Raw genomic sequence first — 69942 nt, 5'->3', positions numbered from 1 at the left:
CGGCTGCGTGCCCCCGGTCCCCGCTGCGGCCTGGCTCTGACATTCCAGCTTGGAGAAACCTCTTGTGTGCGTGAGCTTCCTGCCGAGGCTTCACAGCACCTGGTGGAACCTGGTAATCCATGCCGGGTCCTGGGGCTTCTGCATCTTGGCCGTGTTTTCCACACAGCAGCTAATTCAAGCCAAGGCCTAACAAGATAAGGAGTCATGTATGGGCTGAGCCGGAGAAAGGAGCCGAGCTCACGCAGAGCGAGAGAGGGGCAGGGGAGGGAGGGGGCGGACATGGAGCCTGACCCAAGCCAGCTTCATTAGCGCTAGGGGAGTCTCTGACCCCCGCTTACCGGCCCAGGGCAGCCCCTGTCAGGCCACACCTTCTCCTCTGTGACGTCATTTGGCCCGTGTTTGTCTTCCTGTGGATAAATGCGGCACCCAGATATTTGGCTTTTCAAGAGAGGCATCACTGCCCAACGAAGTGAGTTCTAGGGCCTGACGCATCCGTCTGTCTTTCTTCTTTCAAACAAGCAAGGGAGGGAGAGGGAAGACACTGACCAGCGGCTGCATTCTGCTTGGTGACACCTGTCGGGCAGCAGCTCATCTCTCTGTGCTGAGGGCTGACAGGCAGGGGAAGGGCCGGTCATTCCTCCACCTAGTTTGGGCGGTGTGCGCTGTCCAAGGTGCTGAATCCGCTGTGGCCTCAAGGTTCATCTCGCACCGGGGTTCTCTCCCGTGACCTGCCCGCTCAACCTGCTCATAAAAGGTGTTGGTGGGAAGCACTGAAGGGAGAGATGGAGATGAACAGAGGCCTTGGCCTGCTATTTTTTTGGGCATCTCCCACTTTCCTCCCAGTCCTGGGGGCGTGGGGGGGGGGGCGCAGGAAGAAGTGGAGGCAGTCTCCAGCCAGGGCTCCTTTGCTCCGGAACTCCAGGCCCGTGGCTTTGTCTCCAGGTAAGTATACATCTATTCCAGTGGAAGCAGAGACGGGAGGGCCTGTAAGACCAACAGCGCCTCCGGGGTCCCTGTCCACACTAGAGCCTGGAATCTGTGTCGTGTGCAAAAAGACCAGACTCTGTGCTCAGACAAGCTAAAGGCAGCCTGCTGGGGCCTGCTGGGGCCTTTCCATTTACACACGTGACCCTCCTCCACCACACCCTCCACGCCCTCCTGCAGGTCCTGAGCGGTCCACCAGGCCTCTGCCTTCCAACCCCCAGGAAAATACAGCAGATTCTACTGTGGCCTTTTTCATCCTGGCCCTGCTTTGCTGCCTGTATTGTTGTCCTGTTTTGTTCTGGTTGTGCATGTGTATAGACATTAATCTTCTTCCCTCGGTCCTTCCCGTTCCCACACTGACCCTGCCCTGCTGCTCCGGTGTCTGCTGTGCCACCCATCTTCACCACCTTCCTTTCCTCTACAGGAAGTGGCCATCAGCTGCTGGGTACAGTTCAGCGACGCATCCGTCACCCCCTTGGACATCTATGATGTGAGGGACTTCTCCCTGCTGGCCACATCGCTGGATGAGAAGGTGGTCTCCATCCACCAGGACCCCGAGCACAAGTGGCCGGTCATCACCGCGGAGGCCGAAGGCCAGGGCGCTCTGGTCAAGGTGGAAATGGTGATCAGCGAATCGTGCCAGAAGTCCAAGCGCAAGAGCGTGCTGGCCGTGGGGACGGCCAGCCTCAGAGTCCGACTCAGCCGGAACGATGCCAGCCCCAACGCCAGCGACGGCGGGCAGCCCGGGGCGGGGGTCCGCCTGGAGCACAGCGTCAGCGACCGGAGGCCCCGAAGGCCCCTGCAGGACTGGGACCAGGAAGGGCCGCAGCACGGCAGCCCCTCCTTGGGGCTCCTGGAGGGGCCCGCGCGGGGCGGCACCACCGAGCGGCCGGCCTTCCAGAGCAGGGATGGCCAGGCCAGCCTGCTGGAGGACGACAGCCACTGGCAGATGGCCACCACGGACCTGGCCAGCTTCCCCAGTCAGGCCGACCTCCCCAGGAGCCCCTCAGAGATGGAGGAGGGAGACCCAGCCCCGGGCCGCGGCCTGGGCGACCTGGAGGTGGGCATGTACGCGCTGCTGGGCGTCTTCTGCCTGGCCATCCTGGTGTTCCTCATCAACTGCACCACCTTCGCGCTCAAGTACAGGCACAAGCAGGTGCCCTTCGAGGGGCCGGAGGGGCTGAGCCATGCCCACGACTGGGTGGGGCTGAGCAATCGGACAGAGCTCCTGGAGCACCCCGTGGACTTGGCCTCCGCCCCAAGGGAGCAGACCACCGCTGTGGATGGAGGCCTGGATGTGGAGGAAAGCAAATACTTGCTGAGCTCTGGCTCCCCGAGCAGCAGCGGCAAGGAGCAGCTGCTGAGGCCGGCGGGAGCCGAGCCCTCCCGCCGGGAGGAGCCGCCCAGCGAGCCGCCTGCCTCCCCTACCTCCAAAAGGAAAAGAGTGACTTTCACCACCTTCTCAGCCATCTCCTCGGACGCCGGGGGCCCCGCGGGAAGCACGGGGCTGATGAGCAGCGCGGGGCTGATGAGCAGCGCGGGTGATGTCCAGTGGGTCTGCCCCGACCTAGGGCGCGGGGAGCACACACCGCCACACGGCTCCCGGGAAAGGCTCCGGGAGCACGTGTGAGCCGGGCCACGCACACACCTCCTCTCACCATTCGGCCTTCAATCCGGCACGGGTGGCCGCCGAGCACCCCGGGCGTGAGGGGTCACAGGACAGGACGGTGACCCCGGCAGTACGGCCCCCTCCGCAGCCAGGGGCCCCAGGCCCGCATTGCCCAGAGCTCAGAGGTGTATTGTGCATGACAGGGTTCCTCATCTTGGTACACAGATGGCTTCCAAATCACTGAGCGGTGAGAGTCTTCTCTTGAATCACAGCAACTCAGGTTTGCTATTCGCCACGTGACTTCCGTCCTGGATTTAGCAGACCAAGGAGAAGCAGCGGAGCTGGAGGCCGAGAGGTGCTGGGTTCAGAGCAGCGTCTCCCGTGAGCAGAGCCCGCCGCAGCCGGCCCTTGCAGGGGGGTCCCGGGCTGCCGTCCTGGGCACCGGTCCCACTGTCGGCCCCACAAGGGTCAGCAGGGTGCAAAGTCAAAGTGACCGGGGTCAGTCACCACCCCTCAGAAACGAAGCCTGTGAAGACCCGTAGAGCAGCCGCCAGAGGCCTCCCCTCCTCTTGGACTCACTCCATCGCAAAGAAGGCTGGGCTGGCTATTTGCCCACCGGGCGGGACCCTCAGTTGAGGAGAGGGCCCGCCAGAAGCCTTGCGCTCATCTTTCCCTCTGTATTGTTTAGCTTCACATCGTTTTCTTTCTCTCTGCTCTGCTGCTCTCTTTCCCACCCTCTCTCTCCTCTTTGTGTCTCTTTCTTTAGTTCTCTGAACCTACCTGCTTCTCCTCTGTCACGGTCTGCTTCCTTCTCCTGGTCTTCTCCTTCCTCTCCTCTTCCCTTTGCTCACCTTCCTCCTCCTCTTCTCTTCCACGTCACTGCGCTTCCTTGAGAGGCAGCAGCCTCCCCTTTCACCCCGGGTTCTTCCCGCCTGACCCTCTCTGGCTGTGTTGCTGCCTGTGTGCTCTGAGCCCCAGCCGCCCACGGCCAGCGGGTCGCCTGTTCCTCCTCTCCGCAAGATGATTTATCTTTGAGTTGGGTGACCAAGCTGTCACCCCTTTGCCATGATGATCCTTCGCCCCCAGTTGCCTCTGAACACATCTCCTCCCATTCTTACCCTGTGCTGTGCAGCCGCGCTGGCCCCGGCCCATCTCTGTGCGGAATGTATTGTAGATTGTATGAATGTAATATATATTTATAAACTTCCAGGCTGTAAATACAAACCATGCACTCTGAGGCTTCACGGCTGCGCTTTGTCTTTCCACACGCTGACCCCTCCCAGGGCCTGGCATCAATTGCAAATGGCGCTCCCCACTCTGGGCCTTTTGGTAAATGAAAATGCAGATTTGAGGATCCAGCACAATCCAATTACACCCTGACATCATGTAATGCCACTCTCTGCACCGAGGAGATGCTGACACCGGATGACAAAATGCATTGTGGGTTAAGTATCCCTCCTTCAGGACCTGAAAGGATTTGCAAATAAATCACACGTGTAATTCTCTCCTAAAAGCCTGCTGACAGATGGCAAATGAGAGTCACAAGAGCCGCCGTGGCAGACAAGTGTCTACTCGGGCTCCCTTCCAGCTGGAGGGAGGAAACGCGGGTCCTCCCCCGAGTGACGGGGCGGGCCCAGAGACGGACCTTTAGGCCTTTGTCTCCGCTGCAGCCCCCGATGGCGGGGGTGCGTGAGCAGAGGAGCTGGGGTGCGTGCGCAGACGGGCGGGGGAGGGGGGCAGCGGCCTGGCAGCCTCGGCTCGGGGACCCCCGCCCCAGCGCGTGGGCACAGAACGCCAGTTCCATCGGTTTCCATCTCGGGGAAGGAGGAAGCACTTCCTGCTCCTCCAGAGGGGAAAACAGGACGAGTTTCCCAGCCAGTCCACGGGACGCGCACACTCCAGAGAGAGAGGCGCTTCCCGGGCATCTTCCAGAAAACAGGAATGAAGCTCACCACGTCACGTGGGACACATGGACACCATGGAGGGACGCACCGACGCCGTGGAGGGACGCACCGACGCCGTGGGGGGACGCACGGACGCCGTGGAACGCACGGACGCCGTGGGGGGACGCACGGACGCCGCGGGGGGACGCACGGACGCCGCGGGGGGACGCACGGACGCCGCGGGGGGACGCACGGACGCCGCGGGGGGACGCACGGACGCCGCGGGGGGACGCACGGACGCCGCGGAGGGACGCACGGACGTCGTGGGGGGACACACGGACCAGGCCATGGTGACCGCAGCCGCCGTGCGGTGTCCCGTGGCTGGGACTGGCATGCGGCACATGGCCAGTCTGGGCTGTGGATTACGGCCGCCGCCCTGGCTAATTCAACAGCTGGGGCCAGGAGCCGCCCAGTCAGTGCAGCGGCTGCTCCCTCGGTGCAGCTCCCGTGTTGGCCTGGGAGCCGCTGCGGGCTGGCGGCAGGCCACCCCGGGTACCGCTCCCTCTGAGGGGCTGCGTGACCCGGCTGCCAACGTCTGGCCTGCGGGGCAGAGCGGACACATCATCTCCAGAGCAGAGAGGCCTCCAGAGGCCTCATTGTGATTCTCATTACCAGCCGTGATGGGACTGGCAGGAGGGAGCAAGCTCGTTATCTGGCTGGGAATCCAGCTGAGAACAGACTGCCTCAGCTGTCTGCACAGCTCTACGGGAGCAAGTGCCGCCGCTGTACGTTCCAGGGCCTCCCAGCCCCCTTGGGCATGCCAAGACACTTAAGGTCAGGAAACAGCAAGACCGAGCTCTGTGCCAAACCCCACTCCTGAGAGTTGGCAGATGTGGGCCGGGCTCCAGCCCCAGCCTCAGCCCTCCAGCCCCAGCCTCGGCCCTCCAGCCCCAGCCCCAGTCCTCCAGCCCCAGCCTTGGCCCTCCAGCCCCAGCCTCGGCTCTCCAGCCCCAGCCTCGGCCCTCCAGCCCCAGCCCCAGTCCTCCAGCTCCAGCCTCCACCCTCCAGCCCCAGCCTCTGCCCTCCAGCCCAGCCCCAATCCTCCAGCCCCAGCCTCCACCCTCCAGCCCCAGCCTCCACCCTCCAGCCCCAGCCTCTGCCCTCCAGCCCCAGCCCCAATCCTCCAGCCCCAGTCCTAGTCCTCCAGTCCCAGCCTCCACCCTCCAGCCCCAGCCCCAATCCTCCAGCCCCAGCCTCCATCTTCCAGCCCCAGCCTCCACCCTCCAGCCCAGCCTCCATCCTCAGCCCCAGCCTCCACCCTCCAGCCCCAGCCTCCACCCTCCAGCCCAGCCTCCATCCTCTAGCCATGGCTGGGGGAGCAGTGCTATTTCCCCGAAGAAGGAGGATGGCCAGGAAAAGTTGTGCCCCTCCCACGGGTACATGGAGGCTCCAGGGTGGCTGGCCACCTTCCTCATGGCCGTCACTTTAGGACAGTGGAACCAAGAGGCTCCAGTCAGACCAGGCAAGATGCTCCCCAGATGACATCCTCCTCCCCTCCCCCGCCCAAGAAGAGCCAGGGCGCCTGGGGCTGCCCTCCGCCCCAGAGCTGAGCCCTGCCTGGCGGAGCTCCTGCGTTCCCACCGGCCCTCGTCCCTCCCACTGCCACCTGTGCGGCGCGGAACCTGGCCACAGCTCAGACTCCAGGAGCGACGACTTCCCAGATTTTCTCCATGGCACAATGGGCAAAATCTAAATCCCTCTTGGTGTGCGAAGCCCCCAGGAAGATGGGAACTCACTGCTGTTCCCCCAGGAACTGGAAAATGAAGGTGGTTAACAAAACAGCAAAGGGAAAATCTTTGGAGTCCATTAGCCCAGAAAAACATCCCCTCCAATAGGGTTTGAGTGCGTGGAAGGCTGTCTGTCCTCCACAGCAGAGATGGAGACCCCCAGCCAGAAAGGCGCGGGCGAGCACGTGGGATCCCAGAGGATGTTCGTGCAGACAGCCGTGTGCATGGTGAACAATGCATGCAGGTGGTGCACGCACATGTACAGGCCAGCACCCACATGTCCACCGTCTGAGGCCCGTGTGTGTGTGTGTGTCACCAACAGATTTCAGACGTTAGAATCCAAGAAGCCATCTCCCGGAACTTCAAGGGAAATCTGGGCCTGCAAAGGTTCTTTCTTTGTCCACTCTCTTCATTCCTTCCTTCCCAGGCCCTGCACTCAAAGAACGTTTGAAACTAAATAAAGCGGTTAGGGCCCGTTGTTCCTGGAACAAAACGCGTCCGGGTGGCCCTTGAATCGCGGCCACCCGCCCAGCGCATCTCTGGTGTGTGGTTCGCACAATGGTTGCTGTGAAAGGAGACACAGGAAGGCGCGCTTGCCGTACTCGCTTCACTCACTTGAAACAGGACTTGGAGCCTCTTCTTTAAAGGTCCTTAGAATGGCCTGCCGTTCCCCTCCACCGTGTCTGGCGCTCACAGATAATACCACACACAGGGTAGCAAAAGAAGTTTCCTGTGGCAGGAAATAGAACTTATTTAACTTGGTTCACAGATTGAGACTAGCACTTTTTTATTTCTCTTGAATCCAAACGGCCTGCAGCATTTCATTAGTGAACACATCAGCGCGTGTGGTTGGTAAATGGTGGAGGCAATTAAGCTATTGTTCTGAAAGATGAAAAGTCGCTGTTGGTCTTTGGAAGGGGTTTCATACCAGTCAGCTCACTCTGACAGCAGAAATGCTAAGTGGGAAGCACCAGGTGTGTGTGTGTGTGTGTCTGCATGCATGTGCGCACATGCACACGGGCACACGTGCATGCTTTTAACTTTGACCAGTGTGAGAGGTGAAATCTTCATGTCCCCGGCACTCTGGCTTCTCAGTCAAAGGCAAGTGACTATCTTACTTCTAGAAGTAAGTGAAGGATGAGTCCCTCCTGCCGTTGCTGACATTCTAGGGACTGATGAAAACAACTGTGGTTGAATGGATTGATGGCGGAGGTTCAACACCCAAATCTGACGGTAAGAAAGCCAGGGCCATGATTCAACCCGGGGCCCTGGTCTGAGCAGTCAAATTGGACTCCCACCCCAGTGCTCTGCCCAGTAGACGCTGCATCCCGAGTTACAGAAGATACAGGAGAATGGCGGGGGGAGCTAATTTCTCCAGCTTCAGGAAAACAGAAGAATACAATTGGTCAGAGTGAAGCTCTGGTGCCTGGGCGGCCCCCGCGAAGGGCACCCGGCAGGCCTGGCAGCTCCTAGCCAGCTGCCTTCTGACGGATCGGTTGGCACTAGTGACTAAGGAATGTTGAATATATCTGCGTCCATCAAGACAGAGTGTCAGAAAGTAATCACCGCTGCCTTGCTGTTTTCCACAGGAAGGTCACCTTATTTACGGATTTATTACATACACTTTTGACCAAGTGCGGGAAGATGACTCCAAGTCTGTATCACCCAGCCCGGCTGACGGCCTCACTTCAGCTGCCACATGTGGTTGGGTGGGGGTGCTTCCTCTGGGGACCGGGGTGGGTGGGGTGCTGCCAATCAACCCGCCCGAACATCTTCTGCCCCCAGGCCGCAGCCATCAGTCCTTGTTACCTTTCCTCGCCCCGGGCCTATGGCATTTCTGTCCATCGTTAGCCTGATTCTTTAGCTGCTTTGCGGTTTCTGAGATCCCAGCTGCCCTGTAATGACGTCTGTTCCTCTTTTGATTCGTCAACATCAATTTCTAACATCGACAATGAAGGAACCTTAGGCGAACCCCAAAATATGAGTCCTCTAATCTAGAAGTGATTTAAGTCAACCCAGGGGATGATAACAAGAAGACACAGAATTAACTGTCTACAGGAACGCTTCCCTGAGGCGAACTTTCCAGAAGCATGGCTGGGACATGCTGGTGTGGAGGTATGTGTGCTTTCCTAGGTCCCCGAGAGACACGAACGGAGCAAGGTTTTGCATCTTGGAGACTGGTAATGTGTTATTAAAAAAAAACCTGCTGAAAGTAAGATCTTTAACCAAAGTGAGCCTCACAGAGGACGGCTCTTTCGGTAAACGCGGTGGGAGAGAGTTGAGTCAAACGTATCCAGAACGGCCGGGAGCACTGTTGCTGTGCATTGAACACGATCAGCTCCAAAGGCTGTGTCCTCAGCATGCGGGGGCTCTGTGCACCCACGCTGCCCCGGCCTGGAGAGACAGCCCTCAGATGGCGCACCGGCACTCACCGCGCCTGTGCTGGCCAAGTTCTGCTCAAGCAGTTGCCAATGACGAAACCCAGCCCAAAGGAACTCGCGTAGAAAGGGGACCACGTGTGAACAATCGAGTGTGGGCTCAGACCCCTGAAGCATGGGTGAAGCACCGCCTCCAGGGCCTCTCCCGCCCCCCGCCCCCTCCACCCCATCAGACACACACATCATCGGCTGGCTGGTCCCACGCCTTCCAGAGAGTAAGCTCGTCATCAGCCATCTGCCGCCTCAAGGAGTCCTGTGTCTCCGAAGGGCCCTTTGGACATTTAACGTCTTGAGTCTTGTTGTGCGTGTGGACAGATGGCTGCAGGAAGCCAAGCACCAAATGCCGTCCCGGGCTTTGGGTGGCCTGTGGCTGTGCGGTCCCAGCCCTTAACACGGGCCTCTAACACGCGGTCTCTGAAGGCCAGCCCGGGGGCACCCACCCCATCTGGGACCAAGTGGACCAAGGCAGGAAGCCGTGAGCGACAGGTGGACCTGAGGTCCGCTGGCCTCTCCCCGGAGCCTGGACAGCTCCACTTCACCTCTGAAACGGCTTATTAGAAACCATCCCTCGGGATGGATGGGTTTTCTGAGCTACACAAACACATACTCTTTTGCCCGAGGTCTGAAAAATCTTATGTCTCTACCACCTACAAGCTGGGAAAACCAAAACCAGAGTGAGGGGGTCTTCTCCCCCCCTCCCCCGTGCTGCGGGGCTTCCCTCTGAACACTCATCTCATGGGGCCTGAGGTGGCCCTGGGCCAGACCCTCCCACCGCCCGGTCTTCCCCGCCGCCCGGTCCTCCCTGCCACCCGATCCTCCCCGCTGCCCGGTCCTCCCCGCTGCCCGGTCCTCCCCGCTGCCCGGTCCTCCCTGCTGCCCTGGGCCTCACGCTCCAGTCAGTTCCCCAGCTCTCTGCACGCTGCTCGCTTTCCGAGGGCTTATTTAAGAATCCCAGCTGGAATGCAGAGGCAGGAGCCACGCTCGTGGCTCTTGCTTTTTTCTTTTTTTTGGGGGGGGGGGGTCCGGTCATGGGGCCTGAACTCTGGGCCTGGGCGCTGTCCCTCAGCTCTTCAGCTCAAGGCTAGCACTCTACCACTTGAGCCACAGCACCACTTCCGGCTTTTTTCTTTTTTGTTATGTGGTGCTGAGGAATTGAACTCAGGGCCTCAGGCATGCAAGGCAAGCGCTCTACCACTGAGCCACCTTCCCAGCCCCATGGCTCTGCTTTCTTTCCTGTCACACGTGGCCATCCGCTGTGTACCACATTACTGGGAGTGTAGGTGACAGCAACGGCTTGGGAGGAGCCGGAGGAGGAGGAGGAGGAGGAAGAGGGAGGAAAAGGAGAGGGAGGAGGAGGAGGAGGAGGAGGAGGAGGAGGAGGAGGAGGAGGCAGAGGAGGAGGAGGAGGGAGGAGGCAGAGGAGGAGGAGGGAGGAGGAAGGCTTGAACAGGGAGGGAGTCCCCTGTGTGCTGGAGCTTCTCGGGCACAGTGCCTGGCCAGCAAGCACAGAGGACAGGTAATGGGGGTGGATGTGACTCGACCGGCTCAGCGCGCAGGTGTGGAGAACTCACAGGTGGGCTAGCGTTGCCTCCACAGGAGGAGCCAGTAGAGCCCGAGCCCAGCTGGAGGGTGGGAGGGAAGAGGGCTGGCTGGCTGGGTGAGCGGGGAGGGGCGAGGGGTGGCTAGAGACCTGAGTGAAAGCCAGAGCTCACTCCCCAGGGGAAGCTGGGGGCAGCGAGGAGGAGGGGAGGGAGGAGGGGGCAGGGGGGAGAGGGGAGGGGGAAGGGGAGGGGAAGGAGGAGGGGGCAGGGGAGAGAGGGGAGGGGGAAGGGGAGGGGGAGGAGGGGGAAGATGGGAGGAGGGGGAGGGGGAGTACAGAGGGAATACAGAGAGGGGGCAGAGGGGGAGGAGGAGGGTAGTACAGCGAGGGAGGAGGGGGAATACAGAAGGGGAGGAGGGAATGTGGAGGGGGGAGGAGGGGGAGTACAGAGAGGGGGAGGAGGGGGAGGGGGGAGGGAGGAGGGGGGAGGGGAGGAGGCGGCAGCAAGCCCTGGAGCGAGTGCAGATGTCCAGGGACAAGTGAAGAAAGCCAGACGCGGGAGAGCCGGGCAGGGGTGAGGCAGGGAGAGGAGAGGTGTGGATGGGGCTGTGTGAGGCGGGGTGTGGGCACGGGCACGAAGGCCCGCGGGCGGTCCCGGGGTGGGAACCTCGGACCATGGCAGCAGGCCGGCGGCGGCGGCAGGCATGGAGGGAATGGAGAATGAGCCCCTGCTCCCGGAGGACGCTCAGCGCAGCCCGAGCCCCAGAGTGACTGTGTGCAAGCCCTGCCCAACAGGCGCGCCCCAGTGTATTGGGAGAACCCCAACTGGCACCCGGAGGGGTCTGTGCGGGGTCGTGCGGGTCAGGGAGGGGTCTGTGCGGGGTCGTGCGGGTCAGGGAGGGGTCTGTGCGGGGTCGTGCCATGGGGTCAGGGCCGTGGGGAGGGGTCAGCCGCGCCTGCAGAGCCCACGTGCCAAGGAGGTCTGGCCCTGCTCCCGGGTGCAGTGCTGGTTGGGCGTGGGGCTGGGAGAGGGGCTCTGGAGCGCTGAGCGGGAGCCCCCGGCCCCAGCCCCGCACCCCTTCCCCTGCTCCTGTTCGTCTGCAGCCCCGAGCGTAGGCACTTGGGGGTTCTGGAAGTCCCCAGAGTGACCCGGAGCCCCGGGATGGGCCGGACAGCAGGGACGTCGTGGTGAAGGTGCGGACCGAGGTTTCCGGGGGTAGCATGAGGACGGAGGGGTTCTCCACACACCTGTATGGAAACGCAGACTTGCAAGAGCCATTCCACACGCGTCAGCTCTGTAAGGAAAGCAGCCTTTCTTCCCGTAGAAAACACATGAGGTCTCTGTAATATCACACATGTAAATTAAAAGGGGGTGGAAAGAGCGATTTTTCTTTCAGCTGAGCAGATCGGCACAAGCCCCGAAGCCCAGGGACACGCTGCCAGTGTGCCAGGGAGCTGTGGGAAGGGCTTGCACACTGCTGCTGGCCTCGCACACTGACGCCGGCCCCACGTGGAGCTTGGCCTGGCGCCGAGATTACAGATGTGTGTGCCTTGACCGCTGTCCCGCAGCAGTGGGGCTGTTGTACACGTGCACACACACACGCGCACGCACACGCACACACGCACGCACACACACGCACACACGCGCGCACACACGCGCACACACGCACACGCACACGCACACGCACACACACACACACACGCACGCACACGCACACACGCACGCACACGCACGCGATGCGCAAGGGCACTGCCACATCATCCGTGGTGAGGGGCACTCACCACGCGGCTCGTCCTTAACTGTGGCTGCCGGCAGCCCGCGCCCGCTGCGGGAAACAAGCGACTACGGAGGGAACATGCTCCGCGACCCTCCCAGCCCGCGTGCCACGCTCTCCGCCACCAGAGGAGCCGCTCAGCGGAGGTCAGCCGGAGTGAGCGGGAGGGGTCCGACCCCAGCTTTGTGCCCAGGAATGCACTGCTACTCAAGAGGAGGCTGAGCGCAGGGAGAATCCCGTGTCTACACCGCAATCCCTGTGCGGATGTTTTTAAATCAGATGGAATGGAGCTGCTGTGCTGTCCCCTGCTCACGCGGAGATGCCCAGAGGTGGCGGCTCCGGCCTGGGCGCCAGGCCCCGGCAGCCCTCCCCCCGGGCGGCGTGGCAGGGTGGGGCCAGGTTGCTCCCCAGGCCAGGCTGCCGGCGCCTCCTCCTCCTGGGTCAGGTGCCCTCAGGAACTTAGTGTTCGTGCGCTGTGGCTCTAACCCCAGAGGTGACTGGGCTTGCAAGTGAGACCTTTAAAGAGGCCCAGCAGGAGGAGGAGATGAGTCCCCACCGCCACTCACACCAACCACCAGTCGGAAGGATTCCATCCTAGCACCACTTTTACACCTCCAGCCCCCCTAACTGGGAGAAAAGACATCCGTGCTTAAGCCGCACAGTTGGTGGCTCTGGGTGAGGCACCTGCGTGGCTGAGACAGAGACGGGGTCCGTGTGGCAAAGCATCCACGGAGAGGCCAAGGGCCTGGGGCCAGTCAGCAGCCACAGGAAAGCAAAGCCCGCCCCCGAGGCCCCGGCCGGCGGGGTCATCGACCTAGAAGGACACACAGCAGTTTGGGCAGAGGGTTTGTTTTCTCGATGAGATTGAGATTTCTTTACGAAGTGCCCGTGTTTGGCAGGGCCTCGGCTGGTTGCTCACGACCTTGGGATCCTGCTGCAATCTCGGAGCTGCAGCGCATCCGCAGCCTCGCCCGCGTCTTTGGCTCCTCTCAGTCCAGCCTGAGGAGCTCCGGGCGGGGTCCCTCTGCTCTTCTTTATCTGCTCCTGCACAGCAGTCCACGCCACCATGGCCTGCCCAACTCACAACAGAAGAGCTTACTCACCCAGAACACTTATGAGAGGTTATTAATGATGGCGTAATTGAGGTAAAGCTCAGGATTGATCGGAGGCTTGTAATTATTGTAATTATGACTCACAGGCCTATGCTGCTGTACTCTGAGTCATGTGCGCTTGGTCAGGGCTAGACTTGTGCAGGGTCCTGTGGTCAGCTGCCTGGCCTAGGCTAACCTCAACTCCAGTGGCATCTGTGCTCCAAAAGTTTCTCTTCCTCCAGCAGGCTGCTTTCCACGTGGCCCGTGTGGCTGTGGACTCTAGAGCCCTTTGGATACCACTTCTACCAAATTCTTTTTTTTTTTTTTGTCAGTTGTGGGGCTTGAACTCTGGGCCTAGCGCTGTCCCTCAGCTCTTCAGCTCAAAGCTAGGGTTCTACCACTTGAGCCACAGCGCCATTTCTGGTTTTCTGGTGGTTCATTGGAGATAAGAATCTCACAAGACTTTCCTGCCTGGGCTGGCTTTGAACCGTGATCCTCAGACCTCAGCCTCCTGAGTAGCTAGGATTACAGGCGTGAGCCACCAGCGCCTGGCACTTCTACCAAATGCTACTCAGCATGCCAGGTCTGAAGGCCAGGCTCCCCGTCTCACTGTCCTACGAACAGAGCCCGGGCGGAGGAGAGGAGTGTTCCTGTGGCTCAGTGGCTTCTGCTGTGCGCATTCTACAGCCAAGCCACACCTCTGCGTGGTCCCTGGCACCACTCCTAGGACTTCGCTGATTGCTGTAATGAAAGCCAAAGGGTGGGAAAGAACAATTGGATTTTCAAGAGAGCAATTAAGCGGAATTATTCATTGGCACCTGGCAAATTCAAGCTGTTGAGGTCCAGTGTTAATTGTGCACCTGCCTTTCTGCTCCACTGAAATTGCCACCAAAGGAAGCTGAGTCAGAGGCACGCCGGCGAGGGCAGGCCCGCGGGCTGCAGCCTCCCAGGCGAGGGAGGAGGGGAGGCGGGTGCAAGGGGAAGGTGGCACCCAGGAGCACCGCGATGTCCAGGGAGGGGTTAGGAAGCTGGGCCAGTCCAGCCGCTGTCACCGGCGCCCGAAGAGCGAGACCAGAGCGGAGGGAGAGCACAGTCGACTTCACCTGACGGTTCTCGGCGCCTTACTCAGACCCTGTTTAGAGGGTAAGATGTCGCTATAAATGTGCGTTGAGCAGAAGGCAGCTCTGAGTGGATCCGCGTTTCTCCCACACATGAACGGCGAGGCAGGTAGAGGATGACACACCAATGCCCCCCCCCCCTTGGGAGCTGCATGTGTCACTGGTGGCAAGAGGGACCAGGCCTGTGTGGGGAGGGAGCTGTGGAGGAAAGGCTGGCTGGGGCCGTGGCTTTGGAGCTTGGAGCCCATGGTCACTTGGTCACCGTTACCAGGCTGGGGGGGGGGGGGCCAGGGCATGCAACTCCTGGCTGCCAGGAAGCAGAGAGAGACCAGAAGAGGCCAGGGACGAGCTCCAGAGTCGTGCCCACTCCCTCCAATCAGATCCCGCCTTCTTAAACAGCCAGAGCTCGGCCTGGCGCGGTGGCTTATGTCTGTAATCCTGAGATCTGAGGATCACAGTTCAAAGCTGGCCGGGGCAGGAAAGTCTGTGACACCTATCTCCAATTAACCACCCAAAAGCCCTAAGCCAGGTGCACGCATTCAAGGATTCTTAGTAAATACCACAAAAGTGAGAGACGGGAAGGGTGGCCCACGGGAGAGAGGGTGACACCAATCAAGAGGCGTGGTAGTCATAAACTCTTTTACCTCCTCTGAACAACTATGTAGACAGTATTTTTTCCCTTAAGCCAGGAGTGGAGCTGTGGTTCAAGTGGTAGAGCACTAGCCTTGAGTAAAAAGGCTTAGGAACAGCACCCAGGTCCTGAGTTCAAGCCCTAGCATTGGTACAAAACAACTGAAGACCAGAGTTCAATTCCTGAGCACGGATACGCCCGCTCCCGACCCGCCTCCAAACCCTCGCTCACCCTGTGAGCCTGCCCACGGCAGCGTCCCTCCCACCTCCCACAGCCCTTCCCGTGGCCGGCCCCGGCCGCCCCCCCCCCCTCCATCACACAGCTTTATCCCCACTGTCTGTCCACACCCATCCCGGCAGATGACACCTGCCCTTATGGGGCAGTCACGGCGTGACACCTGCCGGTCCCTCGCCCTGTTTATCATCCTCCCCACCTTTAGCGGCATCAGAACCAGCTTTTACAAGTGTATCTGTGTACTGGTTTGCAGCCAGTGTTAGAAGTGCGTCCGCCATACAGCAGGTTCCATCCGTGCAGGAGGAAAATGGAGGGGCTGGAGAAGGCCTGGGGGTAATTCCCAAGGACGTGCCACGGAAGGATGCACCTGTGAACCAACCGTCAGGGCGGGATTACGGAGCACAGGCCCTGCACACCTGCTCCATGTCGGCTGCCCTGGCCGCGCCACGAGGCCCGGACCGAGCTGTGGGCTCCCCGGCGACTTTCTGTCAAGCCCCAGAGAGCCGCAGGAGGAGGAATGCTTCCCCAAGCCATGAGACCGCACTGAGCGGCTTCATGAAGGATTCTCAGTTCCGGCTGAGGCATGACGTCTCTGGTCCCACACGCGCGCGGGAGTCCCTTCGCGCATAGCAAACGCCCGGCACTCTATTTTTCATGGGAATGTGAAGGATGAGAAAGATAAACCTTAGGGGTTTCCCAGAAACGGCAGCCCTGCCTCTGAGCTACGGTGCTCACCGGCGAGCACTGGGCGTGCGTGCCCAGCAGGATTACGCCTTCCATTCCAATTGTAACAAGTGATTAATTACACGGTTTGGGGTTGGTGTGAGTCATAAATTTCCCATGCAGAGAGCGAGAGTGATTTTCTTTCTTCAAACACACACATTCTTTATAAGCACATGCCGTATTTGAGTGGAAGGTTACTCAAAATGTCTCCCTTAGGAACCCTGACTGAGCTGGCTGGGGTCCTGGTCTGAGGTAAAAACAGCATTTCAACTTTCTACCTCAGGGCACCCCACTTGAGGCCCATCTTCTCTATGGTTGACGTTTTATTAAGTATTTCCAGAGGAAAAAAATCCAGCCTCAAGGTGAGAACCCAGGAAGTCCCCAGCAGAACAGGACTTGAGCTGCCCAGCAAGGTTTCCTGGCCTGTCTCGAGCGCCATGCTGGGAAGGGGGGGGGGGGGGCTGAGCCCGGCCACTCCACAAGCCACAAGCCGTCCCTGCAGGCAGACAAGACGCTGCCCTGTCTGACACACGGCAGACCTAGCTTCTGAATGTTAAAACCTTCCTCTCTCAAGAGCTCCACTTTGCAATTCAAAGAAAGACAGGTTTTTGTGATGGTTGTTCTCTTTTGATATTCAAAAGCCTCTTCTGAAATCCAAAGTCAAGAAGTTGACTTTGTTATCAGAACCGCCACGCATCAGCATGCCCAAATGCAGCTCAGGTAATGTGTGCGCGGGCCAGCGCGTGCAGATGCGAAAAAATACCACCAGTGAGTACGCCAGGGTGTGGATGGGGCTCTGCCACCAAAATGTCTGCAAAGAGGGTGGTGGGAGAGCTTAAGAGATTTAGTCATGGGATAGTTATTTCAAGACCACTAAAAAGCATTTAAAAAAAAAAAAGAAGAAACCCTTACTGTATTTCCTGTACCATCGACCAAAACCCCTCTTCTGCTCCTTCTCAGCAGCACCCTTATGCCATGTAACTTGCTCAGAATACCGGTGTGGACACTGGCCTGGGCTGGACACATTAAGCTGTGCATGGTGACATTTCGTAAGGCAGAGCTGGTGTGTGTGGGGACAGGGGCAGGGGCGCACACGGTGCATCACAGACCTGGGCTGGTGGTGATGCATCCAGCACCCTCCCCAGGAGGGCATTAGCTCTGCTGCGCCCTCCCTTTGTAGACACGGGGCTGTGGTGATTGATGAGGACCAGGCGACACTGCCCAAATCCAGCAGCAGCCAGGGCGGGCTTGGAGGAGGCTGGCAAAGCCTCCAGACTTTCCGTCTATGGTTCTCGTGGGCCAGGAGAGGTGCTGGACGCTGGTTGGGTGGACTGAGGCGCTTCCTGGAGAAGCATCCGCTGGGGGCTGGGGTCTCGGGCGGGAGAGCGGCATGAACACAGCTGAATTGACTCGCGCTCCTAGGGGCGTGCGGGATCCTGTCATCATGAACACAGCGGTGTGGGGAGCGAGGGGAGTCCCCTGGGGACGGGGACCTGCAGGGTAAGCCACTGTGCAGAAGGATGGGGCATTCCTAAATGCAAGCCAAAGCTCTGAACCGTCCTGGAAAGGAAGGAAGGTGAATCTGTTCCTGTCTCCCGTCTTCTTCCCACCTGGGATTCAGACCTGATGGAGGGACTGGTGACCGCTGCCCCTTCTTCCCACCTGGGATTCAGACCTGATGGAGGGACTGGTGACCGCTGCCCGCCACGAGCCCCAGCCGGTCACCTGCTGAGCACGGGGGGGGGGGGGGGGGAGTGGGGAGGGAAGCCGCTGCCTGGGTTTTTCTATCTGTGGTAATCCCACGAGACCCTGGCTGACCCCACGGCATAAAGGATACAGCTGGTCCTTTTGAGGACCATTTCCAAAACCACCTAAAATTCTAACCGTGCATGCATGCGTGAGTGGCCGGCAAATGTCTCGGGAGGCTGAGGCGCTGGCCGCCAGGCTGGCACTGGGCGAGGACAGCTGGCGGCCGGCCCACCCCGAGCGCCGAGGGCCACCGCTGGGGGCAGTGGTCTTGCTGAAGCCTGGTGATTTTACTTTTCACTCGGCTCACTACCCATGACTCTAAGTCTACCTGCACAAATTCAAGTAGGAGACCGAAGCTCCTCCCCGGGGGTGGGTTCCTCTTTCGGCATCTGAGTACACACTTGAACTCTGGCCTGCGCACTGCCCCTCAGCTCTTCAGCTCGGAGTCTCACAGACTGTCCTGCCCAGGCTGGCTTGGAACCACGATCCTCAGCTCTCAGCCGCCTGAGTACTAGGCTGACAGGCGTGAGCCACTGGCGCCCGGCTGCCTTTTCTTGAGAGCACCCGGATGGATCTGCTCAGTCCATCCGCACAGGCCGCGGCCTGGGCCTTCAGAGAGCAGGCAGCTCTGCGTGCTGGGCACGGCCGGCATTTCTCACGGCAATGGAGCAGACAGACGCGTCCCTGGACAAGCACAGCCACGTCCAGGGTGAGGACCCTCCTCGGGGAAGCGTCTGACAGGGAGCAGCTGAGGCTGCTTCCGGAATAAACACAGGGGTGAATGCATGATGGCCACAAGCTTTACTACGCAGAACTTTCCCTTCCCGATGTGTGTCGGGCATGGGAGCACTTTAAGCGAGATGCTGCTTTTGCTCCCTTTTGAACAGGATGGAGATGCAAACGCTCAGATGAGCCCTCACACGAGAGCACTGCTGGCTCCAAGCCCTCACCCGGCCAGAGCCTCCGCAAGCCCTTCAGGAGCGGCTCCCTGTGGGCCTCCAGAGCGCTTTCTCCTCTCCTCCTCTGGGTGGCTGATTCTGAGCCAGAGCTGACTTCACGTCCACAGACTGGACAGACGGACCGCACCTATGCTGGAAAGAGATGGCGTCGGGACTCAGCGGGGCTCTGCGCGGGGTCAACGCGGCCGCCACGGGGGTGGCGGTGGCCTCTAGGGAGGGCGGTTCCAGTGTGGTGACGGCCACTGTGACAATGCCACTGTGTCTTTGGCCATGCCTCACAGCTAAGGCCTGCTACAGGCTGGAAGCTGGTGACTGTTCGCAGGTCCTTGCTCCTGGGGGTCCAGGAGCACCTGGGAGGCAGGGGCAGCAAAGTCTCAGGCCATGGGAGATGGGTGGGAGAGGTGGGCGGGGCCTCGGGCAGCCTTGCCGGGCACGGCAGAGTGAACGCGGAGTCCCACGGCTCCTCGGGAACTTAGAGCGGGTGGCGGCAGCCCAGGCACTCCAGGCCCTCAGCGCCCTGGCGGGGCTGGGCTGGAGGTCAGGGGCCCAGGACCAGGCCAGAAAGGCTGTCTGCACCCTCAGCTCACTATTCCGATTGTTTTTCTGCTTTGTGAACTGGCAGTGGTGGGTCCGGGTCGCTCAAGGGCTTGCAAAGCGAGAGAGTTGCAAAGACGATCCTCCGACTCGCTCATCACCCATCACCGGCCCCCAGCTGGGCACGGTCTGCAGCGCGGGGAGCGTGGGGTGGCCGGGCGCCGCCGGGCGCTGGCTGGGACCGGACCCGCCGCTCGCCCTCAGTCCTCCGCGCTGCCCGCCAGCTTCCTGACGAGGCTCTGGTAGGTGTCTCTCTCCACCTGCCACGCATGGTGCCTCCTCACGTACTCCTTCCCGCGGGCGGCGAGCGCCTGCTCCAGCTCAGGCTCGTGAAGCAGTCTCTTTGCCAAGTGAATGAACTCCTGGAAGAGAGGGCGTGCAGGAGACACGACATGAGCCGCAGGCGGAGGGGGCGGGCTGCCCCGCACCTGTGCCGGTCCACAGCGGGGCGGGGCGCCTCACTTCCATGCCTCCCCAGGGCCCGAGCCGGGGCCTGAACCGAGTCCCGGGCTCCACTTAGGGGACAGACATGGCCAGCCGGCCCTCTCCTCATCTGCGCCCACCGGGAAGCTGAGGGAGCCAGGGACACAGGCTCGTGTGCCAGGGCCCCAGGGACACAGTGCAGCGACACAATCAGCGCTGGAGGCCCAGTCTCGCACACCTAGCTATGCTCACTCAGCACTGGAGACCCAGCCTCGCACACCTAGTGATGCTCACACAAACAGCGCTGGAGACCCAGCCTCGCACACCTAGCAATGCTCAATCAGTGCTGGAGGCCCAGCCTCGCACACCTAGCAATGCTCAATCAGCACTGGAGACCCAGCCTCGCACACCTAGCAATGCTGACACAAACAGCACTGGACGCCCAGCCTCGCACATCTAGTGATGCTCACACAAACAGCACTGGAGGTCGAGCCTCACACACCTAGTGATGCTCACACAAACAGCACTGGAGGCTGAGCCTCGCACACCTAGTGATGCTGACACAAACAGCACTGGATGCCCAGCCTCGCACACCTAGTGATGCTGACACAAATAGCACCAGAGGCCCAGCCTCGCACACCTAGCGATGCTCACACAAACAGCACTGGAGGCCAAGCCTCGCACACCTAGTGATGCTGACACAATCAGCACTGGAAGCTGAGCCTCACATACCTAGCGATGCTGACACAAACAGCACTGAAGGCCGAGCCTTGCACACCTGGTGATGGTGCACAATCAGCACTGGAGGCTGAGCCTCGCACACCTGGCGATGCTGACACAAATAGCACTAAAGGCTGAGCCTTGCACACCTGGCAATGGTGCACAATAAGCACTGGAGGCCAAGCTTTACACACCTAGTGATGGTGCACAATCAGCAATGGAGGCCGAGCCTCGCACACTGAGCGATGGTGCACAATCAACAATGGAAGCTGAGCCTTGCACACCAAGTGAAGTATCCTCCCCCCCGCTGTCAGTCCCCCATTATCCCCCACAAGCCCATGGGAACCCCAGAGCTCTGCTGTTTAAAAGGACTGTCCACATACTCTCAAAATTATTGTTAATTAAACACTGGATGCCTTTTATGGCCAACAATCTGAATAGCAATATTTATGAGAGAATTATATTTTTATGTATTTGTGTGTATACTTTAGAGCAAATTGGTGTTCTTTTCATAATAAAAATGTAACGTATTTATCCCCATCTCGTGGCAGAACAGCACCCGTATTGAAGTTATCAGAGAGACTTACAACCCTGGAATATCATTTTACGATATTGCTCATATCTCTGATTTACCCAACACAGAGATTTTTGGCTGAAACCCAACGCCCTGCTTATACAAATTCTGAGGAACGTAAGGCCATTTTACAACAAGATCCTGAATGATAGAGTTTCTAGGAACAGGGTGTGATAAAATGCTCTTTTTTTCTTAGCAGTAAGGAAGTCTGGAAAAAATAAATAAAACAGAAGATTTAAATAAAGCCAGAAAGATCTGGGTTAGGAGTAGGGCTCACCACATGAATGGAGAGAGCAGGGCGCATGCAAGATCCCTGGAAGGCAGGCTCCCGCCCTGGGTTCTGGGATGTCTTGACCATTACGGAAAGCCCTCCCGTCCAGCCCACACCACGTACAGCTCTGCAGGGCCATTTCCCCACCCCCTAGTTAAAGGGGAGGGTCCACTTCTCTCAGATAGAACTGGCCACGTAACGTGCTGCATCAGATGTCAGAAGGAGTGCAGGGTGATCTGTAATCCCAGACACTTGGGAGGTGGTTCCGGGCTGGCCCAGGCAATTGTTAACGAGCCTCCATCTCCACGGACGGCCCACGGAAGGGCCTGCCTCCACAGAGGCTTGGGTGGGAGGATCGAGGTCTGTGGCCAGACAAAAATGCAAGACCCTACGTGAAAAAATAACCTAATGTGAAAAGGGCTCCAGTGGTAGAGGAGCGGCCTAGGGAGTTCAAATGCCGCTAGAAGAAGATGACGAAGAAACGGAAGAGCAGGTGCAGTTTCACTTCCAAGCCAAGGTACAGTGTGCTCTTGCACACTTGTGGACAGTGCAGAAGGATGTCTGGGTCCTCCTTGCTGCCACCAGCATCCAGGCTGACACACCCAAGCCGGGTGTGGACAGAGATGCCTGGCCACCATCCCTAAGGCCACACAGCCCGGGAGGGCTGTCTCGGGCCGTCCAGCCCAAGGGGGATGGTCACTGGGCAAGTGGCCACTACACCTATGGGTGGCCGTTGGCTAGATAGTAGAAGAGCCACCCCCGAGCCCAGCTGGAGTGTTCACACCTGCCCTCGGTGCCTGGTGAACTCAGGAGGGGCCTGTGCTGGGACCCTTCCGTCCCTGACAGGGACTGGCCTGCCCTGGCACATCTCCCCACCCTGAAGCCACGGGTCCCCCTCCATGTGCTCACCCTCACAACTGTGGCTGGCAGGCTGAAGCCCCAGTGCCGGTGGGAGGCTGGGCCTCCTGGGGGACTGCCAGTGGGAGACCCCCCTCCCGTATTCCCAGAGGACTCTCACCAAGCTCTACTCTCCCAGCTCCACCCCAGCCCGGTGCCTCCCTGGCCCAGCCAGGCCCCAGCTTGCTGTGGTGTGGAGAGAGCCCCACCTGGTGGCTGGTCCCATCCCAGCCACACGCCAAGCTGCGGCTTTGCGAACATGGGGGCTTTACCTCCTCCACTCACTGCCATGCTCTGCTGTGACCAGCGCTGGCCCGTTGGATGAAGCAGGGCCCAGGGCGGGGATGGATGCTCCCCAGGACAGAGAAGAGGCCCGGGACGGGGCACTCTCCTGGGTAGGCCCGGGACAGGACTTGCTCTCCAGGAGCCAGGAATATCCTAAAGCCTAAGTGCCGACACTCCTTACAAAATAAGAACAAGTCAAGGGAGGGAGGAAGAGCAGAGAGAATCAGACAGGAGAGACAGAGGAGGGGAGGAGAGGCAGGGAGAGTCGGGGAGAGGGAGGGTGGGAGGGGCAGGCAGGAGGAGAGGGAAGGTCTGTGACTCGGCCTCTTGAGGCCGCAGTGACAGCACTGGCTCAGACGAGCCCGGGTGGTCAGCAGCGCTGTGCCAAGCCCTCCCTCCCGGGCCCCTCCATGCAGGTCCCTGTGGGGAGCTGCCCTCTTCCCAGGTACCTGTCCCGTGCGCAGGGAGCACCGCTCCTCACATTTAACTCATCTACTCCATTGTTGGTTAAAGAAATGATCCCTGATATCTGTTTTTTAATGTAAAGCCTGAAGACTCCAAAGAACTGGAATATACTATGTCCCTGATAAATGTCACTCATCACCATTCACAGTCCAAATTTTGCTTTTTTTCTGTGGTTGTCTGTAAAACAAATAGAACTGTCCAGAAAAATGAGCTTGGGCTCCCCTTTAAGAGTCTGACCCTGAGAGAGAAAATGGATTCGTGGTTTTTATTGAATGCCACATGGATCTTAATTTGGTAGCGATAAAACACAGCTATAAAACAACTAGGAAAATCACTCTGCTCTTCCCTCCTTCAAAGGAGAAATAACGGGGTTGTTGAAGTAATGAAAAATCAATGCTGGTTTGGTCTGCAAAGCTTTGCTTAAATTGAAGTTTTCCAGGGTTAGGTGTATAAAAATAGTGAGCATTCTGTGCCTCCTGCGGCTGAATGTGTCCAGTCATCAATTTTTTAAATCAAAATTGTTTTCTGTATTTGATTTAGTCAGCTTCCTTCATAAGGGACCCCAAGAAAGCCTTCCTGGTTCCTCTTAGCTATGCAAGCAGCTGGCTCTGGGGTGGGGTCTGGGTCTGGGGTGGGGTCTGGGTCTGGGGTGGAGGCTGGGTCTGGGGTGGGGTCTGGGTCTGGGGTGGAGGCTGGGTCTGGGGTGGGAGGCTGGGTCTGGGGTGGAGGCTGGGTCTGGGGTGGAGGCTGGGTCTGGGGTGGAGGCTGGGTCTGGGGTGGGGTCTGGGTCTGTGGTGGGGTCTGGGTCTGTGGTGGAGGCTGGGTCTGGGGTGGGGTCTGGGTCTGGGGTGGGGTCTGGGTCTGGGGTGGAGGCTGGGTCTGGGGTGGAGGCTGGGTCTGGGGTGGGGTCTGGGTCTGGGGTGGGGTCTGGGTCTGAGGTGGAGGCTGGGTCTGGGGTGGAGGCTGGGTCTGGGGTGGAGGCTGGGTCTGGGGTGGGAGGCTGGGTCTGGGGTGGAGGCTGGGTCTGGGGTGGAGGCTGGGTCTGGGGTGGAGGCTGGGTCTGGGGTGGGAGGCTGGGTCTGGGGTGGAGGCTGGGTCAGGGGTGGAGGGTTCAGTACCTCGTGGCCCCCCCAACAGCAGCCCCCCTTTCCCTGCCGGCGGGGGGCAGAGGCTGCCTCTCGCTCCTCGCTGCATGGCCCCTCTGCAGGCCCAGGCCTCTCCTCACCAATCTCTCCCTTCCCCTCCCCTTTCCTCTCTGAAAACTTCTGTCTTTGGCCTGGAAATCTATCTTTGAAGTCAGGTTTCTGTATATTCTCAATGAAGGAATAAAAGTTAAGGCAGACTAGATTAATAACTAGATTAGCATGCTATCTCGGATACGTACTTTTTTTACACATATTTAACTTGCAAGGCCAGCAATCTTTCTGAAGAAAGAAAACGCCGTTTCTAGAACCTATCTGAATAGGTATTTGGCATTAATTCTGCCCGCCCTGCAGCATGCCATGGGCTGACATTGTCTGAGGTTCTTGGTTGGGATTAATACGATCTAGTTCCAGACTTGCTTAAAAATCAACAACAAAAAACCCCACATTTTTGTTTTTAAAGCCAAACCTCCCACCCTCAAGTGGTAAAGTCTGGTTGAAACTATGAAGAAAACAAAAGCCAAACTCAGTGTGAAATCCGCGTCTAGCGCGTGCGGTTCTGGGGTGCCAAGAAACAGCGTCCCCTGCGTGAAGCCAGGAAGGGAGCGGCCTTCGTTTTCCAAACAAGTTTTTAGAACAACCTTTGTAAAGCTAACACAGAGGGTCCAGGGGAAGCCGGCCCGTGATGCTGCGTGAGTCTGGCAGCTCCGGGAGCGGGCAGTGCGAGACAGGCCCCAGGCGGCGGGCGGGAAGCCGTAAGCACTTTCAGAAACACAACGCCGGGGCCAGGGGGGCCAGGGAGGCCGCCTGCCCTCCGCCTCTGTCCTGCCCATAGGCCACTGACACAGGCAGAGCCATCACACCCTCTCACGCTGGGAAGCTGGGCTCAAAGGGAAATGGGCACTGTTGAGGGTCGGGAGAACCCAGCTCTGCCAGCGCGGTGGACGACACTCTCTGCCTGCAGCTTGGCCAGGCTGGCGGGGGAGACCCAGGCCGGAGCTGGTTGGGTAACAGACACTCCTGTGCTTGGAGCGCCAACAAGGGCTTGCAGAGGTGGCTTCCTGTCTGGAGCTGGGTTTGTTGTTAGTTCTGTTTGTTTTGGTGTGGGGGAAAGGCAAGGCACTGGCACGCAGAGGCCTGGTTAGGTCCTCCCATGCCTGGGGACGCACCAGACCCCCTGCCCCAAAGCTGACCTGGGGTTGTTTAGGCGGGAATCACTGACTCGTAACAAGCCAGCTGTGGACAGAGGGGCCTAAAGTGTCAGGGACAGGACAAGCCACGCTGGAGGGGACATCTGCCGCCGGATGCTCCAGACATGGAAGCCGGAGGGAGGAGAGGGAGGCATCCTGGGCCCTGGACATGAGGCTCGGCCCCTGTTCAAACATCCCAGACGCCCGGCCTTGCCAGCCAGGGAGAGCCTGCCAGGACCCGGGACTCACAGGCCATCCTGGCGTGGCCCGGCGAATGTGTGCGGGTATGACAGGCTGGGACTCGCGCTCACCTGGGGGTCAGAGAAGAGCAGCCCAGTCACCTCATGCTCCACCACAGCTGCGTTCCCAGGGATGTTCCGGGCCAGCACAGGGACTTCCAGATCCATCGCCTAAGGAGACAGAAGGACCGACGGGCAGACTGTCACTTGGAGGGTTCAGTGATAAGAGGGGCTATGCACGCTCCCCGGGCCCCCTCCCAGCACCTCACAAAACACAGGCCGGCCAAGATGGCCTCACCGCCACAAGCCCGCACTGTGAGGCCACACCCGAGCCGTAGCTGCCTCTTGCCTGTGGGAGCTCGGGAAACGAGACCGTCATCGCCTGACTGACACAATCGCTGCAGCAGCCCTCTGACAGGGTGCAGCTTTCCTTTCAATTACTGTGGCGGTCAGCTATGGCCCAGGCCCACCCCGGGGAAGGGGATCCGGCTGTGGAAGACCCACCGCGGACTGTGGAGGCAGACGGTGGCGGAAGAAGATGCTGAACGCACCGAGGGCTGGACATCCACAGGCCAAAGCCGCCTGGGGAAACGTAGAATGTGGCTGGAGTGTGAAGGCGGCCTGAGGGGCTCACGTGAGATGGGTTTGGAAATGTGCGATCACCTGCAGAGCAGGTGCAGCGAACCGAGAACCTGGAGCAGGTGATCTGGACGCCAGAGGGCAGGCCAAGGCACCGCTGCACCCCTGCCTCTGTGTTCTCCACACCAGCCCCCCCTCACCACCCCAGGTCCCGTGGATGGAGCCTTCCCGTGGGCACTGTGCGCTCTGTAGCCGGTAGGCCATTCTTAGCCAGGTGGGCGTGGGTTACAGTGATGTTTTTATCCTGTACAGCAGAATGAGGAAGCTCAGCCGCTGGCCACACCCACCGAGCTGCCCACTGATGACGGTGGCTCAGGTGTAGTGAGCATCTGGGCAGGTGTGAAAACCCTGGATGAAAACTATCCAGTGCAGACTCTCACAGAGGGCTGCTTGCATGCAAGTGTGTGTGTGTGTGTGTGTGTGTGTGTGTGTGTGTGTGTGTGTGTCTTAGGCCAGAACTGGGGCTTGAACTCAGCACCCTGAGCTCTTAGTTGGCTTTTTTCACTCAAGACTGGCACTCTACCACTTAAGCCACAGCTCCATTCCAGCTTTCTGGTGGTTAATTGGAGATAAGAGTCTCACTGACTTTCCAGCCCAGGCTGGCTTTGAACCACAATCCTTAGATCTGAGCCTCGAGTAGCTAGGATGACAGGCGTGAGCCACCGGTGCCCAGCAATTCTCTTGTATGGTGATGGCTTGGGGGGCAGTGTGCTGGGTAATCACCACTCATTGTGGGGATCATCATCTGAACACGGCACACTGAAGTGCCGAGTGCTGCATGCGTCCAGACACTGGGCCGAGAGCTGTTCATGGGGGCAGGGGCGGGGGGGGGGGGGGAAGCAGGGGATGGGGCGCTGCGTAAGCTTTAGAGTACAACCCTCCTTTCTTCTGGGTGGCAAAAATTGGCTCCGCTCTGTGTTCTGTGTGCTTTCTGAGAAGCACTAATTAGGAAGACGAGGATGAGAAGATCATTCTTTTTTTTTTTCAGTACTGGGGTTTGAACTCAGGGCCTTGTGTCTGCTACCACTTCAGCCATACCTCCAGCCTTTTTTGCTTTTGTTATTTAAAAAAACAATGAGATCTCACATTGATGCCTGAGTGGGCCTGACTGTGACGCTCCAGTTTACGCTTTCCACACAGCCGGAATGACAGACATGCACCACCACCCTCCATGAAACGTCTGGTTGATCCCAGTTCTCTTGAACGTTTTCTGCCTGGGTTGGCCTTGAACCACATCCTCTTGAGGTCTGCCTCCCAGATAACAGGGATTACAGGTGTGAGCCACCATGACCAGACTGAGGAGAACCTAATGCTGTCCTCTGCAGTTCTGTGCAGGTGAACGCCCCTGGGCAGCGGCAGCCCAGTCCAGGAACGTGGCCCCTGTGGCCCTGCTGGGGGTGACGTGGGGGCCTGTCCGTGAGAAGGGTGTTTTCGCATGCTGCCACGGGAGAACACCCCATTTGGGAAGATCGATCGCGAACTTCACAGGTGATTGTTAGCGATGGTCCGCACTGGGCATCTGAACGGATTCTAACGAAACCCACGCTCGCCACTTCCCTGGAAATCAGCTTCATTCAAAACCCCTCGCCTGCAGGTTATCTTGAACTTTTCAGAAAGAACGAGATGTCAACATTTTAAGGCAGTTGCAATGGTTAGCAGCTGCTTTTCCTTTGAAATAAACGAGGTTTGACAGCAACTTATCCACAGCAAAATGCTGTGTGTGTGCTAGTTATAAAATCCTTCCCTACATCCCCTCATTAGGAAAAAAAAAAAATGTGCCTAGATACAAAACAGCATCCAGTAGGTGCTCAATACTGGCGCCGATCAGGGGAGAGAACCAGCCTAGAGCTCAGTGGGGATGGACCGGGGTGGGGCTCAGGGGTGGGGCTCGGGGGTGGGGCTCGGGGGTGGGGCACGGGGGTGGGGCTCGGGGGTGGGGCACGGGGGTGGGGCTCGGGGGTGGGGCACGGGGGTGGGGCTCGGGGGTGGGGCTCGGGGGTGGGGCACGGGGGTGGGGCTCGGGGGTGGGGCACGGGGGTGGGGCTCGGGGGTGGGGCACGGGGGTGGGGCTCGGGGGTGGGGCACGGGGGTGGGGCTCGGGGGTGGGGCACGGGGGTGGGGCTCGGGGGTGGGGCACGGGGGTGGGGCTCGGGGGTGGGGCACGGGGGTGGGGCTCGGGGGTGGGGCACGGGGGTGGGGCTCGGGGGTGGGGCACGGGGGTGGGGCTCGGGGGTGGGGCTCGGGGGTGGGGCACGGGGGCTCGGGGGTGGGGCACGGGGGTGGGGCTCGGGGGTGGGGCTCGGGGGTGGGGCACGGCGGTGGGGCACAGGGGTGGGGCACGGGGGTGGGGCTCGGGGGTGGGGCACGGGGGTGGGGCTCGGGGGTGGGGCACGGGGGTGGGGCTCGGGGGTGGGGCTCGGGGGTGGGGCTCGGGGGTGGGGCACGGGGGCTCGGGGGTGGGGCACGGGGGTGGGGCACGGGGGTGGGGCTCGGGGGTGGGGCACGGGGGTGGGGCTCGGGGGTGGGGCACGGGGGTGGGGCACGGGGGTGGGGCACGGGGGTGGGGCTCGGGGGTGGGGCACGGGGGTGGGGCTCGGGGGTGGGGCTCGGGGGTGGGGCACGGGGGGCACGGGGGTGGGGCACGGGGGGCACGGGGGTGGGGCACGGGGGGCACGGGGGTGGGGCACGGGGGTGGGGCTCGGGGGTGGGGCTCGGGGGTGGGGCTCGGGGGTGGGGCACGGGGGCACGGGGGTGGGGCACGGGGGCACGGGGGTGGGGCACGGGGGCACGGGGGTGGGGCTCGGGGGTGGGGCACGGGGTGGGGCACGGGGGGCTCGGGGGTGGGGCACGGGGGTGGGGCACGGGGGGCACGGGGGTGGGGCACGGGGGGCACGGGGGTGGGGCACGGGGGGCTCGGGGGTGGGGCTCGGGGGTGGGGCGGGGGTGGGGCACGGGGGGCTCGGGGGTGGGGCACGGGGGTGGGGCATGGGGGGCACGGGGGTGGGGCTCGGGGGTGGGGCACGGGGTTGGGGCTCGGGGGTGGGGCACGGGGGTGGGGCACGGGGGTGGGGCTCGGGGGTGGGGCACGGGGGTGGGGCACGGGGGTGGGGCACGGGGGGCACGGGGGTGGGGCACGGGGGTGGGGCTCGGGGGTGGGGCACGGGGGTGGGGCACGGGGGTGGGGCATGGGGGGTGGGGCACGGGGGTGGGGCACGGGGGTGGGGCACGGGGGTGGGGCACGGGGGGCACGGGGGTGGGGCACGGGGGTGGGGCACGGGGGTGGGGCACGGGGGGCACGGGGGTGGGGCACGGGGGTGGGGCACGGGGGTGGGGCACGGGGGTGGGGCACGGGGGTGGGGCACGGGGGTGGGGCTCGGGGGTGGGGCACGGGGTGGGGCACGGGGGTGGGGCACGGGGGTGGGGCACGGGGGGCACGGGGGTGGGGCACGGGGGTGGGGCACGGGGGTGGGGCACGGGGGTGGGGCACGGGGGTGGGGCACGGGGGTGGGGCACGGGGGTGGGGCACGGGGGTGGGGCATGGGGGGGTGGGGCAAGGGGGGGCACGGGTGGGGCTTAGGGGTGGGGCTCAGGGGTGGGGCTCGGGCGCAGGCCGGAGCCCGGCAGCCTTGCCACACCCCTGCGAGCCCCACTTGAGTCCACCGCAGGGGTAGCTTCCGGCATCTCCCTTGTGATCTTACTTTGTTCTGGGTTTTCGTTTGGTGAAACAACCAAGGAAAACACATGTCTTACAGCGCTGGCCAGAGCTCAGGTTTGGGAAGAGGACGTTTTCCTCTTTGCCACATTCTCTGGGGCTTGTAAACTGTCCCTCTGCCAGTGAATCCAGTGCATTCAGATGGCAGCCAAGGGCATCAAGCAGGCTACGGGTATGGTGGGTCTGGCCAAGAACACAACAGTGGACCGCACAGGGCGAGCAGGGTGAGCCCTGACCCAAGGCCTCCCCTTCTGCAGTAGGCTCAGCCACGCGTGGGCTGCGCCCCCGCAGGACCCGAGGCCGTCGGTGGGACAGCTGCCTGCGCAGGACGCGGGGCCAGCCCCTCCGGGCATGGCCTCCCTCAAAGGGAAACCTGCGTTAGACTCACATCAACAACTACCTAGACAATGTCGTTAGGATATTCTGCTACAATGTCCTTCCCCAGAGCCCCTGAGAGGGGAGAAGACACGTTAGGGGGTCACCTCAGACAGGGAGAGCTTGGCTGTAACCCGGTACGTGAGTGGACACTGCCCAGCAGAGCCTGACGTAGAGTCCAGGGCAGAACTTCCTGGCTGCAGCCTGCCCCACGCGGCAGCCATACCTGGCTGGTCACACACCTCTGGCCAAAGCAGAGGCCATGCTGCTGTCCAGCCCAGCACGGGATGCACAAGTGTTCCCTCCATCCCCGCTGGTCGCTGGGATCGCGGAGCACAACAGAGTGGCGAGAAGAGAAATGGGCTCAAGGCAGGCGTTTGGGGGAAAACCTCGCCCCGCTTCCTGCCCCGTCCCCCGCCTCCCCGTCCTGGGCCTCACTTCATTCTGGTCCCCGCAAAGAGAAACAGCAGTGAGAACTGAAGCAAGAGCTCCGAGATAGCCCTCCACACGTTGGTCATCCTCCTGCCTTTAGAAGACAGAGACCCGACACCCACCAGTCAGCCGCCACGCGGAGCCCGGGCTCACATTCCCGTCCCAACGCTGCGTACCTCCAGGATGGCGGCCGACATGCCCTCGGAGAGGGAGCTGTTCACCAGCGCGAAGCAGTTCTTCATGGCCGCGTGCAGGTCCCCCTGCGACATCTCGCCGACCAGCCGCACCCCGGAGGTCCTGAACCACAGGGAGAGAGCACATGGGAGACGTGAGGAGAAGCCTTTGAGGATGACTCTAGATCAGGCCAGCACAACTGGCTGAATCCGTGATGGTCCCTGTGCCTGGTCTGTATGAATACGCGCACTGCACTGGCTCCAACACTGGGAGCCAGATGCACTTCAGGGGAACCCACACCCTGCCCCCCAGAGCTGACAGAGCTGTGACCCAGCTGGGTCACGCTTCCCACCAAGCAGCTTCTTCCCGTGTTCCTTCCTGTCCCTGCCCTTGCCGGCCCCATCTTGTTGGACGCACACCCTCTGACCCAGTGGGCTGAGCTGTGCAATGTGGGCATCTGCCCTGTGAACGTGGCAGACTCCGACTCACACACAGGGCCAGATCCCCTCTGAGGAGGGTGGCACCCAGGGGCACTGGGAGAAAGCCCTTCCAAGGACAGGCGCAATGGAGGGTGCAGCCTTCTTGCTCTGTCCTGTCTCCTGCCCCGTGATGGATGAAGTCCTGTGACCAGACGGCCTGTCACAGAAGGACGGGAGACATAGGCCAGGGTACCAGGATGGGGACTGAAGCAGCCCAGGGCCCTGAAGGCTCAGCCCACCCCAGTCCGCCATTAAACTACTCTCAGATTTGTCTTGGGAGATAGGATCTGGTGATGTAGTCCAGGCGGGACCATTCCATTCCCCAGCCTCAGGGCTGGGATATAGTCGGTGCCACCAGGCCCAGATCAGATTGTCTTAAATGAGCCATTAAACATCAACTCATCCAACCCAGTGCTGTGGAGAGTTGGTTTTTTTCTGGCAGGAGAATGCAGTTTCTAACCAATACACTGACAAACTGATCTTGGAAGAGGCTCCAGCCAAAGACAAGGCAGCTCCATCCTTCCAAACCCTGGGGGACGGGAAAGACTTAAGTCTTTTCAGTATGTGCCAGTGTAACCCACGAAGCTGTATCCCCTGCCATGGTATGGTTTCCCCTGCGTTCCGGCTGGCCCTGCGGTGGGCCAGTGTCTACGCGGTGCAGCTGTCGCCTCCAGGCTGAGCCACGGGGCAGGGTGGGACTGCAAGGCCTGGGAGAGGCCTGGGCACCGTGAGGAGCCTCGCGGGCTTCCTCTCCCCTCACCTCTTCACCCGGGCTTTTACTTCTCTTGTGAACTCTGGATCCACCTGGAAGGAGACAGAGAAAGACCTAAGGGGTCGGTAGTAGAGCCCCAGTCTCCAGAGAATTAAACCTAAGGGCTGCGGAGCCGAGTCCACACCCAAATCCCACAGACAGGGGTGCCTGGGTTTGTTCCGCGGGGCTGGCGGTGTCAGGAGTGCTCACTCCGTGCGTGGCTGTGCAGGCTGCGTCACACTCGAGGCACAAGGCTGTGCGGGGCTTGGAACTCGGCCCTAGAGAGATGTTTGGAGGGAAGAAGGCCCAGCGTGAGTGAGCAGGGCGCCGTTTTCTAGTCACTCAGGACACTGTGGGCTAAAAGCCCTTTGCACACACTAACGTCTTTGTGGAAACGCCTTCATCTCCTTTGACTCAGGAAGACACAGCTCAGAGAGATGGTTTCTCACGCTGCTAGAAAGGTGCTGGCCCAGTCTTCACATCCAGGCAGTCTGACTCGAGAGAGTCAAGCTCATAAAACCGGTTTCTGCTGTGGAATGCCTATGGAATACCTACTTGCTCTATGTTCCAGTCTCTCCAGGCATGTCACCCTGTCCCCAGATCCTCTTCCCGGGTACAGACAATGCCCCCTCACAGACGCCCTCCATTGACTGTCCTCCCACGAGAGCCAGCAGCAGGGGGCCTCTGCACCCCATCCCCCTGCCCGGACCCCGGGAGGTGCTTGGCGCACAGTTCTGTGCCTGGGAATCTATGCGGATGGACAGGATAGTCTGTTCATTCCCCAGTTCTGATCACTTCTGTTCAAGGTACCTGGAGCCTCCGAGTTAATTCCATGATCGCTGGGCACCCCAGGATGAGCAGTAAACAGTCCAATAAAAACATGACTTGCTCTACACATTAATTTTCACGTTAATAATTTACTCCTGATCATTTTAGCTTAACAACCTCCTCCCCTTGATTGATTAGCATGCTTCTGCACTCATAATTAACTCTTCGGGGAAAGATCATTTGCCAGGGAATCAAATCAAAACCCCTAAGGCCTCTGAAATACCCAGCACCTGAACTGAAGTTTCGCTTAAGTTCTAACAGCCTCTCGGGACAGAACTTCACACTGCACTGTGTTCTCTGGGTTTACTTTCCACATGAGTTCATTTTCAAATCTCTTAGTGAAGCCAAGCGAAACAAAATGCATGACGAAGAGAAAAAGGAAGGGCAGACAGATACTCAGTTAATGAAAGCACACACTATGAAAATTTTAGTGGCACAAGCACTGTGAACAGCAGGGGCGGTCTTCAGTTCTTCCTCTGAGTCATTTACTTTCCAGGAGAAATATATTGTCCTGGTTCTGGGGCTTAGGGGAAACGACCTCTGATATAAGAAGCTACCAGGGGAGTTACAAGGCTTCCATGCCCACACTGACCATCCCCAGGTGCTCCTTAGCACCAGAAAAGGCCAAGCAGGGTGCCCCGGGGCAAGAGCTGTGCGTTTCTCTGAAATGGGAAACTGGAGATCAAAGGGACTTTCATGGAAAACCAAACGCCAGGTGTCTGCAGACAAGGCAGGGCCTCGGCAAGTTGGAGCAGAAAGAGAACGTTGCTCTAGCAGTTGCTTTTCTCCCCTAATATCAGCGAGATGCTGCCTGAGAGCCAGGCTCTAGAGCTTCACAGCCCACGGCAAGGCAGGAGCTGTGTCTTACCCCAGCTTTACAGATGGAGACACTGAGGCCCTGCCAGCTGAGCCATGAGCATCTGGGCACTGAACCTTGAGTGTGGGCAGGCACGCATCCCCACCACGTGGCCAGAAACAGCTCCTCTGACAACAAGACAGGAGCCCAGCGTTCCGAGAAGCTCACTCTAGAACTGAACATGCTCACAAAGCAAGCATCCACGGTTTTAAAATAATCCAGAACATTGTTGTGCTAATTTGTAAATGGTTGCAGAGTAGACTGCTTGAAACACTTTACATGTGTGCATAAAGAGAAGATAATGGCAACCACTAAAATTGTAATAAAAAAAAGTAAACAAATAAGGGCAGAAAAGAGAAACTGTGGGGGTGAATGCGGTCTGTACGCATATGGTCATAACACAGTGAGACCCTTTTGTATAACCAACTTATAGTAATAAAAGAGGAAATAAAATACTGAAGCCAATGATGTAAATGCTGCCAATTAAAGAGCAGAGTGGTGGTAGTCAGGACAGGTAACGCCTAAGAGACAGGTGTGCCGCTGGCTGAGCCGTGGAGGTTACAGCTGTGGGTGTCAGGAGACAGGCGCTGAGCTCAGCCCCGCACCTCCCAGAGTCCCTGGGGATTGAGGCGGTGGGGACTACCAGCCAAGGGGGCTGGTGCAGTCTGGGCCCAGACCGCAGCTGGTGTGTTCTTCTCGCTGGGACACGCCCAGGGGCCTGAAACACTTGCTGTGCAGTGTGCACTTTCAAAAGGAAGCAGATGTGAAGACACACGGAGAGGCACAGAGAAGCAGAGGTGCGGGATGCACAGGGCACCGCAGATAACAGAAACCATGGCCAAGGAGCACGGGGCCATCGCCAGGTCTCAGTCCTCGGCATCCATCCTCCCGCCCGACCCAGCCAGTCTTCCTGCCCCTCGCCTTTTACCAGCTGCGTACAATCTTCACTGCACTTTTTCCAGTTCCCAGGAGGGGAAGCACAGGGTCCACACTTAACGTCACTGTATTCCCAGTGACTGACTTGGAAAACCATCCAGCCCTGCTGTTTGATTCTCAGTGGAAGTAGACAGCCTACTCATGACCATGATTTTAACTTGCTTTGACCAGTGAGTAGCCACTTCCCCCGCCCCCCCGCCCCGTTAGCGCCTGACTTCCTCTGGGGTCTTCCTCACTCCCGGCTGCAGAGAGGCAGCCGAAGGTGGCCTGCCCTGGACCCCGGGTGTCTGCACTGGTCCCCGGGCGTCCCGCACTGGTCCCCGGACGACGTCCCGCACTGGTCCCCGGGCGTCCCGCACTGGTCCCCGGGCGTCCCGCACTAGTCCCAGGCGTCCCGCACCAGTCCCTGGGCGTCTGCCCTGGTCCCTGGGCGTCCCGCACTGGTCCCCGGGCGCCCCGCACTGGTCCCCGGGTGTCCCGCACTGGTCCCCGGGCGTCCCCGGGCGTCCCGCACTAGTCCCCGGGTGCCTGCCCTGGTCCCCGGGCGTCCCGCACCAGTCCCCGGGCGCCCCGCACTGGTCCCCGGGTGTCTGCACCGGTCCCCGGGCGCCCCGCACTGGTCCCCGGGCGCCTGCCCTGGTCCCCGGGCGTCCCGCACTGGTCCCCGGGCGCCTGCCCTGGTCCCCGGGCGTCCCGCACTGGTCCCCGGGCGTCCCGCACTGGTCCCCGGGCGTCCCGCACTGGTCCCCGGGCGCCCCGCACTGGTCCCCGGGCGTCCGCACTGGTCCCCGGGCATCCGCACTGGTCCCCGGGTGTCTGCCCTGGTCCCCGGGCATCCGCACTGGTCCCCGGGTGTCTGCCCTGGTCCCCGGGCATCCGCACTGGTCCCCGAGCATCCGCACTGGTCCCCGGGCGTCCCGCACTGGTCCCCGGGCGCCTGCCCTGGTCCCCGGGCATCCGCACCAGTCCCCGGGCACCTGCCCTGGTCCCCGGGCATCCGCACTGGTCCCCGGGCGTCCCGCACTGGTCCCCGGGCGTCTGCCCTGGTCCCCGGGCATCCGCACTGGTCCCCGGGCGTCTGCCCTGGTCCCCGGGCATCCGCACTGGTCCCCGGGCGTCCCGCACTGGTCCCCGGGCGTCCCGCACCGGTCCCCGGGCATCCGCATTGGTCCCCGGGCGTCCCGCACCGGTCCCCGGGCGCCCCGCACTGGTCCCCGAGCATCTGCACCGGTCCCCGGGCGCCCCGCACCGGTCCCCGGGCGCCCCGCACTGGTCCCCGAGCATCTGCACTGGTCCCCGGGCGCCCCGCACCGGTCCCCGGGCGTCCCGCACTGGTCCCCGGGTGTGGCACTGCCCTGCTGTGTGGTACTGCCCTGCCAGGCTCCTGCATGGAGATGTGTGGCTCTTGGGCTTCCGGGCCTCCCTCGGTGAGCGCCTTCTCCAGGTGTCCTGCTGACACGTGGCGGGGTGCTCTCTGGTGCATGCAGCCCAGACATGTGACGGAGTCGGGGTGGTGTCTACCGGGTCTCCAGTGGCACAGGACTCCAGTACTGCCCTGCACTGCCATACTTCCCCACCCACAGCTGGGTGCCACTCACTGCCCGTGGGCACCCGAGTCAGCGTGATTTTACACCCACAGCTGGGTGCCACTCACTGCCCGTGGGCCCCCGAATCAGCGTGATTTTACACCCACAGCTGGGTTACCCCGTCACGGCCCATGGACACCCGAGTCAGCGTGATCTCACAGCACAGGCACAGGCGGTGAGCTGGGAAAGCCACGCCCCGCAGAACGCCCCACGCGCCCTTCAGTGCTCACGGAGCCCCAGCTCTCAGTGAGGGAAGAAGACGCGGGGAAGAGACGTGCACTCACGTCACACGTCACCGCAGGGCGCAGGGTTTAACCCAATGGGCGCCATTCTCACTCAAGTGAGAAGCACACACAAAGAATACAGTTGGCTAGAGAGTAACACAACCAATTTAGAAAACAGTCATGGCCTGTGGACTTACCTCAGGGCCAACAATCACCAGGTAAACACCGGGCTCCTCCTCATGCCATTCTTGAAAAGGAGAAAACAAAACTTCTAAAGTGGGTTTTTAAAACTTTAAAAACATATCTGGGAAAACAGCTAAGTTTAACATAAATTATTCTATAACGTAAACTATCTCAGATCATTATGGCTTCATCCCTGTTATTAGCCAATATAAGTTGTACTTATTTGGAATTTAAATATTTGACACTTTACACTATTAAATGATATTTTCCCCCCTAGAATGTGACACGTTATCTGGATTTCTAATACACTGCACTGTCACTGAAACCTAATCTGGGCTCCGGGACAGATAAACAGGAGTACATGCCATCAGTTTAAGCTACGAAGCCAGACCACAGGCATATCCTAGACAGGAGTGTGTATGCGATACTTCCAGATAAAACTCTTTCAGCCTTATAAGTTATGTGCGATTTTTATGATGTCCTCCGGACCTAAAGGACACACAGGCAAGCGGAAAACAACACTGAAATTACTATGCTGAGATATTAATCCCATAAATTATCTTTTTGGTTGTTTCCACAGCAACAATCTAGAAGTCCCGCTCTGGTGTAAGCTTGAAGCCCTGAAAACAGACAGTGACACTGCCAGCCATCTCTAAACAGAATCCAGCGGTGAGGAGGGGTGGCCCATACCAGAAAATGCGTCCACCAAGAACAGAGGGTCTTTCACTTGCCGAAGTCCGCAGATCAGGAGGAAAACCCGCAGCTTGTCAGCGCTTTGGTTGATCTCTGTCACAAAAGAGGAGAGGACACGTTAGCGGGGAGTATACCGCTGGCCCTCACCGCACGAGGCCACCAGAGGTGGCACCGCACCACCGCGGGAGACCCCCGGCTCCCTAACAGAACTTTCTACTCCTGGCAGGCACCCCAACCTGCCAACTGTGAATCGGGTTCCTCCTGGAGGGCAAACCCGAGCTCTGCCCAGCCTGTGAAGTCCACGCTGCTGCTGTGAAAACGAGGAGGGATGAGGCCAGGGACCGACCACCCAGCCATGCGGGAGATGCAAGCCAGAGGCCCCGGGGTACCTGCACACAGTACCAGTGGGGAGCAACATCTTCTTGAGGAGAGTGGCTTATGTATTCATGTACTTGAGAATTCAGGTATGCCTGTCTACGTGAATGTGTGTCCAGAGGCATCCAGTCACCAAGCAGGACACCTCACCCAGCTGGTTTTGATTTGTCCATTAGATCTCTTTGTCTCTGGAAAAAGTTTTCTTTCTGTTTCTCTCCACCCACTTTCTCTTCTGTCCTCTCTAGCTCTCTCTCTTTCCCTCCTTCCCACCCTCCCCTCCTCTCTCTTTCTCTTTCCCTCTCTGTCCAGAAAGGCTTACCTGGCCACACAGTGAGGTGTGAGGAGTAGCTTAGGATATTCACTCCTGACAACTCTTTCCACTGGTAAGTGGGGCTGCCAGCTCTACCCCTGGCCTCAGGGCTGACCCGGGACTGCACTCTGACCCTCACTGGTGGGGCCTCTCGGGCCTGTGTGTGAGCTCAGAGCATGTGTGCAGCAGGCAGGCACTGCCCGTGGAACCTCAGAGCAACAAAACTGTCCACTCCACATCACTGGCCTCAGAGCAACAAAACTGTCCACTCCACATCACTGGCCTCAGAGCAACAAAACTGTCCACTCCACATCACTGGCTAAGTTTTGGAAAGCCAGTAAATCTCCTGGTGGTTTATTAGACCTCCACAGACAACTGGCTCAATGGTGGTTATTAATACACGTGACACATGCTCATCTAAAACTTCAGAATCCACAATCGGTGTCATTGGCCATAAAAAGAAGCAAGTTCAAGATGGTCTTGCCCAGGATAAGCCTTTAATGCAAACAGCCTCCTTTCCTTTTGCTTCTGTAAATCTTGAGTAAAAATTTAATTACTCTGTCTGATTATAATAAGGTACAGTGACACCAGATAATCTTAAAAACCAATACCCAATTTGCTCTGTAGAAAACCTTTACTGACATGCTGAGCTATTCCTCATAGCACCACACACACACACACACACACACACACACACTTGACAATCTTGCTGAGATGTCTTTAATCCAAGCCTGAATGATCACTTTTGTGACCTAATCTCTGAACTAGATACTATGTGCAGAACGTGAACTCGAGGTCAGAGAATCTGGTCAGGTCTGGGACTCTGAGGTGCGAAGACAACTCTTCTTCTCTTTAATAAATCATATTCTGCTCTTCAATAAAAGCTAAAGCCAGGCACCAGTGGCTCACACCTATCACCCTAGCTACTCGGAAGGCTGAGTTCTGAGGATCATGGTTCAAAACCAGCCTGGACAGGAAAGTCCGTGAGACTCTTATCTCCAATTAACCACCAGAAAAATGGAAGTGGCTCTGTGGCTCAAAGTGGTACAACATTAGCCTTGAGTAAAAGAGCTCAGGGATAGCACCCAGACCCTGAGTTCAAGCCCTACAACTGACAAAAAAATCCAAGGAGAGAGGGGTTGGGTATGAGAAATGTCCACATTCCCAGGCAAGAACCAGTCTGATGAGGACAGAGACATAGAGCACCTTTGCCAGAAGGATGTATCGCCTACAAAGTAAACAACACCATGTATGGAGAAAACAGAAGACACCACCTTAATTAAGATCAGAGACCCCAGCCTGGCATGCAGGACCTAGGTGCACACGCATACATGCATACACATATGTATGCGTGCACGGTCCATCTAGTCACAAAAATCTGTGTGCCTCCAAGCGAGGTGGTTAAGACATGGTGCCCTTGGTCACACTTCTGATCTGGTGGGACACCTGTGCACACAGGAGCAAGAGGAAAAGAAGGAAGGCTCTCCAAAGACAAAGCAGACACGCGCACCACTGAAGGAGGGGTGTAAAAGAGCCAAACACCTGACCCCAGGAATGACCCGGGAGCTGCAGCCGAGCACAGCTCTGTGTCGCTGCGATGTGACAGGCACGGGCTGAGGACTGCGTGGAGACGTGCGCCCTGGTGAGGTCTGGGCGCAGCCTGGCCCTGCTCCCTCCGGGTCCTGAGTCCTTGCAAAGGCCCCGAGTCGGAGGCTGATCCCCAGGGCGCGGCCCCTGCCTAGAGGTGAGATGCTGTGTGTAGCACAGGAAATGGGTTCTGTCTGGGAGTGGGTGCCGAGCCGGGAGGGGAAGTGAAAGGAAGAGGAAGGTACTTTATACACACGTGTGCAAATGGAACAATACAACCTGTCGAGAAGGGGGAAGATAAATGAGAAAGAGGGAAGGAGGGTGAATTTGATAGGGGTACACTGTATGCCCGCGTGGAAACATCACGGTGACATGAAACTCCGTTGTCCAACTAATACGTGTAAATAAGAAACGGGAGGGGAATGCTTTCGTCTCTGCAAAGCACTGTGATGTTTCTAGTCTGTTTCATTTCAGTTTTTTAGAGTGCTCATCCTTAGCTCTAAATTGATTCTGAGGCTGCTGGCCCAGAAGGGGACAGAGCTAATTCTCTACGCCCTGCCTCTTTCCCATCTTCTTCCCGGGCAGGAGAGTAAATGTCATGGGAATTCAGGAAATTAAATTAGAGAGTGACAGAACAAAGCGCCAGATGCCTGGTCTTATTCTAGGATTTAAGAAAAATACAATGCTGCCACAGCAGTTGGAGTCGAGTGTCTTTTGTGCACTTGTTGGGGACACAAGGGTTGTTCTCACAGACAGGAAGGACACGCTTGACCGCAGGCCCGCCCCACCTAGGCAGCAACTACAGTGTATGGTAGCCTAGACGCCACACAGCCCCCAGCCACCTTGTGAGGTGCTGCATCCACTTGTGGATTTTAAAGAGAGACAGGGGAGACTGAGGAGAGGGGTGGCATCCACAGAGAGGCGCTGTCCTCACAAACCGAGGAACCCCCCCTCCGTGGACAATTACTTACAGAGTTTTTCAAATGTAGATAAAAACAAAAAAGGGGGCTGGGAAGGTGGCTCAGTGGTAGAGCACTTGCCTTGCATGCCTGAGGCCCTGGGTTCGATTCCTCAGCACCACATAAGCAAAAAGAAAAAAGCCGGAAGTGGCGCCGTGGCTCAAGTGGTAGAGCGCTAGCCTTGAGCTGAAGAGCTGAGGGACAGCGCCCAGGCCCAGAGTTCAGGCCCCACGACTGGACCCAAAAAAAAATTAAAAACAAAAACAAAAAGAACCTAAACAGATGCACTGCTACCTCTGCTGGGAGTCGAGGTTGGTATCCGCCTTGTGTTTCTGTGAACTCTGCTCCTTGTTTTAATTCAGTACCCACTTTTTATTGTCTATGTTTTCCCTAGTACTCAGGTGAGATGTGAGTCAAGGCGTGAGCTCATCACTTACAAACACACACATTTATGTGTCTTTCCGATAACATCGTTTCCTGCAGAATCGTGTTTTTATTCATTGTTGTGTTCTGGCACCACCTGACTAAACATGGCCCTGTCTGAACCTTAGTGAGATGTGTCAAGGGCTGGTGACAGAGGCCCCCTCCATCTTCCACCTTCCAGTCCCCGGACTCTGCTCCAAATTCTCTTTCTATTCTTCACATGCATGAGAAGAAAGGTATTCAAGCACTTCAGTCAAGCATGTTAGGTTTAGTAAATCTTAGCTGGAAAGTCTGATTCTGTGCTGGTGTAGAACAAAGAGTTACCAGCTACTAGTAACCCCCACCTTGCATCTGAAACACAAGTGACTTTTCTTATAGCCAGGAGGAGAGAAAAATGAAAGCAGGAGTTAGGATCTCCAGAGAAAAACACAAGTGGAGATTTAATAAAGAAAGGCAGAGACAGGGAGAGAGACAGAGATGGGGCTATAAATAAACAAGTAATAGAGAAGTAAAATAAAATGGAAAGCACTCAAAAAAAAATGCCCAGGACATATGGTCCAGTCTGAATTAAGTGCTCTTCTTCCCCAGGTTTTGGTTGGATGGTCTGCAAGGATCATTACTTAGAAGTGTCAGTCATGGGGATTTACAAGCAGAAACTGTGGAATACTGAATCATAATAACATTTTTACCTGTATCTACAACTGCAGAGAAAAACCACAAAGGCCAGGGCAGTCACTTGACTTCTATATCTGTATCTTCCTATCAGAATAAATGTCGTAAACATCCCATGAAAAAGCAATGCCACTTACCGCATTTAATTCACTCCGTTCTTTGTCTGTCCTTGGCTGACCTGTCTGAACACGGACGCTTGCAAGCCTGAAGCTGGGTCCATGTTATAAACGAAAGGAAACCCACTGGCTGGCTGGGGTTCAGAGGCATGACGGGGCTTTGTCGGATGAGGGAGCATGCCGCAAAGCCTTGTCACCAGACATCCAGGAAGCAGAGCACAAAGCCGCATGACCGATGGGCTTCCCGGCTACTGAGATGGAGTGTTTGAGGAGAGCCCCCTCCCTTCTCCTGATGTACGGATGGGAGGAACGGTTCACAGAGCTCAGAGGCATCTCCCCACGAACATTCTGTCATCAAGATCCCATGCTCCGGAGGCCACGTAAGATGGAGTAGGGATGATGAGGACAGTCCATCCCCAGAGCCCACAACACGACGAAGACAAAGGACCAAACAAATGAGGACCGATGCCCGAGCATAAAGCCCAGAGACACAGACGAATGCTACAGCTCCCCTAGGGCCTCCTCTCCACAGCCAGCCACCGGCCACTGCCACAGGCTCTCTTGCTACGTTCATGACTTCTCACTGCACCACATTAAGCCGGAGCCCAGTGGGTCTCCTGAGGAGTATGTAAAAGCCCTTCGCTGTTCTGTTAATTTGCTCAGCAGCAAGACCAGACATTAGCCATGGGTGGACAGAATTTGGTGTCAACCCTTGTGCTTTTGGAAATGATGGGTCTCACTTGGGCTGCAATTGTGTCCTGTGATAGATTGGGGATGAAGTAACTTTACAGCGGGCGATTTACAGAGGGCCCCTGGTCCTGAGCAATGGCATGCGCGCTGACGTGATGGAGCGATCGGAGCGCGTGGGTCATTTGTAAGGCCGCTGTCACTGGCATTGATGAACACACCACGAAAATTATTTCAATAAAAGGCTTGGAGATTTTTCTTTTCAAGGAAAACGAATGCTGACATCCATCGTTTGAAGTGTCTGCAATGAAAGCAGGCTTCCAGGCATGTCTGCGTGTTGCTTTGCATTTGTAGGCTCTTCTGGGAAGATTGTCGCAAGACCTGCAACTTGGGCTGAAGGCCCAACCCTCTGCCCGGCGCTCCGGGCGGGCACCACTGGGGAAGCATGTTTTGGTGTAGACAGAATCCTCATGCTTCCAGCTCCATGTGCAAAGCCAACTTTACCTGTTCTGGCATCTTGGCTCAGAATTAACTAGGTTGGACACCTGAATGGAAGCTGCAATCTTAAAGAATACACACTGTGGAACTCATTCGTGGTAAACCAAACATCCTAGATTCAAGGACTTTAGGCAGGAAAATGCTATGTGAGCTAAGCTTACACATTATGAGAAGCCACTCTGTGAGATGCCCTCAGCTCTACTACAGGCCGGGGACCGCCCTCTCCCCACCGCCGATGAACTGGGGACCAGTGCCGCGGGAGGCCACCCAAAGGGGAGGATCTTTCAAGATGCTGAGAGTTGTGGTTAAGACCACAGTCTCAGGTGGGGATGCTGGTGTGCGGAATTCCTCCTAAGGAAAGAACTGGGCACTGTGTGAAGTTTACAGCCCTACCATTGCCGGCAGTGCACGCGAAAGTGCTGTAAAAACTTACATGTCCAGCCAGGGACAGAGGGCTAATGTGTTTGTAATATTCGAAAGAATACTGCAAAAGAATTAAAACTCACAGTATAAACAGAGGCACGAAGGTTCTATGTGAAGATGACGATTACAAAGTAATTAAGATGTCATTAAATGGACAGGTAGGTCACAGTCAGAGAGTTTTAAGATATCATTCTGTTAAGATGTCAGCTCTCTCTAAATTAATCTCTAGATTCAATACAACAGGACTTTACAGACACTGATGAGATGATCCTAAAATCTGTATGGACATGCCACAAATCTGTAACAGCTATTGTGTTTTGACTAACAAATCACTTGATTTCTAGACTTACTGAAGCCTATGTCAACAGGGCAGTTAATATTTGCATAAAGACCAATCAATTGACATACCAGCAAAACTCACACATAGTAAATTAAATTTTCAGTAAAGGTAATTCAATGGAAAAGAATACTTTCAATAAATAACAGTGGAGTAGTGGGACATAAGAATGAATAAATTCTTACCTCACACCCACACAAAAATTAATTTCAGGTAACTTTAACTGAAAGCATTAAAAATGATAAAACTCTGGAAGGAGAAAAAAAAGGAAGAACATCTTTGCAACTTTAGGTAGTGGAAGATTTCGAAGTACCCCTTACCTGAACGCTGGAGAAACTCCTTCCAGTTGAAGGCAGGGTTGGGTGTGGCTGCAATTCCTGGGGTAAAGAACCAGAAAAGGCAAGAGTCACCGGTCACCCTGCTTCCAAGCTTGGGTTCTTAGCAAGCTACTCAGGGCCCAAGGGCTTCACTCGGGTCCCATGGCCCCAAGCCAGGGAGCGGAGCTGAGGTACAGCCTGTGGCTCATGTAAACAGCTGCCGGCTCAGCCCCCCGCTGTCCAGGTCTCCAGCATATCATCACGGAAAGGGGTTCTGCAGTATCCACCACTACACAAGCTCTGGCTCACACCCTTGCTCACCGCCCCACCTAACAACTTCCATCTTCATCTAGATTCCCTAACCTCCTTCACCAAATCCCCACCATCATCTATTCTCTGTCCTCAGATGGGTTCATTAGGTTTCTCCAGAGCTAGGACTGGAACCCAAGGCCTTGCGCGTGCCAGGCAAGTGCCCTACTACTGAGCTCCATCCCCAGTCCAAATTTCAATTTTTCAAAACTTAAGAAAATTCAAGGCAGGTGCCGGTGGCTCACACCTGTATCCCAGCTACTCAGGAGGCTGAGAAGTCCCATGAGACCCTCCTTTCCAATTAACCTCCACAAAACCCAGAAGTGGTGCTGTGGCTCCAAGTGGAAGGTTTGAGTGCTAGCCTGGAGCAAAAAGAACTCGGGGACAGCACCCAGGCCCTGAACCGCGCACCGTTCTGGGCTCACCTAGGCTTAGGATTGGTCACATGCCCTTCTCTGGGCCTCGCCTTCCACTCTGACACACAGTTCCGGTTTGCAAGAGCAAGTGGAGCTGGGTAAGAGAGTGTCTGGGTAAGAGAGCCAGGTGCCACACCCTGGCAGGGGGGTGAGAAGAGATCGGGTACCCTCAGGCAAGCCAGCTTAGAAGTGCTCAGCACGTTGCCCTGTTTGTTCAGTGAAGGGTACTGGGATGGAGTATGCTGTGCTTCTATTGGTGAAAAGTGTTAAGTGACTAGCATTAACTTATTCGTGAGTGTGTGTGTGTGTGTGTGTGTGTGTGTGTGTGTGTGTGTGTGTGTGTGTATACTTGTACTGGGAGCTTGAACTCAGGGCTTTTCCCTCTTGCTGAGCTTTTATCACTTGAGGCTGGCACTTTAGTGTTTGAGCCATGCCTCCACTTCTAGTTTTTTGCTGGGTATTCAGACATAAAAGTCTCTAGGATTTGTTTGTCTATAGATCATGATCCTCAGCTCTTAGCCTCCTGAGTAGCTAGGATTACAGATGTGAACACAGGTGCCCAGTAATTATTCTTTTATAATTTGTCCCATGCATCTTTTATTCTAATGTTAGAAATCAATGAGAAAATGTATGCATTCTAAGTAAATACCAGAAATCATTGTATGTCATGAGTAAACATTTCAGAATATATCACTTAAAGTATATACACACGTATATATATACATATACACACACACACACACACACACACACACACACACATTTTTTTAAATTGAATCTTTACCTTGGCTCTGGACATAGATTTTCCCGGTTGCATGAGGCTTTTGAAAAGAAGGAAGAAAGAAAAAGTAAATTTGATGGTCTATTTTATGCTTTTTAGAGATGAAAGTCACTAAATTTCTGTTGGAAAACATTTACAAGTTATTGACATACTGCTCACACCTTTAAGAGCACAGGTTTACTCCTGCTGTTAGCAGACTTTGCTATGATAAACAAAGCATCGGTAAGATAAAAAGCACAAAGAGAAAGACATCCCTGAAATGAGACTGATGCTGGTTTAACATTCTGCTATGATAGTTTCTGAAGCTGGAGAATGGGCAGAGCCACTGGGCAGCTGATGTCCTGAGTTCTGGGAGCAATGAACACCCTTGAATGGAGAAGAGAATCCCCCAGCCATTAGGGTAGAGGGAGAAAGGAAGAGGGAGAAAAGGAGGAAAGTCAGACAAAGAAAAAGGGAGGGAGAAAAGAAGGGAAAGAATGAAAGAGGGAGGGTCGTGGGAAGAAAGGGGGCCCTGAAGGGCACTAGGGGGCAGGTTCCCTGTACCAAGAGTTTCAGGCAGTGGTGAGGCCCTGTGCCAGGGTGGGTTTCAGGCAGCGCTGCTGCTCCGACACCTCCAACGTCCAGGGTAGAAGCTACCTTTGCACTGACCTTGTAGGCATCTGTTCCAAGATACCAACCCACTATTCCTTGTGTGAACTGTTGCAAAACTACTCAAAAGAATCTATTTCTCCAGTTCACTGAGAAATGGTGGCAGAAGGTTTCGGCATCAAGATGAGACAGGACGCGGAGGCCCCTGGGAACAGAGAGCCACAGCTCCACAGGGATCGACCACGTGGCTGCCATTCAGTGCTGAAGGACCGCTCCCTGGCTGCCAACACTGACCAAGCCCCAAACGTGCACCCTGTTCTGCGGCCTGTACTCAAGATGAATGTGGGAATGAGTAACTTAGCTAGACACCCGACGTCACCGCAGCACAGCCCTGTCCTGTGGGGCGACAGGCCGTGCCACCACCCGGAGGGCAACATGGCCGTGTCACTGCAAGCAGGGGGGCTGTGCCCCTGGTCCCCAAGCCAGTCCTCCAGTTTGGGGACCAAGCTGGGGTGAAGAGGCCTGGGGCAAGGCAGGGAAGGCATGGGAAGGGAGGGCAGCCCTGGCCTGGCCCCATGGTGGAAGGTCTGGGGAGTGTAGCTTCCAAGCTGGGGCCTGCAATGCACTGGCTCAGTTGGTTTGGTTTTGCTCTCTGCATCCCATGTCATATCTCACCCCCAAACTAGAGACCCCCAACACCTGTCCCTCTCAAGAGTACCATGCAGTAGATGGGCCATGCAGATGCCCTTGAGTAGCAAATCATAGGAAATGAGCTGCAAACTGCCTTTCCCTTCTAGTTTAAAAATAAAATGCCAGTAAAGGAGGAGGTAACAACGTTCCATAGGAAATGTACTCGTTACTTACTCATGTAACTGTAACCACTCTGTACAGTGCTTCTACAATGAAAAACAAACACAAAGACAAAAACCCCGGCAGCTTCCACGGGGAAAATGGCCTTGGCGACCAGTGGAAGCTGAGGCTGGCAGACCCCCTCCTCCCTCTGGCAGGAAGCTGAGCAGAGCCACGCAAGGGCAAGCATCTCAGAATGTCTGTGGCTGAGGTGCTGGACAGAGGCCTGTGCACAAACGTGCTGAGCCCACAGAGATCCTACCAGAAGGCTTTGAAGCCTGGGGGAGGCATGAGGCTGACACACCAGAGAAACTTGATTCTGGAAGGTGAGGCAGAAATGAGCTAGAATCTGGCCTTTGTCCTTAGAAAGACACATGGCAACTAGAAATACATAAACTCAGAGTGCTCCTGTCACAAAAATTCCTTTCCTCATTAAAAAAATTCATTAAACTGTTATCTCAACTCCAAAACCAGAAGGAAGTGACTGTACGTGAAGACCTGTGGGTTTACCGTCTCCTCTTCACCTGTCAGTGGTACCTTGCTAAATTTTAACGAAAGCCTGGGAAGTAAGGGTCCAGTCTCATAGACTTCTAAAGCGTGCCACCGACAATACTGTAAGAGCTCCCCTGAGCAAGTAAAAAAAACAGAGGTACTATATAGAAGAAATCTAGACCGGGTTTTTCTTAAATGATGTACTACAAGAAATCTGGCAAAAGCAAATTAGCTTGTATTGATTTTGGAAATCATGTTCTGTATTACAGCGTTACACATACAAACAGTTTTCTTTGCTCAATATTTCTTGCTCCATTTGCTCTGAGCTAGCAGGAGTCCATGTTCTGTGTATAACTATTTGCTTTGCTAAATTATCTCATTGATACGTAAAATCAAAAAACAAAATTAAAAAGGAGCTCAGCACCGGTGGCTCATGCCTGTCATCCTAGCTACTCAGGAGGCTGAGATCTGAGGCTGCGGTTCAAAGCCAGCCTGGGCAGGAAAGTCCTCGAGACTCTTATCTCCAATGAACCACCAGAAAACTGGAAGTGGCGCTGTGGCTCAAGTGGTAGAGCACTAGCCTTGAGCTGAAGCGCTGAGGGACAGCGCCCAGGCCCAGGGTTCAAGCCCCACCAAAAAAAAAAAAAAAAAAAAAGACTGAATGAATTTGAAGGTGTATGAAGTTAGATCATGTGACCCCATTATTAAGTATTTAAAGCCAGAACCCCATTGGATAGATGCTTGTAAACAGGTATGGCTTTGTAAGAAACCCAAATGCTAATTGGTACATTTTTATAATAAAAGAACAGACAACAGCAACCAAAATAACACAGAAGCTCATCTTCTGAGGTTACACTATGCAAATGAAAACCACGACAGATTATTACTTTTGTAATAGGAGCACAACCTGGTACTGTGTAGGCAACAAATGAATGATACATTTTCTTTGAAGTTACAATATAGCTTTTGATTTTAGCTTTGTAAAACAATTACAAACTGCTTCAAAGAAATCATGGCTCATACCTACAATGCTCACAATATAGGTCTGTGACATAGATTAGATATAAATTGGGAATGTCTCATGGGCTACAGCGTCCTTTTTTTTTCTTTCTCTCTTTGTTCTTTTTCTCTTAAAAAATATGTTACCAAGCAAGGAAAGAAAGCAATATTCAAAAAGAAGGGGTAAGGGAGACACAACCCTGCCTCTGAGCTGGACCACCGAAAAGTCACAAAAACGCCCGTGGGGGCATGATGGTGCCAACATCAGGAGAGGAGATGGGGGACGGCCCACCCTGGACGAAGCCCAGGCCAGGGTGCACCCCCACTAGGGGTTTCCGTCCTTCCAACAACTTCGTCTCAGTTGAAGAGATGCTGGGAAGCTTCCCACCCTCCTGAAGCCACCTGCCCAAGGTGAGGCCAGGCTCCCAGCTCACCCAGGCGGGAGCCCAGGTCACGGGACAGGAGCGCTCAGAAGCTCTGCCATTCCTCATTCTGGCAAGGTTTCTTTAAGACATCTCAATTCTCAGGGACCAAACACAGGGGGAAAAGTACACAGCATGTACATTTCTGAAGAAACCCAAGTACAGGCCATCCTAACTAAAGATATCATGAATGTGATACGCTTCCAAGATATTGCTGGGCAGAGCAGGTGGGGCTCTGTGTGAAGCCAGCCCACCAATCGGGCAGCCTGAAGAACCCCACATCACAGAAAATCAGATCAGAGGTGTGTGGTGCAGTTACAGCTGCTATCGTCCAGATGATCTGCAGAGACAGCCAGACAGAAGGCGGTGGCCAGGGAGAAAGGAGGATTGCTTTCCTGCCGCAACTGGGGAGTTGTGAACACCCCCACGGACTTGCTGAGCTCACCTGCAGGGTGAACTCTGCCCATGGCCACCACTGAAATCTGTCTTGCTTTCTATGTTTTAACTTCCAAAGAATTTTGATGAGCATACACATATGCTGAAAATAAAACTGAAGAGTTGCCCAATACAACTACCTTAAGAATGGCATGATTTTTCTTTACAAGGTGGAGAAGAGTAAGCCCCAGAGGGCACTGACTCAAATAGAAAGGACGGCAAATGCAGTCACTGCATTCAATGTATACTACATAAAATATGAGCTATGTAACTCGTGGGAAAAGGCGGGAAGGGGAAAAATGAGATAAAATTTAAAAAGAGAGAAAATACTAAAAAGATAACAGTAAGTGATTCACCTCAATGCCCCGAGCACGGTGTGCCCCCCAGAGCACGGTGTGCCCCCCAGAGCACGGTGTACCCCCTGCCCCTCAGCCCCCCAGAGCACAGTGTACCCCCTGCCCCTCAGCCCCGAGCACGGTGTGCCCCCCAGAGCACGGTGTGCCCCCTGCCCCTCAGCCCCCCAGAGCACAGTGTACCCCCTGCCCCTCAGCCCCCCAGAGCACGGTGTACCCCCTGCCCCTCAGCCCCGAGCACGGTGTGCCCCCCAGAGCACGGTGTGCCCCCTGCCCCTCAGCCCCCCAGAGCACAGTGTACCCCCTGCCCCTCAGCCCCCCAGAGCACGGTGTGCCCCCTGCCCCTCAGCCCCCCAGAGCACAGTGTACCCCCTGCCCCTCAGCCCCCCAGAGCACGGTGTGCCCCCTGCCCCTCAGCCCCGAGCACGGTGTGCCCCCCAGAGCACGGTGTGCCCCCTGCCCCTCAGCCCCCCAGAGCACAGTGTACCCCCTGCCCCTCAGCCCCCCAGAGCACGGTGTGCCCCCTGCCCCTCAGCCCCCCAGAGCACAGTGTACCCCCTGCCCCTCAGCCCCCCAGAGCACAGTGTACCCCCTGCCCCTCAGCCCCCCAGAGCACGGTGTACCCCCTGCCCCTCAGCCCCCCAGAGCATGGTGTGCCCCTGCCTCTCACCATGCTTCTTTCAATGTCATAACCACTCTAAGCAGTAATCACTCCTTTGTGATTTTAAGAATTTCCTAGATTGATTCTTGGATTTAGAGAATTAGGTAAGGTTGGAGGGTTTTGAACAAAATAGGGGCTTGTGGTGGGACAAAGAGCAGCCATTGACACACACAAGTTAATTATTATCATTGTTATTATTTTGGTAAAAATGTTTACATTTCCTAGAAAAAGCCTGGTGAATTCAGAGAAAGCGTTCTAAGCTTGGAGCGGACCTGGGGGAAAGTAGCCACACTTTGAATACAGTAGCAGGCGCGTCTATTACAGAGAGTAACAAGAAACTGAAAGCCTGAGTTACTGTGCTTCCTAAATCTCTACATGCACACCTCACAGTGGGAAAGGAGCAGTACACAACCCCACAAAGCAAGAGAGCAGTGCTTCCAGAAGCACAACAGGAGTGACAGACACACAGCCAGCAGCGTGGCGCTGGCCGGGGCAAAAGCCTAGGACTGGTCCACCACAAAGCAGGTAGGCTGTCAAGTTAGGGCCAATAAGAACAGCAATAAAAAATAATGACTTGGGCCTCAATAAATGCAGCTCAAATTAAAAGAGCTGATGTAAACCTATCTTTATTGAAATCCAATCAAACTAATTTGTGTAGAGCCAGTCAGCCACTAGCAGAAGACCAAGTAGCCCCCCCAGGATGCCTGGCCTCCTCAGGGCTGAAGCCGACCCGTGGGGTAGAGCAGCCCTCACCCGGCCCGCTGCTGTCACTGCGTCTCCTGGGACGGCGTGCTGTTTGAGCAAGTGTTTCAGACGCCCTGGACCGGCTCCCTTCAAGGGCGGGTGCATGGCTACAGTGCAGGAGGACACCGAGTACCTGGAGCGTGGAAGGGGGCTCTGCGGGCAGAAGCTACACGCGGAGTCCTGGACACAGTGGGTGCATTGTAAAGAACTTGGCCCTGTGGCTTCGCTGGCAGCGGTGATTCTCGCAGGAATGTCCCTGTCTAGACCTCGGCCAGGACCAGACACACCCAATCAATCTTCCCAGGGTTGGAGTTGGCCAAACCAGAAAGACCAGACTCAGGATTCATGGTAGGAATGTTGGACCAAGTAGTGTCAGCCTGCCTACAACTACTGAATAGTCACACCTACACACAGAAACCATCAGCCACGCCGACACACAGCATCAGTCACACATAGAAACCCCAATAAAAACTGGGAACACTGAACATAGTCAGCATCCCTGAGGCTGAGCACACTCCACAGGCTCCTCCCTGGACATCCCAGCCTCTGGTGGACTTTATTTATTTTTTGGTAGGGGGTCCGGTCGTGGGGCCTGAACTCTGGGCCTGGGCACTGTCCCTCAGCTCTTCATCTCAAGGCTAGCACTCTACCACTTGAGCCACAGCACCACTTCCAGCTTTTTTTTTAAATCTGCTTATGTGCTGCTGAGGAATTGAACCCAGGGCCTCATCCATGCAAGGCAAGCGCTCTACCACTGAGCCACCTTCCCAGCCCCCTCTGGTGGACTTTAGTGTGGGTTCTTTCCTAGAAGGAACCAGGCCCTGAGTCCTGAGTCCCTCCTGATAGGGGTGTGGCCTGTGGCCACAGCTGGGGTCCACGGGAAGGCCTTCTCAGAACTATACTCCACGGCAGCATTGTGAATGGCAGACAGGGGTTAATAAAGATACACTGAAGTTAATTTCAGTCATTGCCATGTATTTCCTTATGCAGCTGCTGGAAAGCTTTTAGTTACGCCTGTGACTCATTGTGGCTTGCGTTGTGTTTCCGTTGGCTAGTACAAGTGTTGTACGTGAAGCAGTGTGCACACTTTGTCTTCACTGAATCACCTCTTTCAAAGAAGATAAAAAAAGCACACAGGTTTCGGACTGAATATTTGTGCTCAAAAATCACATTGACCTACATAAATTCCATGTAAATATATAGTCTCACTTTTGACCTCACAAAGGCAATAAGAAGCAACTTCCACCAATCTCCTTAATAGGGGATGGTTGAAAGTTGATTCAGGTCTGATTATAACTGGGAAAAATGGACTCATCTGCACCTGTACCAAATAGGTGCTCACTAAAGTAGAAGAAAAAACTAGAATCAAAAACCGATGGTTCTATAATGAAGAGCAAAACTTAATTGCTCAAAACCTGCATCACCAGAGCATGCTGACCCCCTGGCTCTCCTTACTTCTGCAGACAGCACGGGCTCAAGGGGCTCTCCAGCGCCCTGAGAACCCCTTACCCACCCCGCTCCCTCCACCTGCCAGCACAGCATGAATAGGTAAGACAACAAGTGAACTCGTTTGCCCACGCGCTCACTGGCTGACGCTCTGGACACCCTTCGAATAAACAGTACTGCCCAAGAAATCACTTGAGCCACCCATGAGCGTGTGGCTCTCAGGTTTCTGAGTTTGCTGCAGACTTTGTAAGAAAACCTGCAACTCTTCTCACTCTGACAACTCAAAGAAAAAACACAAAATGTTAAAGGGTGGACTGTGGGTTATTCTTGGCATTCGATGATAGCACCCAAAAAGCCAAGGCAGTGAAGTTGTGAAAGTATATTACCCCCCCCTCCAAAATAAATCAGCCCATGGGAAATGCAGGCTGCTGTGCCCACACCAGGCCCGTGGCATCTAACAAGAGTGACCCTCGGCCCCCAGGTCTACCTTTCCACCATGAGGGACGGACGAACAAGGGAACACTGGGTGAGCACATACCCACTGGGCCTGCGCCTTCTCCTTCATGGACTGGGTGAAAGCCACGGCAAACCTGGCAAGTGAACAAAGACGACAGGGACAATTAGGCCAGAATTCAATCCGCAGAAGTACAAAACACCACGTGGGAACAAATTATGCGGGGCAGAAGGGTTGAGGCTCTACACTGGAGGTGCAATCAGCAAAAATGATTCTGGGTCAGTGCCCGCAAGGCTTAAATCGCTACCAACCTGAAAAAGAAATTGTGTTTGTTTTTATGATGGACCGAACTTCCTAGTTTTCTTGTTCCTTCCACTTAAGGCCAGAGAATCAGGGATAAAATCACCACCAGGACTCCAGGAAGTGGGGACATGGCTAATCTGTGGGAGCGCCCCAGGCCGGCTGTGGCCCCCGAGGCTGCCAGCACCAGGGCACGCTGCTGTGTGGGATCCACCAGATGCCTGAGGACCACAGGAGCACTCGCCCACATCTCAGTGCAGTCCCTCCAGCACACGGCTTGGCTAAAACAATGGGATGGCAATCTGTACAGAAACACGGCAATCGGGAATTGTACAAAGACACCCTCTTTACCAAACTGCCACTGGCTAGTGGAAAAGCCATCCCCCAGGGAATTGCAGCCCAGGAAGCTTGCAAGGGCAGGGCACACGGATAAACCAAAACCCGAAGAACAAGGAAACGGGGACAACAAAAGAATGAAGAATTCAGAGGACAAAAGAATAAGGCAAGAAGCCCTCGGAGCAGCAGCTGGAGAGCAAGGACAGAGGAGCAGGCTTCCCCTCTGGTCACACCTCTCGCGGTCACTGCTGTCCACATGGGGGCCAGCGGACATCCAGAGCTGCTACCGCAGGGCCAAAGATGAAGAAAGCAAGGAAAGAAGAAGACAGGTGGGAGGCTGCATTCCCAGAGGGCGCCAAGGCGAGGGCTCGGGGTGGGCGGAGGCACCGGCACGGGCAGCATCTTCCTGCCCGGCACATGGATCTACCCACGCTGGTGGGCACCACACTCCTCCCTGGGCCCCTCGCTCTACCTCTCCCGAAGAGAGAACACACTGAGGGTCTAGCCCAAAGCTCCTGGGAGTTCAAAGCAAACAAAAACAATACATTTCCTACAAACAACATAAGAATATGAATTCTGGGGCTGGGAAGGTGGCTCCGTGGTAGAGCGCTTGCCTTGCAATGCATGAGGCCCTGGGCTCGATTCCTCAGCACCACATAAGCAAAAAGAAAAAAGCCGGAAGTGGCGCTGTGGCTCAAGTGGTAGAGCACTAGCCTTGAGCTGAAGAGCTGAGGGACAGCGCCCAGGCCCAGAGTTCAGGCCCCACAACTGGATCAAAAAAAAAAGAATATGAATTCTGCACTTTAGGCTGAACACTGCCACCTAAAAAGATTTATTCACTTGTCATGATGCTTGCAACATAATACAATTCAAATACAATACAATCCAAAATAGCAAATCACACAGTTCAACCAACGTGTTTACATGTTTTCCCTACAACTACTTTTAGGTACTTCATTTCATACTAACTTTTTTGTTCATTGGTTTAACCATGTTTAATTTTTTCCATGCCAGGGGTGGTGATACACACCTATAATCACAGCACTCAGAAATCTGAGGCAGGAAGATAGCAAATTCAAGGCTGGCCTTAGCTCCATACTGAGTCTCTGCCTCCAAAAATAAAAATAAAGTTTTTCCAAAATATACTTGCATGGTCCTTCACAAAATAATTCCCACAAGTTTCAGATACTCTTTCATTTTTAGAATTCCCAAGTTTTTACTATTTTATCTTACAAGCTGAAAAGCCAATGTTCAATGAAGATTACTATGATACTGTAAAGAAAAAGGCTTAACTACTGAAAAAGTTTAGATTATAAACTATCAAAAATACACTCATTTTTAAATGCATTTGATTACAAAAGGAACACTGAGCCAGGAGCTGGTGGCTCACGCCTGTCATCCCAGCTACTCAGGAGGCTGAGATCCGAGGATCGCGGTTTAGCCAACCTGGGGAGGAAAGTCTGCGAGTCTCTAATCTCCAATTAACCACCAGAAAACCAGAGTGGTACTATGGCTCAAAGTAATAGAGCGCTAGTCTTGCGTGAAACTGCTCAGGGACAGCACCCAGGGCCCTGAGTTCAAGCCCTACAACCAACCAAAAATCAAAAAAAAAAAAAAAAAAAAAAAGCTGATTGCAAAGCTAGACAAATTAAATACTTTATCTAATAGAAAGTGTGTTCTATTGTGTTGGACAAGAAATCTATGATTCATGCAACTTTCTTGCCTACTAACCTCGATCGATACCTCCAAATAAAAATCAATACTTGTTTTAATACCAATGCAATGAATAATACAAATGGAAACAGTAGAAAGCAGACTCGTTCAATGCTGTTTCTAGTAAACAGAATTACTTTCCGTCCATGAGACCGTGTATTACAAACCACGTGAATGCAAAGGCAATGAATTTTCAGAATGTAAGAACAACGCTAAGGAAAGTTGAAATGTCGGATTACCTTCCAAGGTAATGCCAAGGTGCCTTTGTCCATTGTAGTGTGCACACGTGCACACACACACCCACACAGAGCACATGTGCCTCCACTTCTGAAATGTCGTATTTCCACGGTATTTGTGTTCAGGAAATACTGAAAGAATGAAGGTCATGAAACCTGACGTGACCCTGTCATCCTAGCATTGACAGGTGAGAGTCCAACACCCGTATTACATGAGAAAGCACCACAGATGACCCAAGCCAGCCTGGAGCCCCCTCCCTGGAGTTACCCCGAGATGGAGGGGCTCCCTCCCCTGCCAGTGCCTGCCGGGGAAGGTGGCTGGTGATTTATTGCACTAGAAATGTAGCACCTGGTTTTATTCTCTTTTTACAGCGACTCAAAGAAAGGATGTTCACACCTCCTACCTCTTAGCAATAAACCATAGCGCAGTGTTCTAAGACGTCTTACTAGGGCTAAACGGCTGTAAATGTGACCGTAGAGAAGTTCATCTGAATTTGAATTCTGAGTCATTAGGCAAATATGAAATATATACGTCAGGAATGAGAAGACGCTACAGTAAAATAAATAGCTACAGCTTAATGTCCTTCCTTCTTTCTTCTTTTTTTCTTTCTAAATAAATGAAACCCCTTCTATCACTCTCCTCTCTCTCAGCCCCACCCCATCCCCTCAAGCTACCCAGTTCAATTTTCACACATGTACATTGTATACTACAACAAAGAAAGCATACAATATTAAAACCATTACTGTGAATAATAAGGTGTGATAAATGTGTTAATAATCCAGGCCATTAAGCTGGATGCTGGTGGCTCATGCCTGTAATCCAGATCTGAGGGGCTCCGATTGAGGACTGAGGATCTGAGGGTTGCCTTCTACAATATTACTTTGTTTTTGTCTGTTGCATACCAGGTTCTTTTTCTACAAGGGCATCTGAGTAGCTAATGTATAATGACATCTATGTTTCTGGAAATGCTAGTTTTTGTTGTTGTTGCTACAATTTTATAAACTTTAATGAAAAGAATACTTCGACTGAGCCTCCTGGGAAGAATGTTAAATTGTTCTGACCTAGGCCACTCATCATTTTGTTTTTTGGTTTCAGAAGTGAGTAGTGTCAGATTCCAACTTTCCTTCTGTAATAAATGTTTTCTCCAAGAAAAAAAAAAAAGAAAGGATGTTCAGTCAACACACCTGGGCACCTAGAAAAAGTTCAAGTTGCTCAGCCAGTGCCTGCCGAGATGGTCCGAGGGCTCCAACGCCCCGCACACCTGCAGAAAACTCAGCACTAGTCAGGTCCTTCATTTTGACACACATCACCTCTACTGCATTCCATTCTAATTTCCTCTTTCCCCACACAAGTGGAGAGGATTTGGATTACTATCGCCATTTTCTCCATTTTTATTGTTGAATTTGTTACACAAAGAAAATGGAGGCCTTTTTATTTTTCCTACCAAAACTTCGAATGTTCTCCAGAATGTTGAATGAGTATGTTTGTTTGTCTTTTTTTTTAGTACACCTTGTTGAAGACAGGATAGCAACTAGTTTAGTTCCAAGACCTTAGCAGCTTTTAGGAAATTCTAGACCCAGGTTACAGTGACGGCTACTGCAGGTAGCTGAGCAGAGGAAGGTGGACACAGAGATAGGAAAGGCTGACTCAGCGGGCCGGCTCCTCACAGTCACTGTCTTGATGGGGCTTGGGGAGGGGGCCTTCCTCATTATGCTGACTCGGGCTCACCAGAGCCTCCGTCTGAGGAAAGACCACCTGAGACCGTGTGAAGGCCAATGACCTGGCACTCAGCCGCAGTGTCTGCTCTAGGCTGACACAGCCTGTAGGGAGCACAGATCTGTAAGGGATTCTGGGCTGGGGTTAGAAGCACCCCACCCAGTGCTCAGCAAGGCCTAGAGGCCCATGAGGCCGTGCAGTGTCTGGAGAGTGCTGCCTGCGGCTGGCATCTGGAGGCAGGATTTACGTGGCAGCCCTACAATCTCAGGGGTTGCTGCTCTAAATGAGGAGTGGCATCTGAGAGAGGCTAGCCACCGCAGGCAGGGCAGTACTCGTGACAGGGCAGCTGTGGTCCCTGGATAGCTGGGAGCCTTAAGTAATCAGAGGAGTGAGCGAGCGGCTCTATACTTGCTGAGCACCCCTCTTGCAGATACAGAGCTGGGAGAGCTCTGCAGACCAGGGCCACGCCAACAACAGCAACCTAGTGAACCCGAGCCCCAGGTCCTAACCTGTGTGCTCACAAAGCTGGAGTTTGCCCGTGTCGTTCTTGCTTACAAGACCACAAACTTTGTCTTTAACCCTGGGAGATACCCCACCCCCACCAAGAGTGAGCAAAATAAAACTGGGTCAAATGAAATCCATTTTATGAGGTAAAATATGAACCTCCCAAACAACTCTTTCAAAGTCTGTTGCTTGCACCTCTTCCAAATGGCTCTGGCTTTTGATTTAAGACTTGGGTCTTACCTGGCTTCCTCAAGAACTTTCCCCATTACTTCATTTTTTAATTCATGGTTGGCATCTTCATTTAAATCAGTCCCTCCGAAGATGATCCCAAAGGGAATGTGATGACCTACAAAGTGATGACATTCGAGAGCAGAGGTCAACTCTGGAATCTCCTCACCAGCCTAGCTCAAGCAAAGGCTTAAAAGCTGGAGCTCCCAACACACCACAGCTGTGTGCCGTGGAGCTTAGTGCTCAGTGTTTCTGGAGATGGAGTCTCGCAGCGTAATGTGGGATGGCCTCTTCCTTTGCCTTCTGAATGCTGGGATTACAGAAGTACACCATCACACCTACTTGTGTTCTGTTGTTAACCTGACATTACCCTAACTCTCCTGAGTAGTAGAGCAGGTAGTATTGTTTGAAAAACCAAAACAAAATGAAAACAGCTAATGCTGAGATTAATCAAGGAGACACCTACCACCATTGTCAGGACTATTTTTCCAATTAAATTTGCTTTAACTTTTTTTTTTTTTGGTCAGTCGTGGAGCCTGAACTCTGGGTCTAGGTGCTGTCCCTCAGCTCTTCAGCTCGAGGCTAGCACTCTACCACTTGAGCCACAGTGCCACTTCCAGCCTTTTCTGTGTATGTGGTGCTGAGGAATGGAACCCAGGGCCTCATGCATACAAGGCAAGCGCTTTACCACTGAGCCATTTCCCAGCCCCTGCTGCTTTTAACAAGGGGAAAATCATCATCTGTCAAAGCCACACTTATTTCATTAATTTGCACTCATGGAGGTTTGTGTCAGAAAAAGGGCCTCCAAATTTAGTGCTGCTGTTTATTATCATGTCATCTGTCAGCCAAGAGGGGACAGATACGAGAGGAGATCCTGCCAGAGTCTTCCAGGTATGTACAGCACACAGAGTGAGAAATCATAGATAGATTAGGAGAGCCTGGAAAGGGGGAGAGAAGAGGGGAGGAGGAGAGAAGGGTGGGGAAGGGAGAGGAAGAGAAGGGAGGGGAGAGGAGCAGAGAGGGGACGGAGAAGAGAGGAGAGGTCTTATTTCTACCTAATAGAGACATAGCTAGACCATGAGGTTGAACTTGTTCTTACTCAGTCAGCTGACCCATCTGCTTCCTTATTACATTCAGACCTAAAGCACATTCTGAACTGAAGAGGGGAAGGCTTCATAAAAACACACCTGGCCAGCCTCACATTATCAAGGGACAATGTGGCACATTTAGTCATGGTGTAGCGTAGCTTAGTACAGCAGTGTTGAGTATCTTAGTAACAATGCAGCGTGCCTGGGTAAACCTGTAGCATACCTCAGTAACAATGTGGTGGATCTTTGTAATAGTGCAGCACTTTGGTCAGTAATGTGTAGCAAATTTTAGGTGTAGTGCTGTCTTCACTAGTTACAGAGTAACACATCTTAATTAGTTAACAGTGAAGTGCATCTTAGTATCTTCAGTACTAGGTAGCATCATGGTAATGTGTGGAGATGGTGCATTGGAGTAGCTCATCTCAGGGCACAGATGGGCTTGGGCTTGGAGTACACTGTAATGTGAGATTTTTCCTGTCCTCCTGACCACACTTTCCATAGGTCAGGCCACATTGCTTGACTTTTTTAAAAAGCCAAGTCTCAGGCTTGTTGAATATCCATAGAGAAACCCCCAGAAATAAACAAGTGAAAGTTAAACCGAAGGTAGCAAGAGTAGAAATGCTGCAGCTCAGGTGCTTGTTAGGCAGAGCAACAGCACTGACTGTCTGCGTGACAGGTTTAGAGGAGGGTTTCCTTTCTTCCCAACTCTTGGAGGACCTCAACTGAATATGGGGTGTCTGTGTTTATTTGAAGCAGAGGTCAAGAATGGTAAAACTGGGGGAAAACTACAGCAATCCCAGCACAATGAGGGGAACAGGTCCTGCTCATCAGCTAGTGCAGCCTGAACCACAGGGACCTGTGCAGACGGCAGTCTGTCGGTGACACTCAAGACAAAACCTGCACAGTCCTCCATTCCTGCACTTAACCTAGGAACGTGTGCGCAAGATCTCGCTCGATGCAGGGGATAAAGGGACTGCAGCGCTGCTTGGGACGGGCCAGCCAGGGCCTTCAGGCAGTCCTGGGGCTTCTTGCAGTGGAGTGTAGGTTGAGCCTGCCTCATCCAAAAAGGTGAAACCAAGAAACGGTCCAAAGTCTCAAACACGTGGAGCTGGCATGAAGCCCCAAGTGGAAAATTCCACCTCCAATCTCACGTGGCTGTCAGAAGGCAGGAGCACTAAGAATAACGTATAAAGCTGCATTCAGGCCACCTGCACAGCACGTGGTGTGACTATGACACAGGGAAAGTCTGTATTTAGACACAGAAAGTGAACCGGAAAACAGCACATCTCCAACGTTACTATCGCCATAATTTCCTCATTAATTAATATGTAGAAGAGAAACGATTCTTACGTTTGAAAACTAGTCCTATGTTTAACTTTTGGAAGGTCTATACTGAAAGTCTTTTTAAGACGTTGAAAAATTCAGGAAAATACCCTCCATCTACTTCAAAAGCTTTGCTATCTATCCATGGTGACAGGGACTGCCTTCCATCCATGTGCTGGGTCATCGGGGCACCAAGTCTGGGTCCTCAGTCCATCGCAGCTGTGGCGGGCTTTCTGCATTTGGAAGAGCAAGGGCTCACCTTGCAGAAGCCTTCCTCCCCTGTAGAGATGGAGAGCCAGCGCTGCGTCCAAGTTCTCGGCCGTGATGAGGTCGGCGATGTCGGAAGGGCTCTCAAAGTCAAAGGCATCTCTCAGAATGCACACGTGTCCCGCAGCCTCTAGGTGGTCCCTGTATCACTCGCAGAGGAAGGGAGGAAGGGGGCGGAGAAACGCTGGTGAGACGAGGGCTTAATCAATTCCACCAACACACTGCTCACCAGCCACCCTGTCCATGCAGTCTGCCCTCACCCACGGACGGCTGTCACTGGTGACAATGGCCGCACACACGCAGCCGCCCAGGCCTGCGCAGTGTCTGGGACCAGGGCCCGAGCACCGAACCCAGTTGAGGCTGGTCTGGTATCCTGCCATCTGCAGTGGCACGTGCTCCACCAGAAGCGTCATTCTCCTGTTCCATTCCACCTCCCTGCTTGCTCCTTCCCGTCCCAGCACTGACGGTGGACTAAAGCTTCTCCTCAGGACTCTGATACTTCTTTCAAAGGACTTCAAAAGTGTGAGACTCAGTTCAAACTTGAGTACTGCCTAAGTAATTACATGAGCAAATAAATAAAACACGGGGAACTAGGACTTTGCCCTGGTGAAACTTGAGTACAGCTGTTCCCAGACCCTCTGAACATGAGAACGGAGCCCGTCTGCCCTACCTGCAGAAATAACAAATAGCTGAGCACAGCCCTGACACAGAATCCATGCCCAAGGCTGACACAGCAAGGCCTGCCCCTCCAGCAGCTGCTCCTGCCACCCAGAGCGCCAGCCCCGCCTCCTGCCGCAGCACAGCGCCCTCTAACACGCCTCTCCTCACACATCACAGCTCCTCCTGCTCCAACCACACAGCTCTGAACTTCCTCTGTGACACCTCCACTGGCTCCCAGCCCATCCCATCATTTCTATCAGGGCCAGAGTCCCACAACCACTCGGGGCTCTGGTTTCAAAATCAGCAAATAAATGATCATCAAGTCTGCTTAAGATAACCCTTACAAATCTCTTCAATCATCTAGACAGTTTGATAGTACAAAATTCAAGTCCAACGAAGTCTTTTTAAGAAAAATGTTGGCAATGAAGTAGTTATATCCTTAGCTGGCCATTCGATGGATTAGCTAGCTTGAATTAATGGACAATGGTGCATAAAATCATACAGTATGTGGTTGTGATGGAAGTGGCACCCCCCATACACACACCCCACACCCTGGACTCAGGTGTAGAAACTTCATCTTCACTGCGAGTCATGAAGACCAAGGACAGTTCATCAGTGGTGTTTGCAGCAGGGGCTTCTGGGCGGTTGAGAACATGCAGTCGAGGCAGAGCCCTGGGGATGGACAGCTGGTGACATTCTAAGAGGAAGCAAGGCCAGAAAGCACATGCATGCACTCTGCCCGCCTGGAGCCTGCCAGCGGGAGCCATCCCTCCCTGTGGTCCTGGATCCTAAGACTGCTAGGATCGCATGATGACAACCAGGAATGGACCAGAACAAATGATGTCACACCCAAGGGGTAGCGGCCGCATTGGAACAAAGGCCTTGGGATGACTCCAGTCCCCAAGCTCTATCTCCTTCTGGGGTGGATGGTGACACCCCTTCCCCAAATTTACACTCAAATGCTTCCCTTCTGTAATGTAAATTCTGAAAACGAAGAGAAACGGAGGTGGAGCTCTTAAGTCAGCTAGTGCTGCACTGAAGCCCACCGTACATCCCGACTCCACTACTGCATGGTTGCGGCTGACTCAGCCATGGTCCATCACTGACCCCCATCCCCGCTCCCCGGCCAGACAAGCAGTAAGAGAGAAGCCCCCGGTCCTACAGCTCACTTCCGCCTAAAGATTCCATCACACAAAAAGGAAGGGTCCCACACACTTCTGAACACAGGTAAAAAAAAGGCTGTTCCATCTTCATCAAGTACTAAGAAACAGGAGGCTGGGGAAATGCAGTGACACATGGAAAAGAGTTTGGAGTCCACGTAAGAGAGTCTGTTCCTGAGAGATTGATGAGTTCTGCAGGATCAATACGGAAGAGCCCGGCGAAGAAGGCCGTTAGTATGGATAATGAGATACACAGTAATGACCCGTTCTCATCCATTAAGCCTATTTTAGACAGCATTTCAGCACCTCCCTTTATGATCTCATAAATATTCTAAATAAAAAAATTTTAATCTTAATACTCTGTGGACCAAAATTTTACCCTCGTGTCTAGTTGACTTATAACACCTTTAAATTGCTCTGCCTTTATTCCTTATGTCAAGTCATAATTCAACTCTACTAATAAATTCTCAGAGCACTTATTATGCCCAAGGAATTCTGATGGCTTTTTTTATTCTTCTAAAGAAAACCTTTTTTGAGGAAGGGGGAATAAAAACATCTCCCACAAAAATGAAGGATTATGGACTGAATACTTGAAGGCCTGGAATAAAAAGAAACCTTGGCTGCTTTAGGTTGACTTCTCCTAGGTTTTCTGTCACAGAGACAAAAAGCGGACACATACTTTTCTGAAGAAACACCAAAACACTTTAAAACTTCCGTGGTTTGTTTCTCCCTAACAGAAAATAGCTAAACTGCCATAATCCCAGCTACTCAGCAGGCAGTGATGAGGAGGACTGAAGGTTGAGATCCTAAACCCAGCTCATGCCAGGCCCAAGCCTGTAATCCTAGGCCTAGACTCTGAGTTCAAGCTCCAGGACTGGCACCTGCGGTCTCAGATTCAGGTGAAGTAGGATCCCAGCACAAGGTCAGTCCCAGGCAAAAATACAAGACCACAAAGGGAAAAAACAATGCAAGCACAAAAGGGATGGGAAACGGGGTACAGCACCTGCCTGGCGACTGTGGGCCACTGAATTCAAACCCCAGTACGTATCAGAAAATGAAGAAATTAGCTGAGCAGAAAGGGAAAGTGCTCCTCCTCTCTCTCTGCCTGATCTCCCTGCTCTAGCTTGCTCCCCCTGGGCTATGGTTCTCCGGTTGCTCTGTCCGCTCCCATTGCCCAGAGGGCAGAACACACACTGCAGGAGCCAAAGTCTGCCTTCTGGGAGGCGGTGGCCGGAATTCGGAGGAATCCCTCCACCCAGCACTGCGCCAGCCTCCTGAGAGCTCCCACACCCAGGGAGCTCAGTCCTGGGTTCCCCAGGAGCTCTACGGACCACACTCTGCTCAAAATGCAAAGGTGAGGCCTTGGACTCGGGGGCTCAGGGGACTCTTCGCCTTGGCCTCCTGGGTGTCTGGACTGACAGACCACTACCTTACCTGGCATGGTGTAAAGCTGCAATGACAGATTTGGGTGTTCCAGAATAGAACCATTTTTGCTCTTTTTTTTTTTTTTTTTTGGTCAGTCACATGGGGCTTGAAATCCGGGCCTGGGCTCTTCAGTTCAAGGTGAGCGCTCTACAACTTGAACCACAGTGCCATTTCTAGTTTTCTGATGGTTCTTTGGAGATAAGAGTCTCACAAACTTTCCTGCCCCAGCTGGCTTAGAACCATAATCCTCAGATCTCAGCCTCCTGGGTAGTTAGGATTACAGGCGTGAGCTACCAGTGCTCAGCACCATTTCTGCTCTTTAAATCCAATCTCACCTAATTCGCCCACTCCATTCTACTGGGTAAGGAGACTCTGGTCTTCATTTTGGGAAATGAAAATCAGCTTGTTGCTGAGTGTTGATGGCTCACACCTATAATCCTAGCTACTCAGGAGGCTGACATCTGAGGATGGTGGTAGAAGCCAGACCAGGCAGGAATGTCTTTAAGACTCTTATCTCCAATATACTACTCATAAACAGCTGGAAGTGAGGCTGTGGCTCAAGTGGCAAAGTGCTAGCCTTGAACCAAAGAAGCTCAGGCACAGCCCAGACCCAGAGTTCAAGCCCCAAGACCAAAAAAAAAAAAAAAGCCCAGCTTGCAATGTTTAATGTTTTCTTATTAGTACCAGTACATAGTACATGCCAGTACCTACAAACCAGTACATGGTACACCTGGAATTAGTGGTACCAGTACACAGTACATACCAGCATGGTGCATGCCAGTACACAGCACACCTGGAATTAAGCCTCCTCCTCCGAGTGCCTCTGTCCAACTTCTGAGCACAGAGTGAATGAGACAGACGTCCCTGGGCTCCTGACGGGGGCCCTGGGAGAGCCCTACGGGAGGGACGTGTCTCCCTGGTCCTCTCCGTGACTGGGGGGGCCTGCGGGCTGGCGAGGCCGGCTGCAAGCCCTGACCGCGAGTGAGGCCTCGGAGCGGCGGAGGGGAAGCGGTTGGGAAACGCATGCGGCAAGGCGGTGCGTGGAGAGGCCCCGGCCAGCTTCCCCTGGGCACCTGATCAGGTCGTTCCCCGCCGGCTAAGTAGGCCCGGGCTGGCCGGGACCCAGGCTCGCGGGGGGACGGGTCCCCGGCCCCCGCCTCGTGCGCCCGGCCCCGCCCCGCAGGCGCCGGGAGGCGCGCGGGCGGGCGGGCGCGGCGCCGGGCGGCTCCGGAGGCCGCGCAGCATCAGGACCCGGCTCCCACCCAGCCGAGCCCGGGAGCCCGCGGGCTCGCGCACGTGCGGGGGATCCGCGGCCCCGCCGCCCGCCCGCCCGCGCCGGGTCCGTTCCGCCCCGCGCCCGGCCCCGCGCGCCCCGCGCCTACCGGACACGCTGGGCCGTGACGGCGTTGCCGGTGTGCGGCCGAAGCACCGCCAGGAACAGGAGCCGCATGGCGCCGCCGCCGCCCGGGCCATCGACCGGGCGTCCGCCCGGCCCCGCCGCCCGCTCCGCAGGCCGCGCTCGCGCCCGCGGGGAGGGGGAGTCGCCCCGGGAGCGGCCGGGGAGGGGAGGGCAGGGGAGGGCAGGGAGGGGAGAGGACGGGGGAGGGGAGGAGGGCGGACGGTGGGGAGGGAGGGTGGGGTGGGGCTGGGCGGGGCCTCGGGTCCGCAGAGTTTCGGCACGAGGGGGGTGCACGGGGCGGGGTGGGGGGAGGGGGTGACACGCGTGGCCTCCAGGGAGACCGGCCTGGCCACATGACGGGAGGGCCCCGGCCGGGCCCCAGGTCCTGTCCCCCAGCCAGATGCGGGGACGCGCAGAGGACGCCCCAGGTGGAGCCTGGGATGGCAAGGTCCCCAGCACCTGAGTCCCAGCCTGGCCCGGGGCGCAGCCCCAAAGACCTCCACACCCTCGTCTGGTCATCGGAGACCTCTGTGGGTCAGGACAACCAGTGATGGGACAGATCACCCCAGTGGGATCACTGTCTATAATGATCAGGACAGATCACCCCAGTGGGACCACTGTCTATAATGATGGGGACAGATCACCCCCGTGGGATCACTGTCTATAATGATGTGGACAGATCACCCCAGGGGGATCACTGTCTATAATGATGTGGACAGATCACCCCAGTGGGATCACTGTCTATAATGATGGGGACAGATCACCCCAGGGGGATCACTGTCTATAATGATGGGGACAGATCACCCTAGTGGGATCACTGTCTATAATGATCAGGACAGATCACCCCAGTGGGATCACTGTCTATAATGATGTGGACAGATCACCCCAGTGGGATCACTGTCTATAATGATCAGGACAGATCACCCCAGTGGGACCACTGTCTATAATGATCAGGACAGATCACCCCAGTGGGACCACTGTCTATAATGATCAGGACAGATCACCCCAGTGGGATCACTGTCTATAATGATCAGGACAGATCACCCCAGTGGGACCACTGTCTATAATGATCAGGACAGATCACCCCAGTGGGATCACTGTCTATAATGATCAGGACAGATCACCCCAGTGGGACCACTGTCTATAATGATCAGGACAGATCACCCTAGTGGGATCACTGTCTATAATGATCAGGACAGATCACCCCAGTGGGACCACTGTCTATAATGATCGGGACAGATCACCCCAGTGGGATCACTGTCTATAATGATCGGGACAGATCACCCCAGTGGGAGCACTGTCTATAATGATGGGGACAGATCACCCCAGTGGGACCACTGTCTATAATGATGTGGACAGATCACCCCAGTGGGATCACTGTCTATAATGATGTGGACAGATCACCCCAGTGGGATCACTGTCTATAATGATCAGGACAGATCACCCCAGTGGGGATCACTGTCTATAATGATCAGGACAGATCACCCCAGTGGGATCACTGTCTATAATGATCAGGACAAATCACCCCAGTGGGGATCACTGTCTATAATGATCAGGACAGATCACCCCAGTGGGGACCACTATAATGATCAGGCTGACCCTTAGAGCCAGAGAAATCATAAGAATGATTGCTCCCCTCAACTGTGAAAGCTTCTTGGGGAGAGCCCACCTCTAACTGGGCCATCTTCCCACAGCACCATGCCATGTAATTTTGCTCTGACATCTTTCTTTCCTAATAAACTCTTACTACTCTGGTGTCTTGCCTGTTGTTTTTTTTTTCTGTCTGTCATGGGGTTTGAACTCTGGGCTTGGGCGCTGTCCCTCAGCTCTTCAGCTCAAGGTGAGCATACCACTTGAGCCACAACTCCACTTCCAGTTATGTGAGTGGTTCATTGGAAATAAAGAGTCTCATAGACTTTCCTGCCCAGGCTGGCTTTGAACCATGATCCTTAGATCTCAACCTCCTGAGTAGCTAGGATTACAGGCGTGAGCCACCAGTACCCGGCCTGAATTATTCTTTCACAGGATGCAATCTGGAGGTGTTTAGCTGGGCCGGCTTTGTCTGGGAAGAGCTGTGGGGATTGTAGTGAGAGGCAGGAAGCATCTGAAAGTGGAGCCCATGTTCCCAGATGGACTCTGGGAACAAGTCCATCCAACCAACCAGGACAGGGAGTGTCAGGGTTGGTAAGAACTTTACAAAGATACATAAAGGCAGTGATGCCTGACAGGTTTGACTCATAACTCCTGAAACTGACCTCACCCCCAAAATACTCCTAAGAACTTCCAAGGGAAGTCGCCCTAGCACCACCACTAGCCCTCCTCAGCAGGACCTCAGACGTGTGGCCCGCTCCTTACGGCAGGGAGCAGGAAAGAGGTTCACACTGCCTTTGTAGAACAATTAGATTCACTCACTTCTCTCTAAAAGGCAGCTGGACCATGCTCATCTCCCTCACTTTCCAGTTTCCTGATAAGCAGGCTCGTCTCTGTGATTTTAATCCTGTCAGATAATATTTGCCTGCCTGTGATGTTTCTCTTTTCAGTCCCTCGACAGCTCATGAGTTGTTGAAACAGACACAGAACTGCTCTGAGAGGACTTTGGGAAATGTGGGGATGTAGAGGGAATTTGCCGTCAGCGTGATTAAGGAAAGCTCTCAGTATTTTATGAGGCCAGGCAGGTCTAACACGTTATAGTGTGATGGACAGCCCTGCCCAGAGCACTGTCCTTCTAAAATGTCAACAGCTGCCGGCCTTGCTCAGGGGTCTCCAGAGAAACAGAACCAGCAGATTTTGCACCCAAGTGGAGACAGGCTGAGGATCTGGCTCTTGTATCTGAAGGCTGACCAACACAGCGGGCCACACACACCCGGTGTCTGACCCACTCCTGGGCTGAGAGGACATGAGACGGTATTTTGTTTAGCAGCACAAATGGAACGAGACTGTCATGCTCCTGGGGCCCGAAGATTAGGATGTGGGCATATCTCTTTCTGGGCCTTCAGCCTTCCATACACTACCCTACCACAGACACGCCTGCCCTTGGGAGGCTCCCAGCTCCCCATCTGGACTGTTCTCAGCCTTCCTTCTCCCTGTGCTCTCCATGCCCTTCCCACATCCTGGCTCCGGTCTGCTGCTCTGGTGGAGTCCTCGGCCCTTGCCCCTACAGCATCCTGACTCCCCACTCTCCAGAGAGGACATGGGTGCTGCCAAGGCGCTCAGTAAACACTTGCCAGACTCAACCAAGTCATTGTATGTGTGTGGCTATGTTGTTTTTTTTAAAATTGGTTAGCACTATGTGGAAAACTCAGGGCCTACACATATGAGGCAGGTAATCTCTACCACCAGTCACGCCTGGAGCCCCTGTAGACATTAGTTATTTTTGAGGTAGGATCTTGCTTTTTGCCAAGGCTGGCTTGAGCTTTGAACTTCCTACTTATTCTTTCCCGTTGCCAGGGATGACAGGCACGTGCCACTGCACCCAGCCACTAGTTGAAATGGGAGTCTCAAGAGCTTTTATGCCAGCTGGCCTCAAACCATGGTCCCCCAATCTCCACCTTCTGAGGCGCCCAGACTCCAGGCTGGAGACAGCACCATGCATTCCAGGGCTGTGAGATGCTTTGCTGGAATGGGAACTCACACTTGACTTTCCTGGAATACACCTGATCTCTCAGGAGAGAGATGTCTGATGTATCTTTTGGGACCCATTTCTTTATATATTCACTGCTTCGGTTTACTCATTTGTAAAATGAGAAAACCATAAACATCATAGTTAATTAGCTCATTTTGATGAAGTCTTTCATGATTCTCCCAAGCAAGTAATATAAAAGGGCACAGAGGCAAGTATGTCATCATGGGGTACCTAGACATAATTACTGAAGCAAATACATTATCATGAGGTATCTATACAAAATTACTGGCGAGGAGGAAGAAGGGTGACAAAGACAGAAAACAGGGCACCTCTTGTGGGACTGCTTCAGACATTCCCAATAGGAGGCCATGAAATGCACATAAAGCCAGTGGTGGCTCCTAGCACAAGGACGAACGAAGCATTACTGTCCCCCCTGTACATTTCAAGGGGGAACCCCATGGCACACTGGCTTCGGGGGGGGGGGGCTCTGTAAAAATCAGCACTCGGCATCTTTATCCTCATGGTAGTCAGTAGCGGAGCACCCTGTGTCTGTTTTTATGGAAGGTTTTGGTCTTTGTGCTTTCAGTGTTCCTTAAAGTGCTTCTACAGTGAGTGCTGGGTATACCTGTGCTCATACATGTCCATATGCATACATGTTTGCCAGTGGCAGAGAGGGAGGGACAGAAAAACAGGAAGAGGGGAAATGTGTGACACTGTGGTTTGTGTGGTTTTGTTTCCTGTCCCTGACTTTCCTTCACAGCATTTAGCAATGACCAAAGGGAAAGAAAGAAGCAGCCTCAGTCTACCTTCTGTGAAGGAGGGTGGCTTCACTAACAGGCTGAAATCCATCAGAAGCATTCTTCCTCCGAGCCTCCGCAGGAAATCAGGCCCTCTAAGCACTGGGCAGAGCTGATTTTAACTTCTCAGCATGCTGACGTGCTTCCCAAAGATTCTCATCCCTGCCTGTGAATAAACAAAAAAAGAACTGTAAAAGTCCCACAGCCCTGAGACAAGCGGTATCAATATTCCATGTTTTCTAGACTTCTCGGATGGAAACGAGCCAGGCTGCTTGATCCGCTTATGAGGCGCTTGCTGTCTATAATGTTGCTCCAGCACTCTGTT

General features: G+C 55.2%; 2 protein-coding genes across 4 annotated transcripts in view; one reads left to right on the top strand and one right to left on the bottom strand.

Annotated features, from left to right (window-relative positions):
- Tmem132d (transmembrane protein 132D) overlaps window positions 1-2655 on the top strand; it is a 223887-nt gene extending 221232 nt beyond the window's left edge. Inside the window, exon 9 of the mRNA XM_042669331.1 lies at window positions 1409-2655. Within this exon, the coding sequence (XP_042525265.1) occupies window positions 1409-2614 (1206 nt within the window). The 3' untranslated portion in view covers window positions 2615-2655. The remainder of the gene's footprint in view (window positions 1-1408) is intronic.
- A 15981-nt stretch (window positions 2656-18636) lies between these two features.
- Window positions 18637-65272, bottom strand: Glt1d1 (glycosyltransferase 1 domain containing 1). Of its 3 annotated transcripts, none has more exons than XM_042669333.1 (12): window positions 65182-65270; window positions 60547-60695; window positions 57889-57994; window positions 52927-52978; window positions 45403-45439; window positions 43897-43953; window positions 37187-37282; window positions 36511-36560; window positions 31893-31936; window positions 30656-30776; window positions 25394-25492; window positions 18637-19477 (listed from the first exon to the last, which is right to left on the bottom strand). In XM_042669333.1, exons 1-12 carry the CDS (start codon window positions 65247-65249, stop codon window positions 19316-19318), a joined length of 1041 nt encoding a protein of 346 aa, XP_042525267.1. In that variant the 5' UTR covers window positions 65250-65270; the 3' UTR covers window positions 18637-19315. The 3 variants fall into 3 exon arrangements, with proteins under 3 accessions (XP_042525267.1, XP_042525268.1, XP_042525270.1); XM_042669334.1 differs by lacking the exon at window positions 65182-65270 and adding an exon at window positions 61766-61840; XM_042669336.1 differs by lacking the exon at window positions 60547-60695 and having other exon boundaries at window positions 65182-65272.
- Between the last annotated feature and the right edge of the window lie 4670 nt (window positions 65273-69942).

This window comes from Dipodomys spectabilis, unplaced genomic scaffold (genome assembly GCF_019054845.1).
Source record: "Dipodomys spectabilis isolate Male_0828 unplaced genomic scaffold, ASM1905484v1 ptg000494l, whole genome shotgun sequence".
NCBI classification, from domain to species: domain Eukaryota; kingdom Metazoa; phylum Chordata; class Mammalia; order Rodentia; family Heteromyidae; genus Dipodomys; species Dipodomys spectabilis.
This window is presented reverse-complemented; position numbering and strand designations above follow the sequence as displayed.

Excerpts from the sequence above, each read along its gene's own strand:
- Glt1d1 (XM_042669333.1), bottom strand. The coding sequence starts at position 65,249 with ATGCGGCTCCTGTTCCTGGCGGTGCTTCGGCCGCACACCGGCAACGCC. Across the intron at positions 52,979-57,888 it reads AAAGTTCTTGAGGAAGCCAG|GTTTGCCGTGGCTTTCACCC; the intron begins GTAAGACCCAAG and ends TTCACTTGCCAG. Across the intron at positions 31,937-36,510 it reads TGGTGATTGTTGGCCCTGAG|GTGGATCCAGAGTTCACAAG; the intron begins GTAAGTCCACAG and ends GTCTCCTTCCAG.